Genomic DNA, 72089 nt, shown 5'->3' on the forward strand with positions numbered 1-72089 from the left:
GACCTGAGCCAAGCCAAGCTGAGCCGATGGCTCATCACAACCGAGCCGGCTCGAGCCGATGACTCAGGTGAACCGAGCCAAGCCGAGCCGGAGATTGAGCTGAGCCGGTGGCTTAGGGCTCGAGCCGAGCCGATTAGGTGCAACATCATCCTGATTAACAACAAAGAAATAATACATGTTCGTTTAGAAATACTTTTTCAGTTATTGATAAATAAATTGAAGTAATAAAACAAGTCTGGATAAACACAAAGGATACCTTTAAAAAAACTACATAGATGCTGTTACGGGAACAGGTCAAAACTCCCACAGCCAAAACCCCCACACTCAAGAAATGTCGAAACGCCTACACAAACGGTCATAACCCCCCACACAAATGGACAAATCTCCCAAAATACACGAACGGTCATAACCCCCACAGCCAAAACCCCCACACACAAGAAATGTCAAAACGCCCACACAATCGGTCATAACTCCCACACAAACGAACAAATCTCCCAAATGCACGAACGGTCATAACTCCCACAGCCAAAACCCCCACACTGGTAATCGGTCATAACCTCCAACGGTCATAACTCCCACACAAATGGACAAAACTCCCACACATAGCAACGGTCACAATTCCCACATAAATGGATAAAACCCCCACAAAAATGGACAAAACTCCCACATGCAGAAATTGTCACAACTGCCACACAAATTGACAAACCCCCCACACAATCATACAAATCACCCACACTCTGAAATGATTCTGGTTGCATGTCTTGCTCTTGTACTTTTTAATACCATTTTTTATTCCACTTAAACTGATGATGCAACTATTCTTCTTGCACTGTTTCCTAATGATAGAAACACTAAAGTGGGCATCATAAAGAGCCCCAACAAAGACGTGCAATCACGATCATTTCAGCGTGTGGGGGTTTTATCCATTTGTGTGGCAGTTGTGACAATTTCTGCATGTGGGAGTTTTGACCATTTGTGTGGGAGTTTTGTCCATTTATGTGGGGTTTATGACCGTTGCTATGTGTGGCTGTTTTGTCCATTTGTGTGGGAGTTATGACCGATTGTGACATTTCTTGAGTGTGGGAATTTTGGCTGTAGGGGTTTTGACCGTTCGTGCGTTTGGGAGATTTGTCCATTTGTGTGGGAGTTATGACCGATCGTGTGGGCGTTTTGACATTTCTTGAGTGTGGGAGCTTTGACTGTGGGGGTTTTGACCGTTCGTGCGTTTGGGAGATTTGTCCATTTGTGTGTGAGTTATGACCGATCATGTAGGCGTTTTGACATTTCTTGAGTGTGGGAGCTTTGATTGTGGGGGTTTTGACCGTTCGTGCGTTTGGGAGATTTGCCCACTTGTGTGGGAGTTATGACCGATCGTGTGTTCGTTTTGACATTTCTTGAGTGTGGGGGTTTTGACCTAGACCCGCTGTTACACGACCTTAACAATAATAGTTGTAGGTGTACTCGAACTTTTACATATTTGTACTATTATTTCATTAGTTTTTTGAATATATTTACAACAGAGATCAAACTAGTGCCCACCCAGACAGCACAATGCACCTACAGTATCCGTATATTACATGTACAATTTCACGGATGCAACATGTGCATCATCTGTATAAATGCACGCCTATACATGTAATGCACATATACGTCACAGGTCCTATTCAACATCTTCACGTGCACAGAACATGTGCAATGCACACGTACACGTCCTGCATAAGTGATTTACACCTACTGCGCAGGTGATTTAAAAGTAGCACGTATTCGAATTACATGTAGAGTACAGGTGATTTACATCTAGGACAGCAGAGATTTACACGTAGCACACAGGTGATTTACACGTAACACACAGGTGATTTACACGCAGTAACCAGGTAATTTACATGTAGGACATAGTTTATTTACACGTAACACACAGGTGATTTACACGAAGTACCCAGATGATTTACATGTAGGACAGAGGGGATTTATACGTAGCACATAGGTGATTTACACGTAGTTCGCAAATGATTTACATGTACGACAGAGGTGATTTACACGTAGGAAAGAGATTATTTACACGCAGTACCCAGAAGACTTACACGTAGAACACAGGTGATTTCCTCGTAGTGCAAAGGTGGTGTAAAAGCATATTCGAGATGCAAAGAAAAAAAAAGAGTTTATATATTTGGTGCCTTACGCAGTAACACCATCTATAACACCAAAGACATCACCTTCAAAGTATATCACAAGTAACTAATAATTGTCAGTGAGAATTTTACTTTTGGAGTTCATTATTTGCAACGAGCAAAGCTTTAGGTAGTATCTTTGACATGTTTGCCAAGTAACAAATAATGCAACATATTCGCTGTTAGGGATGGTACCGAGACCGAGACGGACTTTTACATACCGAGACGAGACCGAGACAGACCTCTATAAATCGAGACGAGACCTTGGTCAGTCTCGAAAGTCTCGGTCTCGTCTCGAATATTGACAGCTATTTTGCGTTTACTCAAAATTTGTTTCGCTGCTGTGTGAGATAATATGGGAACGGTTGACTGATGTACAGTGGCGTATTTAGGGGGTAGGTGTCGGGCTCAAGCCCCTCCCGAAACAAAATCCACTGCTGTTGTATATAATCTCTCTCTCTCTCTCTCTCTCTCTCTCTCTCCCTCTCTCTCTCTCTCTCTCTATATATATATATATATATATATATATATATATATATAAAATGCTGAAAATTTGTACCATGTTGTGTGAAATATTGAAGGGAAAATTCTTTTAGATACTCTGCAATACCACTAGATAAACAATCAGTGTTGCCAACGCAAAATAAAGTTGTATTTTCTGAAATTGCACTATGTAAGGTATTACCTATTTCTAATTTGGATATTAAATAAAACCACAATACCACATACATTATTCAGTCTAACAAGGGACAATACAGTATCACCAACATCAACATTTTGGAGATCTCTAATAACTCAAATGGCATAGACGGTGCAATGAGCATCATTTGTATCTTAGCGTCAAATACTATGATCATGGTATAATGTATTTCGAATGAATGAAGGATCAAAGTTACAAGAAATGAAAATTTTTAACTTTTTCTAAAGACTTCACTTCGAAAACGTGCTGACATATCACGTCTCATCATGTAGATGCTTCCAAAAGACTTAAGTGATAATAATGTCATTTACAACAATTGTTATTTCAAACCGTTTCAGAGATACCAAACACATGGATAGTGATTGTTGTACTGTTTAAAATAACGTATTTGTGTTCATTTTTATAATGATTATTGCTTTAGTTTGCTTCTATAACATTACAAGAATAGTTTTTAGTGGTTTTAATTACAAGTCGCAGTTCCAGTATTCTAAGTAGTGTTGCCAACTTAAATAAATTGCTAAATATTATTCTACTCGTAATTTGTTTTATGGTGCAAGAATGTTTTCAAAAGACGATGTTTATCGTAATCTTTATAATTTTAATGTTAATGTCAAAGTTTTGGTTCCAGCCAGTGGCGTATTTACGATTTTGTTTCGGGAGGGCCTTGCTAACTTTCGGGGGGGGGGGCTTTGCCTGGAAATGTGAAAATTCTGCAAGATATTTCATTTACTTTACTACACTAAGTAAGATTTCGGGGGACGCTTAAGCCCGGAAGCCACCCCCCTAAATACGCCACTGGTTCCAGCAATACATGTAAATGCAAATTGTAACTGAAATTAAATGTAACTGATAACTTTTCAGTAACCCTATTTTTTCCCCCTAAGCCTTAATCGTGATGTACACAAAACCATGGTTAATTAAAATTTCTAATTACACCCTAGTTACATTTCACTTGTTTTAGTTTGACCACCGACCACCTCAAACTCGATCCATATCATAGCTGTATGCAGTTATTCAAGGACTTACAGTTAGTAATACACATTGTGTTGATAGTTTAATGTCCCACGATTATGCTATGCGTCTAAAGAAGACGTGGAGCTAATGATTATAATGGAGTCCGAACCCCTTCGGTCGTTCAACTGTACTCCCACCGGAAATCGAATTCGGAACTACGCGAACCGAAGTCAAGCATGCTAGCCACTAGACCAAGTGGAGTCCTCACATTGTGTTGATTTAAATCATTGAGTCAGTGTTGTGAGATTCTAAGATCAAAAACTAGCGTGTCTGTGCTCCAAAAGTAGCGGATTTGAACTATTTGTAGGACAAATATATACAGTAGAAATGAATTATTTGGTAACTAATGACTGGTACTAATGAAATGATTTTTAATATGGACTGGAAAATGTGTTGGACATATTGCAAGAAATTATGATCGATGAACAGAAACAATTCTAGACAGGATACCACGAGATAAAAACAGCCTAGAAAACGTTCTTGCACAAGAAGGTTTGACGAAATCAAGAGCAACTGGGGAGTAACCTGAGAAAGAATTGCTCAAGATAAATAGTTGTAGAGAAGACTTGGAAAGAACTTCATCCAGCAGTAGGTTGATAATGGTTTTATTATATCTGGACCTCAGAGATAAACTAAACCAAGTTATAATTTCGTAATTTTACAGGAGAAGCGAAAAACCGGTTTCTTAAGTAAGACCTATAGTACTGTTTTTCAAACTATACTAAGTAGTTACAAAGTAATAGGATGCTTTTAGACTTATATTATTACACCACTAGAAAGAACATAGTCTATTAAAAAAGTATTGTTAAATCAACTTCGACCAAAAAGTGATTTAGCATAGTCTACCTCTAAAGTTCATATACATTCTTGACTCTTCATATTGCAGCATAACTACGAAAATTAATAGAAAAGAAAACTAGAAAGTTAAGAATCACTCGTATTGCCGGGACAGAGAAAATATATACATATAGCTCGAATTACCTATATACTTATATGATATAATATTATGTGTCCATGTTTCGCAAGTAATTTTCAGTCAATATAAAATTTCAACATAATGAACGCACGATTAGTTTTCTCGAATAAAGATCACATGCACCGCTGAGAGTTCAGGAATAAGCTTACTCTATGTTACGGCACTGGATATATGCTTATGTAATACATTACGAACTTATGAACTTGTATAAGAAACAGAATGTACTTAAAGTGAGACGCGAACTATATGAAACTCGGACTTTGAATCTAACTTGTTTAGTGATCCAACCCGAGACCACAGATAGCAAAGATGAGTGCCGTAGCTCCCACCACAAGGTTAAGAAAGTTCCTCTTTCAAAGTGTCAATTAAACACTGAGATGTGAAACGTTAATAAAGCATTTGATCAATTTGAAACAAAATATATTGTAGTAATAATTTATTCTATTTGTTAAGATAATGAATATTATATTCTGTTTTTAAAATGACAGTCAAAGCAGAATGTATTGGATAATAACTGAGAAATTGTAAAATTTCAATTTCGGTACGATTAAATACATTCGTGCTGTTATGTGTTGCGTTATCCGTTAGAAGGTATTGAACAATTCTGATTCAAAGAAAGGAAATAAACTACTGTATAGTACTGGGGTTAATTCAATAGAGTTTAATTGTATAGGCAGTACTGAAGCTATTCGAGACAAAGTCTATTGCTGAAAGTGAAATATGAAACGACAGACTGTACGATAATAATACTTTCATAATTTTAATTTCACACTATATATTTCGAGACTTTCGAGACGAGACCGAGACTTGGCCTTCGAGACCGAGATCGAGACAGGCATCTGTTGACCGAGACGGCGATTTTTGATTCGAGACGAGATCGAGACCGCTACTTATCAACCGAGACGAGACCGAGACTGTATAAAGTCTCGTCTCGTCTCGATACGATCCCTATTCGCTGTAATCGAACACGAACAAGGTATATAAAATAACAGGTAGCCCCAGTTCGCGAGTAGCGTTCTGATTGGCTCCCTGTCCGTGACGTCATGTGGAGGTGTCGGTGAAGATTTTTTTCGCTTGCCTGCTTGTTACACTTCGCGCTTTATTTGTAAAACTGGATTCAAAACATAATTATGATGTTCCTTGTCTTTCCAAATACAAATAATGAGTTAGTTCTACTCACAGATGAGACAATATAATGTAATAAATATATAAATACCGTCAATAATGATTAATTATCTATACAAATAAAAATGAGTATAATGTTTACTCGCTAATTCATTCTAGAGCTTTGGATCGATTTTTATAATTTTTAGTACCGTACATGAGTTGACCTGGCCCTTATTACGTTGATTAAAGGGCGAATCCTAAAGGGGAAAAGGGGTTCAAAATTTCTAACTAAAATACAGTATCTCACGAACCTATCAAGTTAGAAAGATGAAACTCGGTATATAAACTCCTCATTAAGCTTAAAGAAAAACATGTCCCATTGTTTTTGAAAATTTCCGTTTTAAGGGGAAGAGGGGGCATTTTCTATTCATTGTAACAATGTTTGATTGGTAACTTCTCGACCAACTACGATTTTTGGTACTTTAATGCAGCCAGGCCTAACTTAGGATTTTATCATTTTTTCGCTCGGGATGAGAGGAGATACGGAGGATGTGACAAATAATCAAACACAGCCAAAATTGGTGTCCAGTCCATAATTTTCAGGATCACTAAAATGAATAGTGACCATTCCGATACCGTTTAAAACCAAATTCATCCTCTTTGGGCGTGGGGAAGGGGTGGCATTATGGATTTTTATCGTTGCACTTTCATTGAAACGTGAATTCTAAGGGTGGAAGGAGTTCAAATACTTTCCATAACACAATACTCTCAATAAGAACATTTCAGGTAGTAAAATACATAAAGGAAACATTATTAAAAATTTCAGAGATTCCGGGTATGTAATAACAAATTAGGTTAGGTTGTGTTAGGATAGGTTAGGTTATGTTAGACATCTAATCTACCCTAACCTAATATAATCGAATCTAACCTAACCTAATTTGATTAGGTTAGGTTAAGTTACGTCAGGTTAGAAATCTAACCTAACCCGTTGTATTTAGTGTGTATTAACCAAATTGTCAGAAATCGTGACTGCAGAATATTTCCTTTACATTACTAATATTTGTTTATTACTCAATATAACATATTTTACATTATGTATTACAGGTTATAAGTTGCATATATCTATAGAGTGGTATACATACATAAAAGAACCACCTTCAAAGGGGAAAATTTGCAGTTATTTGTCCTACACTTTGCCCTTCGATTTATCGGAATTTAGTTTTTGTGGCTTAGCCCCCTCTCTCGGCCAGCCCTTCAATTATAAGAATATGGCAAGAGTGCACTTTGATCAGAACCAATGATTTTTTTCACACGATGTAGCATTCGAGAAGGAATAAAATCAATGTGATTTGGACGTAACAGGTACGGTTCGGTTAAACAAGATTAGATTAGGTAAAGTTAGGTTAGGTTCGGTTCGTAATAGGTTCCTATGAATGTTCTGCTCAAAGTGCACTTTGCTAGAATAATGTTTCAGATACTTAATAAAACTTACGAATATCATTTAAACTAAAGAATATGTGAGAGTATACATTTATATTCTCGTTGGTACCCCCTTCCACTTTGCTTTACGTACATAAACTCCTTAAGCTCCAGGCCCTCAGAAACAAATGTCATAAAAACAAAATTAATTATTGTTGTTACACACCTGTTTTTCAACTTGACTAGTGTCTAGTTTATTTTTCCCCATACCAGTTTGGTATCAATAATGAAGGAACAGCGTCAGATCTTAAACACTACTTTTGCAGGAAACTTAGAAGCTCGTTTTTTCAAACTCTTTGATAATCCTCTGGTGAAAAGCGAGCAGAACATATTCGTGCGTTATCCACATTAAAAGTGTTCTTTCGCTTACAGCGGGAAATCAATCTTCTTCGAAGTTCATCATTTTTAGGGAATCGATGGGACATTATTTCATTTGTATTGCTTCCTATGTTATTAGAATGAGATACTGCACAAGTAAAATCACTTTTCCCCATCTTGAAACAGTAGTGTTATTGTTTATGCAGAATTTCACTTATTTTGAAAAATACCGCGATACCTCCACCTGACGTCACCGACCGCAAAGTATCCTGGAAAAAATGAGAGTAGAAAAGCTATCCCGAGAGTCCCCTGGGTCACGAAAATAATTTTGTAAACCTATAAACTGTCTGACAGTAGTTACATGAGTACAGTGCTGCCACCTGTTGATCTTGTATCCTAGCTCAGCGGACGTTCTGGAGTTTTTACCAGTTTTGGGAAGTAACGTAACGCAAGTAACGCGTTACTTGTAACTCGTTACTTTTTAAGTAACGTTTCCTAGTAACGCGTTACATTTTTTCCAAAGTAACTGTAACGGTAACGCGTTACAAATTTTTAAGTAACGTACCTAGTTTGCGTTACCTTTTTCGCGTTACATTTCGGATGAGTAACTACAATATATGTATTCTTTTTTTTTCGGAAACAAATGTTTTTTTCCTGTGAATTTCTCAGAATGAAACACTCGAGCCTGAACTACGTATGTCAGTGAACGACAGTCACCGACACACACAAAACAGATAAGTTCGTAGTGTCACTTGCTGCTTTTGGAAGATGAGGACAGCCTTAGGGAAACCACATGTACTGATTGCAAGCACCTGGAAGATTTTGTCGTAGATTTTGACAGCTCCAAATCAGTACTTTCAGTGAGTGAACTAAAGTGTATTCAAGGTAAAGACCACACCTGAGATAAACAAAACAGTTTGTATCACTCCGCGTCAAGCACGTGCTTCACGGCGAGATTTCTGCTTCGGTCAGCCGTTCCTTTTTCCAAGCGTTCCTCGATCTCAAAAGCAAGATATATCTCGGTTATATTGTGCCGTTAGTTTCACTGTGTCATTCACTAACACAGTAGGATTGTTTTCCAGCAGTTTATTCAAGATGTTTAAAACAATTCGTTTTTCCCTGCTCTTCAATGGTTTTCCTTTTGGATGTTTCATAACTTGACACTGAACAGAAGCACTACATGTAGCCGCCATGTTTTCAAATTGTAAGGTGACTGTTGGGGGCGGGACTTAAAATGACTGTTGCAATCTCTGCGTTTCTAAAGGACAACCATTACACCTTTTTAAAAACTGTTTTTCTTTATTATGATTGTTAAGAGCAATTCAAAATATATTAAATTTGTACCGAAACATATTATATAAATGTTTATTCTCTACTACATTTACTATCTACCGCTCTCTCTCAAGTGTTTAACATTTGTTGTTATAGATACTTATCGGTGTGCATGTTAGCAACACTGTGACGATTGTTTTTTCTCGATAACAGAAGGTAAAAATAACAGAATATGGTATATATTTTGTCAGTAATTTGTAGTAGTATATTTTGCTCTGTGAATTAATATTTTTTCGTCTCGTCTAACAAATGGGTGAAGTTAGTTATACGAAACAATGTGAAAAAATAGTTCATCTCTTTAACCAATTACAAATAAGCAATTACGTCAATCACGGAACTATATTTATAACTCCAGCTTCATTGTAGTACGTCATTTGTTTATCCCAGGCGTGTTTCTTACATTGAATACACTTTAGGAGTGCAATGATACCGGTAGTCTATTTTACTTTGATTGGTGTTGTTTTTATAAAGATGGAGAACGAAAATATTTTACCGTTCGAACATTTGAAAAAATATTTTATTCTTAAGAGCTGAAGATGATGGTGGACAGAATTTAAAAGTAAAGTGTCTGAAGTGCCCTGGCGGGTAATATTTATCAACAACTAGAATGCCATAATCAACAATATACAGTAAGGGGTTAATATGAATAAACTGTGTTCTGATGAGCAGGTCTACTTTATTACTAGAAAATAGTTTACTGCTGGTATGTAATATTGGAGTTCTTTCAGATCAGTTTGTTTATCCTAGAGTCCCGTTGATTATAGAGTTTGAAATTAGCTTTTGAAAGCATGTATCGATTTTAGAGTTACTGGCAAGTTTTGATTCACTCTCAGTTCATGTGTTCTCATTTTATTAGTTGTAATGTAATGTTTCTCCATATTCTGTATTTTTAATTTTCCATAACATTGTTATTATAATATAATTAGTTTAGCCAGTGGTGCCCACCTCCCCTCATGTCCATGACGCAACCCCCCCTCAATTGCCTATCCGTAGGTGTTCTTCCATGAAAAAAAATCTTTTCGATTAATTTTTACACCCTCTCAAGCATATTTATATAGATTTTTAACCCCCCAAAATATTTCAATGACGCAGTTTGCGTCATAGCCCCCCCTTGTGGGCACCCCTGGTTTAGCAGAATCATGATAAGCAACTATTTTTCTAACGCATAGGGATGAGCACGAGTCAAGCTAAAACTTGGTTCGACTCGAATTCAAGTCGAGTTTGATAAATGGCTCGTTCGTTTTAACTCGTTTTGAAATCATGGCCTAATTACACTGGAAAGCGAAAGCCATGAGAAATGTCAGATAAGCAGTAATATGGAATACTTTTAGTGTTGCTCACGAGAGGAGACACTGCTCGCATCTCGTCTCGTCTCGATAGCGAGACCACAAGATATTTTTATAACAAGCTCAGCTCGGCTCGGCTCAACTAAGAAGATGGCTCGACCCGGCTCTCTTGGGGGTGAACCATCGGCTCGAGCTGGCTTGGTAGACATGAGCCATTTGCTCGATTCGGCTCAACTGAGCCGAGGGCTCTAGCCGAGTCGGTTGGGTGACCTGTTGTCTCGGCTCACTTCTCGGTTCGGGTCGATAGTGAATGAGCTGTGAGCCGAGCTGCTCGAGTCGTTGACAATTCTAAACCCGGGCCGAGCAGTTTTGAAGATATTTGGCCAGTGCCCTATAACTTTTAACAGTGTTTGGCTTGAGCCCGAATACTCAACCTAGACCCTCAACCCAAATTCAGAAGCTCGTGAACAATGTCCTTGACTCCTAGACTTCACCACTACCGAGGTTGGAATCAACTAATTTTTTAGTATTCAAATACAAACCGCCTATCTTTCATGTTTATATAAAATGTTAATAATAATAATAATAATAATAATAGTGGGAGTAATATTAGTACGGAAAATTGAAGTAATATTTTTTATCACATATTTAAAGTTTCGGACCTAAAAGTAACGCGTTAGTAACGCGTTACTTTCGAAGTAAAGTAATAGTTACCTTTTTGGGGCAAGTAACGCGTTATTTACGCGTTACACTTTAAGAAAAAGTAAAGTAACTTGTAACGCGTTACATTTTTACAAGTAACTTACCCAACACTGGTTTTTACAATCATTCAGCTGTCATTCGTCGAAAAGTCTCTATAATACCGCCTGGAGGAAAAACGACATCCACTAAAAATGGAGGTTACTTCATTTTATTGATGAGAATGAGAGTAAAATAATGAAAGTAAAAGTATACACTTGCACGGTATTATGGACGTCTCATATACACGTGCAGTAGCCGTGCAAATGCACATGTGCATACAACGGCTTAAGCACCGGTCATTTAAATGTGCTTCACCCACGCAAATGCACATGTGCACATGCACGGCTCAAGCATGGGTTATGTACGTGTGCTGCATCTACGCAAGTGCACATGTGTACATAACGGCTACAGCATGGGTTACGTACATTCGCTGCATCCATGCAAATACACATGTGTACATAACGGCTTAAGCATGGGTTATATAAATGTGTGCTTCATCCATGCAAATACACATGTGCACATAACGGCTTAAGCACTGGTTACGTACGTGCGCTGCATCCATGCAAATGCACATGTATACATAACGGCTTAAGCACTGGTTATATAAATGTGTGCTTCATCCATGCAAATGCATATCTGCACATAACGCCTTAAGTACGGGTTATGTACGTGCGCTGCATCCACGTAAATGCACATGTGTACATAATGACTTAAGCATGGATTACGCACGTGCGCTGCATCCACGCAAATGCACATGTGTATATAACGGCTTAAGCATGGGTTATATAAATGTGTGCTTCATCCATGCAAATGTGCATGTGCACATAACGGCTTAAGCACGGGTTCTGTACGTGTTCTTCATCCACGCAAATACATATGTGCACGTAACGGCTTAAGCACGGGTTATATAAACGTGTGCTTTATCCATGCAAATGCACATATGCACATACACGGGTTATGTATGTGTGCTTCATCCACACAAATTCATGTGTACGGTTTATGCACGTGTTATGTACGGTATGTGTTTATCATCCACACAAATGCACATGTACACATGTGCGACTTATACATGGATAGTGCACATGTGTCGTACACGTACGTGTTGTCTGAGCACTGATTTAATAGATTGATTAACAAATCTACTACTACGAACTCAAATATAAAATATTTTGTTTGTCTTCACGTGATCCAACTTCGAAAATTGGGCTTTTGTTTTAACATTCCGTAGCACGTAGTTAGCAACTTTAATCTAGTGTTGTCAACAACTCGAGTGGCTCGGCTCACGGCTCAGTCACCACCGAGCCGAGAACTGAGCCTAACCCATAGCTCACCCCAACCGAGCCGGCTCGAGCCGATGGCTCACCTGAGCTGAGCCGAACCGAGCTGATGGCTCATCCGAGCCGAGCCGGCTCGAGCCGATGGCTCACCTGAGCCGATCCGTACCAAGCCGGTGGCTCATCGCAACCGAGCCGGCTCGAGCCGATGGCTCACATGAGCTAAGCCGAACCGAGCTGATGGCTCACCCGATCCGAGCCGTTGACTCATCGCAACCGAGCCAGCTCGAGCCGATGGCTCAGTTGAACCGAGCCGGAGCTCGAGCTTAGCCAATGGCTCAGGGCTCGAGCCGAGCCGGTTGATATCACTAATTGAAAAGCTAAATTTCCCTACATTTTATCTTATATTCGTAAAATCTCCCTTCTTCCTCCTTAAAAAATTCTTTGCTAAATCTCCCTACGCCGCGGGAAATTTCCCTCAAACTAGCATCACTGCGTAGGAGTTCGCGTAGTGGTGTGGAGGCGAACGGATGTAAGACACTATGGGCCTTAAACGCGTGATTAGTGACACTAAAGAGATTGAATAGCATATGCTTCCTGCAGTAGTCAGGCTTTTAGTATGACGCTAATCATACGTGAAGACGACTCTGCATAAGGCCCTATTTTACTTACGGGCATCAAACCTACAGGGGAATTATCCCTCCAATATTTGTAAAACGGTTTTCGTCCTCCTCAATATTTCAAGTATGTTAGGTTAACTATGACCCAAAAGAGGTTCAACCATGCAGTGGTTTACTACGTTCAGAAAACAATATTAGACAAAGTGGATATGAAAAAAGTAGCACAAAATTTGTTCCCAATTGTGAAAACAGGCAGTCAGTTTTTGGTGCTACGAAGGTGAAGGCGGAGTAAACTGTAAAGTATCAAATTGTTTTTGTTTAGACAGCAAGCAGCAAAGCGAATTTAGCTTAATTAAAAAAAAAATTCAACTAATTTTTTAACTATACATTGTTGAGCCTCGTTTACGTTACTTGTAGGCTTATAGGAGTAAACCTTGTTTTCAAAACTTTATTGTTTTTGAATATTCACTTCACACTACCTTCCACCATGTTTTCATTTTTGACATACAATTGGTGTCATTTAACTAAAAGGTAAAATAGGGTTGAATTTTACTGTTTGAATAAACGAAGAAACTGTAAAATATGTATGTACTTTTTAATATCACATTTTAAAAAAAGACTATCAAAAGTAAAAAAAATAAGTTTTTGATTGCTTTTTAAACCCAAAAATGCTTTTAAATGCAATGTATGAAGACTATTTTTTTTTTTAATTCCGGGGAAGGACCCTCAAGTCCCCGCTTCCCTTGGGATATTCCATACACCCCAGTCCCCTTGCTTTCTTGGGGGTGTTCCATATACGCCAGTCCCCCAAAATTCAATCCCCCCAAAGTTTATGTGCTGCTGACGCCAATGAACTACTTAATTCTATTACTCCGAGTACTTGCATACCGTACTTTCCCCGTATAGTGTACAAAAATTATAAATAATGTTCTTTCTTCACATTTTTGTGATGCTTGCCTAAATTATTCGTAATGAGTGCTATAGTTTGGTTACTATTGATGTGTGTACAGACCAGTGTTCGAAGTAGAAAAAAAGCAGAGGCGGTATGTTTTATTATGGTTTTGACTCAACATACCTGTTATTTAAATTTTGTTTTGATCGCTGAAAAACCAGAGATGATATGTCCTCATTACTGAAAAACCAGAGGTGGTTTGCGGTGGTATGCCATACCGCCTCTAGTTTTTCAGTAATGAGGACATATCGTCTCTGGTTTTTCAATGATCAAGACAGTGTGTAAATAGCCGGTATGTTGAGTCAAACATAATAAAACATACCGCCTCTGCTCTTTTTCCACTTCGAACACTGCATATCCGTAACAAAAATGTTCGGTGTTTTCACATCACAAAAGATAATTTCTACCCAACTAGGCCTTCTTGAAACTGAATCCGGTGCTGCAGTAGCTACTGTATCCTCAATAACAAGTCTGTTACAGTATAAAAGGGTTATGAGTTAGATATCAGTAAATATGGGGTGCTTATGAATTACTAAGACAAGAACTTAACATCCCACAATTCGCGCGTTTATTTCAAGAACAACATAGAGTCAAAAATCTCCCATATTGACTTAGGAGCAGAAAATGAAAGCTAATCTTGATGTATATCTCTGGTAAAAAAAAAAATTCACAGATGTGATTTTAAAACTGAGCGTTAGAGAGCACTTTGTGACGTGTCGTTCTTTCCCCCATTTGTTTCAATTGCATTTCGAAACTTTAAACGTTTCTTCTGAAAAGTTAGGAATTTTGAGTTATGTCGTTCTTGAAATAAACAGGTGAATTAATCATGATACGATGTATGTGTCATTCACTCCGGACGACAGTTTCCCATGCAGTGAAGAAACTGTTCCAAGCAGGACTAAAGGTGAGAGGAACACGGGAGAATGATGTCCCCCTACCTTCAAAATATTTTCTATATGTAGGGCTGACGTCCTCCGAATCCGATTTCCTATAAAATTGCATGGGCAAAGATAGGCAGGGGGATGCCGTGTAGTGTTTGTGACATAATGCCGCTACCTACTGTCCCCCTACATTTTCAGATCCATTTTCACCCCTGGTTCCAAGAAATATTGAAGTCCTAATCCGTGAAGTATATAATTGGTTTCAACGTTCACCCATACGTCAGTTGCAGTATAAGAAGTGATAAATACAATCAACGATGGAGAGGAGCCGTTGCAAACCATGATGATAAAATATATCCAATGGCTTAATCGAATCCGCAGGAACCAGAATTCTCGCTCAGTAGGATGAACTAAAACTCTATTGTGAATTGCAAGATCAAAAGAGAATTGTTAGCAGTAGAAATGCTGTGTAACATGTATTCTGATATGAAATCGATTGTTCATAAGGTTCAAATGGTGACAAAGGTTTTGGAAAAACAATTTCTGACCCAACGAATATGTTTCAATATCTGATCAATCTCATTGTTTGAGTGTGCAGGAGGCAGGGCCGGCGAGAGGGGAGGGCAGGAGGGGCCAGAGCCCTGGGGCCCATGGCCCCAAAGGGGGCCCGACGGCCAAGGATAAAGAATTACTAAATATTGTATATTCTTACTCAGTTCGCTTGCAATAAGTGCGCTCTTTGGGTAACAATTTTTGTGCACTGTGGTCTTGCAAAGAAATGACAGGTGACCAGATCCAAGAACAAGCAGCTGCACTAGTCCAGCGATACCCAAACGATTTAGGAGATGATCTTTCTGATGAACTGCGTACCCTGAAATTGATATATTCGGCCAATTTTGGTGAGAAAACGCTTTCACCATGGGATCTCCTAAATAACATCAAAACTGAATCTAGAAACTTTATTTCCAAATCTGACATTGGCCCTTCGTATATTCGGCACAATTCCTGCTACCGTTGCTAGTGCAGAGCGCTCTTTCTCTCTGTTAAATAGAGTAAAAAATGTTTTATGCTCTACAATGTGTCAAGACAGATTATCAAGCTTAGGCGTGTTGGCAGTGGAGACAGAACTTGTCAAGTGTACCAAACTGGATGCTATCATTGATGAATTCGTCCTGAAAAAGGCCAGAAAGGGAATTTTGTTGTAACTATACGTAGAAAAGGATACATTGTAACTGTAGCAGTTGTCTAGTAGTAATACATATAATAAATTTCTCCTACAGACAATTACTATTAATATCATATTATTAATCACACTATAATTAATTTGAGCAATATTTCATTGAAATAACTAAATTAGGCCTAATGCCTCATGTCTCTAGTTAAGGAAGACTAACTACATAGCTTACTTCTCTATTTAATACGTTCTTTTTATATTTCCTTCACACATTAGTTTGTTTTGAGCATTTGATTGAGCATTGGGGTAGAATTTTTGCTATTATAAATAGATAAGTTATTTTTTTTCTGTATTTTGATACCATTGTATTAAATATATTATTTTTTATTCATTTTAGTTTTGAAGCCTTCAAAAATCTTAGAACCAACAAGTATAGGGTCTAACCAAAATCATAAATAGTGAATTAATGAGTTTTTTTTTTCAGCGAACAGTGAACATAGGCTAGGTTTAGAATTCTTATTAATCACTTATTTGGAGATATAGCAATACTGTTTAACATGTAAATTAAACGCATTAATGATCTAATAAAGAGTTCAAAATAAGCCTTAATGTTCATTGTAGTTTACCTCCGTCCAAAGTGGTAAGTACGTCAAAAGTTATAAGGGAACACGTAAGGGGCCCGGGATTGCTCAGCCCCGGGGTCCGCGACCGCTCTCGCCGCCCCTGGCAGGAGGATGATGATTTCAAATGCTAAAATAAATTCTTTAACAGATGATGTTGATCCACATCTTCTCAAAACTGAATTTAAGATATAAATGTGAAAATAAATTATGTTAAGGGGCGGGGGAATAGTAGTAAACCATGATCTTGTTGAAAGCATGATAAATCACATAAATTACATCTGAAACTCTAAAACAATGCATACAGGCAACGGATTTCACAAAAATATTGTTTAGTGACTTAACTAACTAACTAACTAACTAACTCTATGGCCTATGGAACCAGGAGGTTCAGTGCCGCGTTCACAAAAGCTCTCCACTGACTTCTATCCTTAGCTAATTGCATCCAGTTTCTACTTTGTATTCCTATCTCTGCGAGATCCATCTTAATATTATCCTCCCATCTGCGTCTAGGTCTTCCTAATGGTCGTTTTCCTATGGGTCTACCAGTTAAGACTTTGAAAGCGTTTCTACTTTCTTCCATTCTAGCTACATGGCCTGCCCACCTAAGCCTCCTAGACTTGATGACCCTAACAATGTTGGGTAAACCGTATAAACTATGTAGTTCCTCGTTATGAAGCTTCCGCCATTTCCCATTCTCGTTCCTCTTGGGTCCGAATATTCTTCTCAGGATCCTGTTCTCAAATACTTTCAGTCTATGTTCTTCCCTCAGAGTAAGCGACCATGTTTCGCAACCATACAGAACAACAGGCATGATTATCGTTTTATATATTTTAAGCATCAAATTCCTCGACAGAATTCGCGACGACAAGAGATTTTGAACCGAATAGTAACACGAATTTCCTGCTTTTAGTCGACATTTAATTTCTTCGTGAATATGATTTTCGTCTGTTAATATTGATCCTAAATATTTGAAAGTATCCACTTTATCAAAAGCATTATTTAATATTTTAACGCCTCCACAATTTGCCGTATTAAGGTCCCGACGCACTTCCATGTATTTAGTTTTCTCTGCATTTACTTCTAAACCCATGTCCCTGCAAGCGTTTAATAAGATCTCTGCATTTATTTCTGCTGTTCAATCATCCCCTATTAAATTTACATAATCAGCATATGCCATAACCTGGTGAATGCCGTTCAACTCTAGGCCCTGGTTGCTATCTTTGATTTTCCTTATGGCGTAAGGAGTGCGATTTAAGTTAAGGGAACTTTGAATTTTTCTAATAACTTTTTTATTTCTTAAGAAATCACAACACATTTTAATATAATAAACAAATGATATCTGAAAAAAGTAGTAGTTTACTATTTGACGCTGTAGACACCCTTGCTGCCGATTTCTCGAAGCTTGAACAGGAACTTCTGGAAAAGCGCTTGTCCACTACTTTTTGCTACTTCTTTTGATATTTCCGACCACTTTGTTTTGCATATCTTTCACATCCTTGATGAAAGTAAGCTTTTTAGCCATTTCGTGTTTAACTAGAGCCCAAAAGTGTTTAATGTTTCTAGCTTGAGGAAGTTCTGGCGCGTTCTCGTTTTTACCGACAAACCCGATACCAGCATCAGTAAGCGCGTCTCGCACTTTTTTCACATAATGCGAGGATGCCATACCGAGCCAAAACACAATGTCATGTCCGCTGAACTCTTTTTGTATCCATAGAGACAAAACCGTTTCAATGTATGCAAAATACTGGTCACCGTTAATTGTCCCACTTCGAACAAGAGCAGACGAAACTTTACAGTTTGCCGCGATCGCTTGCCAGATCAAAAACTTTTTCGTATACCTTTCTTAACGTTTCACGAACTTGCTAGGATTAACTTCATGTTTACCAATGTACGATACATACTTGGAAACAGGTGCGAACGCTAAGCTTTGGTAATAGTAGGTTTCATCATCCATGATCACAATCTTGTTCGCGAACTTCTTGTCGGAGAGTTTGGGGCAGTTGATCTTAGCGCGCTTCTTCTGTTCGTCTGTACAAAATGGTGCACTTTTACATGTTTTAACCTTGAATCCGTATTCTCTCTTGATCTTCCTTACACTGAATTTAGAAATTTGATATTTTCGTCCTAAAAAACGGTTTAACAAGTTAGGGTTCTTCAAGAGTTCTCGTCTAGTCGAACTTTTCACTTTTTGTGTACATTTTGAAATTGAGCAACCAGATTTCTTCTTTCGTGATGCTTCACCACTCTCCACATAATATTTCAACATTCCATGCACTGTACTATAAGGATATTCACACTTAAAATGGTTTAAAGCAGCCGTAAAATCACACGTCCACTGGTTCTCGTAGAATTGGATAAGCCTCTCGCGGACAGCCTTTCCCTGTTCGGCTGTCATTCACTTCCCGTTTATGCTTACGCGCGCAAACTTAGCGTGAGATACTATGACAAACAAAAGGTGAAACTTTCATTGAGATCGAACGAGTGGTTTTCGTTTTATGCATGCTTTTTGCTAGTAACCTTAACTTAAATCGCACTCCTTATTCCAGCACAAAGTTAAATAATAATGGCGACAACGCATCTCCTTGTTTCAGGCCATTTTCGACGTGGAAGCTCGTGGACAAAAATTTTCCTACCCGGACTTTACTTTGGGATTCACTTAAACATATCTTAATTAATCTAATTAGCTTTCTCGGTATTCCAAGTTCTGTAAGAAGGTTGTGTAGTGTTCCTCTCCTAACCGAATCGTAAGCCTTTCTAAAATCAATAAATAGTTGATGTACCGGGGTATTGTATTCCCACTTCTTTTCGAGTATTTGGCGAATGGTAAATATTTGGTCGATAGTTGATCGATTTCGTCTAAATCCGCACTGATAATCTCCAATAATTTCATCTGTGTATGGGGTCAATCTTGCTAACAGAATATTTGAAAGGATTCTATAGGATGTTGACAGAAGAGAAATGCCTCGATAATTATTACAGTCAGTTTTGTCGCCTTTCATGTGAATTGGAACAATGATTGATTCTTTCCACTCTTGTGGCAATTCTTCCTTGTTCCAGATAAGGAAAATGAGTTTGTGTATCTCGTTCCAGAATTTTTCGCCTCCAGCTAAAATTAACTCAGCCAGAATTTCATCTACACCCGGAGATTTGTGTTTCTTCAATTTCTTTATAGCGGCTTCCACTTCTATTCGATTGGGTTCTGGAATATACGGTTCTGCGGTGTGTATCTCCTTTTCTCCACGCACATTACTTTTTGGCTGCGTGTTCAGCAAATCGTCAAAGAAATCTTTCCATCTATTTAAGAGGCTATCCGTATCAGTGAGAACTGTATTGATTAGTGACTTTCCACATAAAATTGTAGACCTTTCATCTCTCATTTAACGACTTATCTTTGTCATACTTTTAGCAACACTGAATCGCTGGGATGGATTCAACTCAGCGTTGCCAGGTCTCCTGATTTTTTAGGAGACTTCCTGGTTTTTAAGTTATCTTCTGGTCTACTGATTTTCTTTTTTAATGTTAAGAATCTCCTGGTTTTCTGCATCACCCAAAAGTTCTTTGTTTCTTCTACTTGCTTGAATTTGAAATATTTTTTTGTTTTCAATATCTAAACAATTTTCTTGGTTTTGTTCTCCTGAACACGTAGTAAGCTCGTCGTTACCTGGACTTAGGCACTTTCTTGATCTATAAAATTATCAGGAAGTTTTCGATTATTAGAGTATCCATCAGTAAACAGTGCTTTTCCGTTTTTGCATGACATCCACATTTTCCACTGCTTGCACAACCTTTCTTAGTTCAATTTTCATTGTGATGGTGAACAGACAAAACCATGCGTGCCAACTACGTGGGTGCTCCCGGGTCCTGGCACCCACATATATAGCCTTGTGGGTGCGGTACACCTACAAGATTTTTAGTACAGTATGAACCAGAGTTTGAACCTATTTCTCTTGCGTTTAAGTTAGCCGTGTTACCGACTGAGCAAGGGCAGCTCCATCTTATCCTTATAGTACCAGTTTATCTTACTTTATCACAGCATAGCCCTTTATGACAGTGTTCATGAAATACTTTAACTGAAAATAAGTCATTAAAATATCGTGACTTCCCTTGAAACATATGACACGCCCCGCCATTGATATCCACCCGCAAATATTGGAAATTCGGCGCAGTTAGATCAAGCTAGTAGTCAACCAATGCTTGTGTCATTGGTGATTTGAGTGGTATTACGTGTGTGTTAGTGCAGTGTTATTTTAATTATTAAACAGTGAGTGAACAAAGAGGAACTAGAAAAAGAAACGAAATACGAGCAGCGTTATAAAGATGAATGGGAGTCTGTAAGAAATTTGCGAGTTTGGTTAGCGAAAAACAGTAAGGACAAGTTAGGTGTGTGATGGTCACATATCTATTCCTTGGGGTGGTAAAACTGATGGGTACATTGTTTGTCTCATGAAAAATAATCTTCCTAATCAACATCTTTAGATAGTCAGTTGTGTCTACTGGATTTTTCCTGGATTTTGGATAGAAAGTTTCTCGATTTTTTGACAAATTGGTTGGCAACAATACTTCAAGTTCATAATGGAGGTATTTAGCGGGAGTTCGACAGGGGCTGTGCTAGTGAGTGCCTCGTGGCTTGAGGAGATTAAGTGGGCCCTGTGATACACCTACACTACACTTACACATTCTGTTCCATTTACACGTACATACCTTCCCTTCTTTTTTACACTCTTTCTATTTCTACTTTCTATTTTCATTTTATACTTCCCACTTTCCTCTACTTTTTTGCCCTGTTCACATTGGCTTTTCGCCCTCTTTCCCTGTCTGAACTCTCTTCCCGATCTTGACTTTTTCCTGATTTTGACTCTTTTCCCGACTTGTGTCCTTTTCCCAAAGGTGTCCTGTATTTTATTCTATTTTGCTTTTGAATCATAAATCCTCTGTTTGAGGTACACATTTGACCATTTTGCAATAGTAGCACATATGACTAGTGAGCCGGTGCACCTACCTATTTGACCGATAATGGTCTACGACAAGACAAGACAAGGTATTTAGCGTAAAGGGAGGAATGCTTTGAAGATTAGCAATATATTAGCTTTTTCTTTTTCGTGATGTTTGTTGATTTCCTTGTGGTCAATATTTGTTTATCCTAGTAGAGAATACTTGTGATATTAACACGTTAAAGAGGTAGTAAATACTACATATATATATGTATATATCGGTTTAAAGTAGTATGAGTACTTTTTCATACAGCCATTTTTGGAAATAATGTAATGCAAGCTTGTGAAATTGAAATAAACAACAATGCTTTCGCAACAGAACAGAAATGTGGTTAATTATTATAAACTATGTAGACTGTGTTTACGCGATAAGCGAAATGTGATAAATTTATTTGGGAATGAAGCAGCAGAACGGGAACTGATCCAGAAGATACAAGACTTAGTCGCGGTATCTGTAAGTATATTAGTCTGTTCTTAGTGCTGCTAGTGGTGTGAGTTACTGCTAGTGGTGTGAGTTACTGCTAGTGGTGTGAGTTTAAATTTAATTCGGTACAGAGTGTCGATCACGTTGAGTGAACTGAACTAGCATGAGTTAGAATTCTAAAGTGGTGTAAATTTAAGGTATAAATAACCAACCAAATCGCCCTTTCGGTAATAGTATACATGAGAACGTCGTGATGTGCGTTTCTTCTGTGTTCTATTACCACTTCTACATGAAATACCATAAATTTTCTACGTAGTACAATAGTAAGAAGTATCCATGTGCACAAGACATGCGATATGCGTTAAATTCCCCCCCCCCCCTTTACACACACATAGTCATAGATAAAGTACAAGGGCACTACACATGCAGATATGAAGTACAGGTACGTTCTGTTTTATTTTCGTATCAGTCGATAAGTAAATCAAAGTCGCTTTGTTACCCCCTTGGTAAGTTCGTAGATACTCAGTGAATAATCCCTGAAAGTATGAGCGTCCAGATCCTTCGGGAACTGACGCGGCTTTACGTATACTATATACGCCCTTTCTTTGGGGCAGTTACTTGCTATTGACAAACTGCGATTAAAAAAAAACTGCAGGTTTACTTTAGGTACACCAATTGCAATGTTTGGTGGAGATTTTGGAAAATGTTTAGCACAAGGGGTCCAGCTATTTTTTCCTAAAACTGTTACAATTTCGGTAGTTTCTGTTCATACTAAGTTAGGCTAGTTTCGGTAAGGTTACTGTATGTTAGATTATATTAGTGTACGGTTCCGGCATAATTTTCGAGAAAATTATGTGATTTCGCTCCTTTCAATTAATATTTTGTCACTTTAGATTAGGTCAGGCTAGTTTAAGTTAGTTCAGTTTATTTTAAGTTAAATTTTGTTATGTTACGTTAGGTCTAGGTACTTGCATATTCCATTTCTCCTGTAAATTTTGTATTTTTTACGTGCTTCTGGACCGCGTCTGCTAAACATTTACCGAGAGTTTTTATACACATGGATTTTTTAAATTTACAGAAGGAATTTTAATAATATTTTATGGGTTCACTCGAGCAGACGGTTCTGCCAAAAACAAAATTCATACGTAAAACATGATGTGAAACATTTTTCGTGAAGAAATGAGTGTGTTAATATAAGTAATTCCTGTCATTGCACAGCATAATGTAAAAATCGTGGGTTTTATACAGAGTCGTTCTGACACGTGATTAGTGCCATACTAAAGAGTACGACTGACATGTTTCCTGTAGTAGTCAGATCTTTAGTATGACTACTCATACGTCAAAACGACTCTGAATAAGGCGGTGTAGTGTAGCTACTAAAGAGGAAGGCGGAAGAATACAAGAGTAGAAATAGGATAGGAACAAACGGTGAGAATTTCCCGTTGATACGTTAGTTATGGAGGTGTGCAATGCATGCAATGCAAACATACGGATTTATTACAAGGAATTGTGTGATAAAGAGCGTCATGTTATAAAGTTTCTGCAGCATCATGGTATGACTAAGCGTAAACTAAACTGTGCGATGTGGGGAAAAGAAGTAAACATTCAGGAATTTCTCCTCACAGAAGGCCATTTGTACCCGGGAAAGCAGTAAAACCGTTTTTGACGGTAAGAATTATTACGAGTATTTTAAGTGTTTTTGAAGGTAAGGATTATTACGGATATTTTAAGTATTTTCCACTATCCTCATTTATTCGTAGACCCGCCGTCGCTAACGCGCCTACTTCCTAAGGACGTACCCCATCGCTTCCGCACGGACAATTCTGCTGCTCTCCTGTCCTCTCTCGTTGGTTGGTTCGTGATTAATGCACTAGGTCCTCTTTTTGTGCATGTTCTGCAAAAAAAAAAAAAAAAGTCAGAATTTGGGAGAACAGTCTGGTCAGGTAATGCCTATTTTAATAGAGTACTGTGATAAAAATGGAAATATGGTGTGCACTTATATCTGAGATGCGTATTTACGTGGAAATATAGAAATGAAAGTCGAAGGTGGTATCCATGTATTCTCGTATAAGGTAATTAGAGATGGCTGTCTAATTTGTGAAGTATGATAAATTACAACTAATATTATATTAGAGTAGCTTTTATGCAATCGAAGTAGTTTATGTTTTAACGTCCGACACAGATTGGTACGTAAAGAGAGTGAAAATGAAGTATAACATTTTGCACAAACATTCACGTTCAGGTGGCCATTATACACAGTGTACAAACTGATTGAAGATGAATCAGGGTATACGAAAGTGAAGAGTTAGGGAGCGGAACCATTGAAATCTTGGTGATATAGGACGTATACACTGCAAGATTATTAATTGTGTCAATTCCGGAATTGTGAGTGATGTAGTGCATAAGTATCAGTGCAAATTAAGGAGAAAATTGGAACTTCCTGATATTGCGAGTGAAAAATCATTGTCTACATTGCGATAAAGGTAGGGAACAACAAAGCCTTTCGGGGCTTCTAACCCCCCTTCGCTCGCTCAGCTGTTTTGTAAGGATAGCACTTGTGCGTTTAGTGGCCACCTTCATTTTGTCAAACTGGAATAAAGGTATGAAACAACCAGACGTGCGGGCTTCCAAACGCCTTCCCTAAAAGGGTTTGGTGTTTTGCTGTAAACCTTTTAAGGGAATTGCGAGTGCACACCTCAAACGTGATTCCTGAAAGTGCAGAAAGTGATTGCAGAGAGAAAGAAGTATGTCGTTTATGAATTTGTTTATGAATCCCTATACTAAATTTGCTTGAATTGTTCAAATGATAAAATTCTTTCACTAATTTCCTGAGTATTTTCCGCTAAAAGAATTCCGCTAGGCGACATTAAACTACATTTGGCATAGAGAACATTCGAGGAGGTCCACCAAAAGGAACTGTTAAAAATTACAATTATTTTATGATTTGCTTATAGATACGGCTCTCAGGTGTATGAGAAAAACAACTGTATACATAAGAAGACCAACCTAGGTGGCCACCAAAAGGCACGGATTTAACAGCAGGGTTTGAAAAAACCCGGGCATTTTTGAAAAAGTCCAACCCACCTGGGCCCTGGTTTTTTTCGGGTTTAACCGGGTTTTTTCGAAATATTTCAATGTCTTCGGAGTAAAAGTGTTAAAATGTGATTTATATTTCAAGATTGTCATTGTCACAACTTGCAACAATTTTCCATTCACTGTTTTTTTGGAAAAGTGGCCACCATTTTGAAATTTTACATTGGATCGCCGAGAAAATCTATACGCGAATTTAGCTTATCTCGTGCTTCTACCGTCAAAATTTCAACTTAAAAGACTGAAAATCGCGCTTTGTAGCGTGGATACTTGCTACTTTGAAAAAATGCCGACATTTTGAAATTTTACGTTGGTATGCCGCCAAAATCTACACAGGAAACTTAGAGTGTCTCGTGCTTGTACTCTGAAAATGTTAGCTTAAAAGACCGATAGTTGTACCCTGTAATGTGTGTAGCAGAGGCAGACAAACGAGTTGAGTTGATTTTGTTTAACGTCCCTTTCAGCAGTGAAGTTATATGAGACGGAACTTACTGAATAACGTGTAATCTGAGCCACATGAGCTCACGCCGGGAATCGAACCCATGTCGCCCACGCCGAAAACGCTTACGCTAACCGCTTACTTGGCAGACAAACAAATGTAGATCAAGTCATCCAGAAGCCTGACTGATATATGAATACCAAAATGGATCTATTAATTTAAATCAAAGATACAATTAATGTTCTATAAAATAAATATTTCAAAATGTCTTATCTTCCAGCGTAAAATAAGTGGCTTTACTGTTAAGTTCACTTCCGATAATTTGTACGTTCAATTACGGGAATTTGCCGAGCAGTTATTGCAAGACTGTTTTTTCCTGAAAATTAATTTAAAACAATTAACAAAGATATAATTCATATTTTATAAAGTACCGGTAATTGTTCCAAAATGTCTTAATGAAATTAAATATCTTTCAGCGTAAAGCAAATAGTTTTATTGTTGAAGTATTCATCCGATGATTCTGCGTTCAAGTGCGGGAATTTCCCGAACGCTTCTTTCACCAGGCAGATTTTTTTCGAAAATACAGGTTTCTTTACTGAACGTCGAAACTTTCACGAGTATGGAAATTTGAATTCAGCACTTGAAGTAGTAAGTGTTACATAGTCTTCGGAACTCCTTGCATTAAGGTTCGTAAATTTGAGAAGAATTTTTACACTATTGCTTGTGGTTGACTCTACAGAATGCTTATTTGGAGAGTAGCAACAAATGACTGAACTGTTGTTGTTGTTGTTGTTGTTGGAAAACCAAATTTTACTGAAGAATACTTGTGTTTTACATCAAACGTAAGAAATAATACTAATAGTTTTACTAATGTATTTATATATTTACTACTAGTACCGCCACCTATGGCCGTAAACCCGTCAAACGTATGAGTGATAACGTCCCTCGGTCTCACCGAGACCACGAGAACACTATTTGCGGAAATTATTTTCTAAAGTACAAATCTGCATATTTTACTTCGAATAGGCTATAAGTATAATCCATACATTAATTTCTTCTATAACTATCTCAGGCTAAGCTTCTTTAAAAAAAAAAAAAATCATTCAGTGCATTCAGAACTTTATAAAGGTCTCATGTTGAATGTTGTATACCTTAACGTGAAAGTACCTGATTCTCCCAAGGAAATTCTAAAATCTGATAAAGAATCACTTTCAATGTGATCACCTTAGTTGTACCAATAATACACTAACAAAAAGCTCAAAAACCCTGGTGGGTTTTAAAGCGTTTTATTTTAAAGCGTTAGGTCCAACCGGAAAAGAACCACCGGGTTTTTTCGGGCTAGGCCCACTTGGGCAAACCCTGTCTAACAGTCAGGACAGGGCGAAGCTGTTAGATTCGTAGGGGGTGTGTCCGCAGGTGTTTACTATTACTGGAAGTGCTTGAATTACACTGGAATTTAATTTTGATACTGGAAATACTGGATATGTTGGAATTTTGAATCACATACTGAAATAATCGTGAAACGTAATTTTTCAACAAACCTTTTTTTTTTATTATTTTAATAGTCTTACAACCAGTTTTGTATGCATTGAGATTGTAAATTTTCCCAAAGAAAGACGTATACATTTTGCAATTAGTCATTTACAGCAATGGATGGAGTGCAGGGCTGTGAGGGGAGTTGGGAGGTCCTTCTAGAAATGTTAAATAATTATTGTATTTCAGAAAATCAAGGCTAATTAATTTATTAAAAATTCTTTTGATAGTAGAACAATTACAAACGTGAAATCACCAAGAGTGTTATTATTCCTAAAGAATTTTAAAAATTCATTATGTTAGGTATTTAAATTTTGCTGATAATTATACTGGAATATACTGGAATTTTGAAAATGAAATTCAGTAGTCATCCTGGCCGGAAGGGGGCAGGCGCTTTATCAACCGTGGTTATATGCATAGCGAGGGTAGTGAAAAGAAGTGAATTTTGGAAATGGTAAGAATTTCAGTAGCACTTGTCATGGTTTCATGCTAGTGACATTCCACTTGTAAACATAAAACACAGCTTCTGTACATTGTGTAGAAATACACCGTCGGTGGAAAATAGCATCTAATAGAATTATCTTTCATATGCTTTCACTTATTTTATCCGTCGTAAAGTACTTGTGATGATTTTGCACTAATAAGCCTACACTTGTAAACCTAAAATACAGCTGGAGTAAAGATTCGGTATTTAGTAAAGAAATCATCAGGAAGGCCGCGTAAACTAACGCAACAACAGGGATGACTGGTTGTTTGAAAGCTAAGTTGTGGTGGAATATCCCTTACACAGTTGGCACAAGACCCTAATATTCGTGTACATAAATCTACACTATCAAGAGCTGTGAAACGATGCGATCATCTCCGATATAAGAAGCGCAAGCGACAGCCACGACTCATGGCACAGCACAAGGAGGGACGGATGAATTTTTGCCAAAACACACATGGCCTAAAGACAGAACTGGCGTGTTTTCTTCAGTGACAAAAAGAAATTTAATTTGGATGGTACCGATGGTTGGCGATAATATTGGCACGTTCTACGGAAGGACGAACCGATGTCCTCTAAGCAACAGCAAGGAGGACAGTCGGTAATGGCTTTGGTTATGATATAACAAACCCTCATTTCCTACATCAACCACAAAACAGATAATACTTGCAGACAATTTGTTGCCGTTGCTGCGCGAATTGCTGGTACCGAATGGATTTCCCAAGAGTTTAATGCCACTGTTTTCAAATTGGGTAGCCGCGGAAATGATTGAAATATCCATGGTCTGAATATATATCCTTCTTGTACATCTTTACATATCTTGTATCTGACGAGTTTCCTAAACTTATGTCACATATCTGGATCGTTCGTACCATTTTCCAACATACCTTAGTTTCTTCTTCACTTTTTCTTCACACAAATCTAACGAATTAGTACGTACAGAAACATATGTATTGCAATGCGTATTTTTCACTTGCGAGTAATGGGTTTTACTTTTATAATGTAAGTTTACCTGAACTGTACCTTGAAGATTCATATTTTTCTTTCATTTTATCAGAATATGACACTGGATTCAAATCAAGGAATAGTGCGAATATCTTTGAAACTAGAATAGGTTATATCTCCAAGAAATGCTATGGGAATTCTTACAACATTCATTGTTTTTTACGCCAGGACAACGACGATAGGTTTTATGCTCCTACGATAAATATTTGGGTGTAAATGCGACTTAGAAGTAGTTAGACGAAAGCATTTATCGTAGCATTTCTCGTAGCAGATGTGCTGCTAAAAATCTCGTATATTATTCTATGGCATGAAAAGTATGTTGTGCTTTTACATGGTAGCGTTTTGATAAGCATTTTGTCGTGACGTAGCAAACAAATCACTGGAGAAGAGCGCAATTATGGCTCCAAAACTAAAAACAGATATTTCAGTCACTATTTCTTCTAAAGCCCGTTTTCGCATATGGTTATTATGATAACAAAGAACTTTTAACGGTGCAGTTATACTATACAGATCCATAGATTTTAAAATTTACAGAAGAAACTTCTAATGTTTTAATAGAGTAGTGTATAAGTAATGAAAATATGGTGTGCACTTACATCTGAGATGCGTATTTATGTGGAAATATAGAAATTAAAGTCGAACCTGAAATGCACGTAATTTTCAATAAGCTGCCATAAAATTTTGGCAGGTCTGTAACTTCCCCATTTTGTATCGAAAACAGAACCCAACCATCCCCATCGGGGCTTCTAACCCATTCCCACTACTTACTTCTCCTCCTACTACTAGTACTACTACTAGTCTTATTCTTACTACTACTACTACTACTGCTTACTACTACTACTTCTCCTCCTCCTCCTCTTACTACTACTACTATTACTAATACTATGGATCCGTATAGTAAAACTACACGTTACCACCTGTTAAAGTGAACCTGCACCGGAGAATGCAAGAGCACACCAATAAATGAAACGAGAAAGTTTTTTTAAATGAATTTCTGTATGTATCCGTATAGTGAAACTGCACGCTTTAACTTTGTAAAAACAAGGATGTTCCTCATATTTTTTTAATCAACATAATAATAGTATCCCTACTCTAACTTTTTTCTTTACTACAATTCAATTTCCCACACATCGCTTCTTTTAACACACCACGGCGCTGCAATCGGAACAGAAATGCTGGGGAAAATGCTACGAAATAGATCAGGTTCTATCGACAAGAAATGCTATAGCATTTGCTACTTTACACGGTAGGATATCGATGATACGATTTTTGCTACGAGAAATGCTACGATAAATGCTTCCGTCTAAAACTAGCCTTACACTCAGAAAACTGCACACCATCACATGGTGAACGATCTTGGTCAGGGTCAACTTACATTGCCCGGTGAGTCTGACTTTTATACTTTACCACTTCCACGGAATCGCCGTACGAAAATAGCGTGATGTCTTCATAACTTGTCTGCGGTAGCAGAGCACTTTTACGAAGATCTGCTTCTACGGTATTCCTGATTCCAACATTGTCGGTGCCTACTTGGTTTTTGCAGTGCTTTGTCATTGGCATGAAATTCGACAACACTAACTGCGAATGGTGCATTTATCCGCCATTCCCTGCCTAGATTCAATGTTAATGTCTACCTGCGGCTTGCTGTGCTGTTTGTCTCTGTTTGAATTCGTAAATTAAAGTAGCTGAGTTGTCCTCAACGGTGCACTTTCACATTACCCTGTTAACAACACACTGCCTTTTGACTGCTTAGTTACAGCAGTTAGTGAACTTGTACTGAGTTCATGAGCTAGAGGCAATACTTCTATCAGTTCCTGTGTCATGTTGCAGAGGTAAGTTTCCCACTGGACATTATGCGGACAATTTGTCAGCACAAGTCTAATATCTAACAATATCCACAAAAAAGCTTTCATTAGTGATTAGTTACTAGTACCGTTATTTTGCAACAATCTTTCGTATTAGATCGTTTTCATTTATCCGCGAAGTCTTTACAACCTGAGTTGCATATGAGAGAGATACTATGTTTTCGAGCTTCGCGGTTCAGAAGCATGAAAGTTGCAAGAGAGTATATTTATCTGTAAACGATCATGTTTATGTCTGTATGTATGACATGGGGTCCTCAGTTTTTTCTTCTACATTTTTGAAACTAACATTAATCCCTCACCTTATAAACGTCCAAAAACTTTTACCAAAGATTAACAAGGCTATGAAATATTCATTTAAGTTTCTCTCTTTAATTTAATACTACTGATACCATGTGTTGTTGAAGTGATTGATCCTCTCTGTCACTAGTTTCAATCCCAAATTATAGAAATAAGTTTGTAATACCTACATTTTTTAACCTGGGGGGATATATTCAGTTTATCGTTCTCAGTTGATTTTGAATCTAAATAGTGAGAATAATTCCGAAGCTTCAAAGGTTGCGTGTAATATTCCATCAAAATATATTTTTACGAAATAGACTTTGAATCCTAATTTTGTATCTGGAGAGGCTGAGTAATACATGTCACATTAGGAGATTACGGGAAAGAATAAACACAAATATACATAATATTGTATCAAAACCGAATGAGTTTTATAACAGTTATCGTGGAACTCTCAAAAATCGGAAGTGGAAATAGGGTAGGACTACCTATTCTTTACTGATTGTCCCATGCAAAATGAATCATTTAGCTTTAAACGCTTTAAAGAAAATGTACGACTTATTGCATTAAAGTCAAACACTTTTAACGGAAATTATTGTGGACTATATATATATATATATATATATATATATATATATATATATATATATATATATATATATATATATTAATTGGAAAGGGAGATGATGAGTAATCCATATCACATGAAAGCACTAAATTCAACGCTCTCGACTGACTAAAAGAGTAAAAGAAAATAGCATATATTATATAGTATCAAAACTAAATGAATTTTAGAAAATTTATCATGGAGCTTAAACAACTTGGGGTGGGGATATATTCATTAATTTGAACTCCTGGTAAAGGGGATAATTGGAAAACCTGAAGGAAAATGTACGATATATTATGCCAAAATCAAACTTTTTTTTTTATTACTAAAAGCATCGTGGAACAAATTTTTAAGATTAAACCGACTGAATTTAGACTCTGATTATTGGCAAATTTTAGCTCATAGAAATTTTCCTGAGAATGGAAAAGTAGACTAAGTCTTGTAATCGGACATCTTTTGTGGTTTATATTGGAAAATTATCTTACATGTACATGTGTAAACCTCCAACTCCTTTTACCCAAGATACTTGATGTATTGGAATCCCAATCAATAGTAATTTTGCAAGTGGAAGAAGGGCACAAATCAAGTATAATCGAAATCAGATTAGCTTTACAATTATTGTAAAACAGACGTGCGAACACACAAATGTGGACAGTAGATCGATGTGAATAGTAGAACTGCTAAAACTTGTTTCAACATCATGATAAATTATAAACGTATGGCTCATTGACAGATGTTGACTTTTAGGTGGTATTAACGTAAATTGTGCCCAAACGTCAGAAAGTAGAAAACAACATTTTTAGAAATACAAACTTGCATATAACGAAGTGAAGCTATGTATGATAATCTAATTAAGGCATAAACGTATTAACCCTTTTAAATTCTTGCCTTTTTCGGTGTTTTTCTTGAGTCTCAGATAAGCAGCGACAGTGTCATCCCTATTTATCCTAGGATCATGGTTTATACCTCTTTTTCTCAGAATGGAACAGCCTTTCAAATGGTACCACTTACATGTCCCTATAATATGCCAAAAGGGAATTATTTGAGGGAAAATCGGTATTTTTTACCAAAAAACTTCAAAGTTTGGTTCCCCTTGAGGCTCTACCGGGTCTGCGCACAAACCTACAAAAATTGAGAAAAATACTACGTAGTGTACTAATTACTTGTAACAAATACGAATTTCCTGTCTTGAATAGTAAGGGCGGGAAAAGTTTTTACCCATGTTGAGAGAGCATCAAAAAAATGCCCAAAATTTCCCTAACATGGACCCTATATATTTTTAAAAAATTCTGACACGCCCCTAATAATCGTAAAAGTATGGTTCATACGTCGTTTCGTTCAGAATGGAGTATCCTTTCAGATGGTATCACCTTCATGTCCCTCGGACATCCCTAAGGAGGGAAAATTGACTAATAGGGGTTTTCGCTGAAAAATCCCTTTTTTCCGGTTTTGGAGCCCTCTTGTGCGGCCCTGGATAAACATAGAGATCTGGAAATCACTTTCAAAAATACTACGTAGTGTACTAATTACTTGTGTCGAACACCAATTTCTATCTTCAATACTAAGGACGGGGCGGGAAAAATATTTCCCTCTTCTGCGAATATTTCTAAAATTTCCCAAGGATACTTTACAAACTTCAAAAATTTCCTGACACGTCCCTAATTATCGTAGGATGATGATTCATACGTCGTTCTCTTCAGAATCGAGTAGGCTTTGGGAAAGTACCACTCAAATGTCCCTATCATGTAGCCAAGCGGAGCAAGAATGGCGAAAGGGGTTTTTGGTCAAAAATATCCCTTTTGTCCCTCTGAAACCCCCTTCTATGTTGACGAAGAGATCCGAAAAAATTCTCATAAAAACAAATTGGTCCACTGATTGTTTAGGGAAAATGTTAGGATTCTAGGATTAAAGAGAAGCTCACCAGAAAATGTTGAAGTTAGACCTCAGTTAAAAAAAAAAAAAAGGAATTTGTAAAATGATGACGTCATACCCCCTATGTTCTGACGCTCGGAAGCGTATAGACCCTTCCAAGGCTTTCTTGAATGCCTCCTCTCTTGGAAGATAAAAAAAGGAACTAAATAGCATTCTTTGTTCTCTCTTAATCGAATCTTTAAGACAATATCGTTCGAAAACGACCGAAAAAACTTAAAAGGGTTAAAAAGTAAAATAAGTGAAACAATTGGAACTTACTTTGTTTTCTACAGCGAGTCTTCAATTATCGCTGCACGATTGAATGTAACTGTATGATTAGTTTCCTGTAAAGCAAACATACTTGGAAATAAACCAGTTCTAATGTTAACAACAATCACATTGATTATATATTTTATTTAAGCTTTGATAAACTAAACTTGTGCGAAGATTTGCGACACCCAGTTAACTACTACGTTTTTTACAACTTTTTCAGAATTCTCTTTCAGATCTTTTAACCGAAACAGCTTTCTAGTTTTAAAATTTTATATCATTCATAAAATTGAAAGACATTGTAAGTAGTTTGTAAATTAGTATTCCATACTTATTAATGAGAAGCTGTGCACTTCGTAACACTTACAAGCAGTAAGCAATAGTTACGAACTTGTAATTGCTTTCCGATTAGTTGGATATTATTCTTCTAATATGCGAAACAACTTCAAAGATCAGTTACCTATAAATATTTGAAGCTGACCTTTAGGAATATTTTCTGGATATGATTTCCTTTCAGAAAGATCTTGTCCACTGTTCCGATCAAATATACTGTTGTGATGTTATGGTAATATCTGGAGTCGGTTATTTTGGAAAATTAATAAAAATAATTGATAGAATATTGAAATATCGTTGAAATGGAGTAACAACTTGAGATAATTCTTAATAGTGTATATGTATTATATGATTTTTAAGTTCGATATAACGTAATGTACACTGATTCAAACAAATTTTTTATTTCCTTATTGCAGGCAAAGGAAGGTGATGAATTACCTGATTCCATTTGTTACGATTGTATTAAGAAGTTGGAAACTTTCGAAACATTTCAAGTTAATTGTAGCCGAGCACAATACATCCTTAAAGCGTGGACCCCATCTGCAGTTCAGAAGTCTGTGAGGTGCCGCTTAAGAGTAAGTTCTGTTTTTCTTTGGAAAATTAATGTTCAAATTACCTTCGGATGACAAAATGTATTACAGCTCGTAGAAAGCTTCAATCTGCTAGATAGCACTCGTTCAGTTGAGTATTCCTTGTTTGGAAATGATCTTTGGGATTGTAAAATTGTTCATACCTTAGGTGAAATACAAGTCAGTTTCTTACAGCTACGTTTGAATCATCGGTGCCCAAACATTAAGAATACTTTATCTCTTTCATTTATGTCAGATTCCTTTTATTATTCGTGTACATTTTTAAATATTAAAAGATGAATCACTGATTTACGTAAATGATCTGGAAGTAGCAATAACATTCGTATTTAGGTCGGAAAATTACTTCTTGGGGGTAAGAAAGGAGTAAATTATTTCCAGTTCACCTTCTCTTTGTACTGATAAAAAAAAAGCGGTGAGAAGCTGTATATTTCTTTAGCTCCTACAAAATCAGAAACGTAATGCTTTTGTGGGTGATTAAAAAAGGTAAAGATAGACAGCAATAATCGATTTTAGTTTTTTTAGTGCAATAATTTAAAAGAACGAAATTTCATAGTTGTATAACAAGTAACTTCCAGCGTCGTACAAAAGCATGCTTCACATGCCTCCTGTAGTATATTAAACCCTCCGTTTTCCGTGTCTTACAAGGGAACCTTCCGAAAATGATAGTTGCAATAAAAGATGTGACCTATACCAATTGAAAGAGCTGTAACAGAGATGTTCATTCCCAAAAAATCAGCTGCCCATAGCAATAGGTTCAAGAAATATAAGGGATGGAAGTTCGGAAAACAGCAAGGTTGAACAAGGGAAGGAAAGTGCAAATTCCGCAAAAAAGAGAGTCACGGCAAAATACAATGCTGACAAGTGATGTATAGAAAGAGACTTGCCACAATAGGGAACAAATGAAGGCCACCAGTGGGGTTAACAGTGTTGCCAACTGCAATGAAAAGTACTACTGGGAACACCTTAATTTCAATTTTACCTTTATAATAATTAACATTTATTTTTTCATTATATCGGAATTTCCTTCTTCCCGACGACAAAGAGGAGATTCCACCTTGCAGTACTAAAAGATCTTAGGTTCGGTATGAAATTATGGTGTGGATCCTTGATCACTTAATTAATTTAGCGGTTAATCAGTATTAATTCATAATGTACGGTATGTGCTATAATGCTTTCTTGAACAAGTTGATTACCACATAAGAATTTCATCCAATCGTTAGAATATTGTTTCAATGTGTAGAACGCATACGCGGCTGCTATGCCGTTATATTTATTCGTTCTTCTCCCAGTTGAGAGATCGAATTCATTTAAGTACGTTGGTTAAAATTTTGATATTAAGAGTATTACTGAGTTACATTTTTTAAAATTCTTACGGCCAGGGCCGGAGGCATGGTTCTGTGATCTAACTCACTTGAAGGCGAGATAATATGCTGGGAAAAACCCTATCATGTTAGGGTTGTTCTTACAATGTTAGTTTGAGCACTACCAACTGTACTGGTTTCAAACCCTGGTAATTTGTTCCAAGGCCTGGTCATATTTGTCATAGTAGGTCCCGTTTATCACAACCTTGGTTGTTCGATTAGAGTGCAAAACACAAAGTGAATTCCCATCTTAGGTTTTATACAGCCAACCAGTTGGATGTTGCCACTAGTTTATAGACATAGTTTTTATTTGTAGTTTCTTAAATACAACGTAATTTTAGCGTGTTACTACTGCCGATGCCTTTATCTTACCGAGTTTTTTTTTATCAAAGAATTCGGATCATAATGGTAGTTCATGCATAATCATATTGATCTTTCTGTAAACTACTGTGCTTTGTATATATATAATATCCCTACAGTATATACAACTAGCTTCTGTTTCCTTACGGAGGCAAAGTCGGAACATTAACAAGTAAGTTTAACCAAACCATTAACGCGTAAATGTAAAGGGTAACGTAATAGACCATATTTCGAGTAGATAAACATTAAGTGTATATCTGCTCTGGAAAGTACCTTAACGTATGTCTCAAAATGTTCCTAACTTACCTGAGAATTTCACCATGTCGATCTAATGGTAATTCTTGTGTATATATATATATATATATATATATATATATATATATATATATATATATATATATATAAAAGTTCATCCATTCGAAATTTTGGAAAAGAAATAAAATATAAGTAACTCTCTTAATATTTCCCCAAATTTCTAGGTTGAGTAAACCTTTTCATAAATACCATTTTCTTTTATTATCGAGTTCACCTAAAACTTGAAAATAAATTTGTTTCAAAGGTAACAGAAGCAAATATCCAGTAAATTTTGAACTTTTGTATCAGTGGGAATTTCTAATAGAAAAGGAAGTGATTTTTCACTTAAAAGTCTTGAAGTATCTGATAGCGTCTCACAAATCTCCAATTTGATCACGCTTCTGCTTTATCTTATTCATGCTTCTCTATCATGTAGTGGTCTTGGAACTGGCTTAAAATTTTACTTCGCCTAGAACGTTATCTAACTTAATATAATATGATGGTAAAAGTAATTTCGTAAGGAGCGGATTCGACAAGTGAAAAAAGATCTTTAAAAAATGTGTAGAGTAAACTTGAAATATATGTTACAGGAAAACGGATGGATTGTTTTCCAGTCCGATTATTCAAGTTTATACAGATATGCATTTGTAGTTTGAAAGTTTTTACTAAAAAAAAAAAAAATACTATCTTTCCACTGGGCCCTTGATGTAGATTTAGTTATTCATTTATTTATTTGTTACGTTCAATTGTTTGAAAGTCGTGTTTTCTTTTCCAGAATGAAGGACCAGATGATGAACTTTACTTTCCAATCCCACGTTCCGTTCTTAATCTCAGAGATTATGATGGAGACGAGGATGCTGGTATAGGTATTCAAATTAAAGAAGAGTTTGAAGGGGATAGTGATTTCCATGATAATAGATCGTTATCTTCAGAATTAACAACAGTAGTAGTGGATGTTTCTGATGATGATGACGCTGAGACACAACAGGCAAGCAGCTGTAGTTGTAACAAAAACAAAACATCATCATCTATCGCGGTACAGAGCAATTTTGAAGGAAACGAAACGTCACCTAGCATAATTTCAGATAAGACTAAAGATTTGGATGATCAACTATCGTGCATGCAAGATATTGCTATCCAATGTACTGACTTAATTTCAGTCAGCGAAAAGAATGTTCAAACAGACGCTAAGCATCTTATATCCCAAGAAGTACAAGTAGCAGTACAAGAAATAAATCCAATGATAAACGTAAAAACACAAACTAAATTAAAGCGGACAACATCTAAAAATATTCAGTGTAATCTTAATGACAAATTTTCATTATTCATCACCAGTCGTAAGAGAGGTATTGAAGTCGAAAACAATCACGAAGTATTGAAAAAGAGTCGCTTAAAAATAGATGCTAACAGGAATTCTAGAAACACTGTTATACACCCGAAGAGGCAATTGTTAAATGACAAGGACTTATTGTGCAGCTCTGACATTATATGTGAAAACAAGGAAGGTATAACCCATTTTAACAAACATGACTCTAGAAGTAAATTAATGACTGAAAGTCCTCTCAAAGGCGGCAAAAGCTTTGATAGATCTAGAACTAACAGTAGAAATCAGACCCACGTTTCTTCACACAAGTCCCACGATGTGGGAATGTGTAAACGAACTTCCCGTAACACTATTAAGACAACAAATACGAAAACACCAACCCAAGAAAAAGATGGAAAATCTGGTGTTGATAAAAGTTTTAAAACATCCTTACTCAGTGAATCAGTAATGGCTACTGTAGAAAGAGAAGGTAAAACTATTATAGACATACCATCAGCTAGTCAGGATATGGATTGTAACATAGAAGAGAACATAGTAGATGCAGGTAAATGCAAGAAAGCTATTAACGAAAAATACGCAAATGCAAAGATACTGACAAATGAATTGGAAAGTAAAACAAAATTGCCACGTGGTCGTACAAGTGACATAAATTCAGCTTCATTTCTCTCATCTCCTACCAAAATATTGAAAGCATCAAACAAAAGTAAGCGAAGTAGAAATTTCGAATACGGTAGAAGATATTCGCGAAAATCTCGACTCTCAGAAGATAACAGAGATCACGAAAATCCGAAAGTAATATTGTCTAGGATAAATGTGTCAAATACAGTTGATATTAATGACATTCCTTTATCAATACTCTCAAGTAAATCTTCTGAAATGAAGACGCATAAAAAACCAAATAATAAAAATGTTACGGTAAATATCCCTGTGAACTCAGCAGATGACAAATCTCCTGTACGTACTCTGAAAGATAAAAAAGTTCCTGCAAATACAGTAGAAGTTGAACCTGTTGAACAAGATGACAAAATGCCTGCGAAAACTGAACCAGGAGAAATATCGGCAGAATATGTTCAGTCAAATAGGCAATCTCATGATCTAGGAAGTCTACAGAATAATCGTACTGATAAACCTACGGCAAAGACAACACCAGTACACACGTTTACCGAAATAGTTCAGGAACGTAAAAAGATTTCTTTTAGGTAAGTTTATACATATTTCTTTGTTCATTTTTTTTTATATGCTCGCTAAGTTGCCAGCGGTATAATTAATGGTAAGAAAAAATTAAGCGCTAGGCGAATGTTCGGAATTGTGTGCTAGCCGTCGGTGCTAGTGTAGTTGGTTAGGATATCCTTCTGGAAAACAGGTTTCTGGGTTAAATTTCTGTCATTGCAGCACCCAGGTATTTCTTCTGTTAAACTACATCGTAGTGTTCAATGATTATAATTTACCTTTATTTTGCGTCTCTGTAGTATTGTTTATAACAAGTATTATATAGATAAGAATGTCAGTATTCAATTGTAGATGCATAGTTCAATCTGCTCTTAAAGTTTCAGACCAGCGATTACAGAGTGAATTCATAGTAAATAGTTATTTTATGTGCTAAAAGTATTCCTATCACGAGGAATGAGTGACAGTTCCAATGTAGTCTGTATTATATTCTTCGACATAAGAATTATAGCTCTTTTATCCCATTATTTTATTTATTCCAAACAAACAGCTTGCAAAATTGATAGCTTTAAAAGTAAATTTATGCAGTCTACTCTTTCTGTCAATTCTCTCACAATAAGCTGCAACGGCTTGGGTGATCTAGGCTCAAGCACCTATTGAAGATAGCTGCTATAGAAGATAATGATGGTTTAGCACCTTTGGACCTTTGCGGTAGAATTAATTTATAATGAAACTTCAGTGATCTAAAACAATCATGTAATATGAGGTGTACCAATGGATACTATAAATAGGTACTTAGTTAGACGATGTAACCTTAAAATGGTCATAGCGTCTGTGAGTAGAAAGGGTAATTGCAATTTTACATCAACGCCCGATTCACGTGTTTATTGTAGTGAACAACTGTTAATGCTTTACCGGTAGACATCAGTTCAAGCGGGTCGGCGTATGGCTTTTGACTTCGACACCTACACACAAGTTCAGTAACGAGCAAAGTTCTTTAGGAATCTGGTTACCAAAATGCTGCAAATACTACAGGTAATCAGAGGGGAGAAGTCAGGATCAGTAACAGGAACTCAGCTAGTAACCAGTATAGATGTTAGCTTTTACAAGACAGCTGGTAATCTTTTTCCTGACAAGTACTTAGCAGTGAGCGTGAGCAAGATACATCTTTTGATTTGATTTTGAGTTTAACGTTCCTTTCAGCAGCGAGGCTATACGAGACGGGACCTACTGATTATCTTGGAATCCGAACCACATGATCTCCCGCCGGGACGATATATCTTTTACTATGCACCAAACTAAGGGGTCTGTATTCCATCGGGCATTTATTGGCTTTTACGTTCCACGAGTGAACTGTCTTCAATGTTCTATCGAATGTTTAAAATTTCTTTTCGATCTCCAGATAATTGTAGTTTTCTGCAGCTTTTTCTCCGTTGCATATGGCAAGCTTTGAGCGGATGAACAATCGCCTTATTTGTACGAACTTCAGATGAATGTTTTTTTGAATGGCATATTTGATGATTGATTGCGACACGGCACCGGGTGTTCATTGTACGCGGTGTCTGTAGTTTCTACAACGTCATCAGTATGTTAAATCAGCGGAAATTGCTTGTATCAGTCTCACTAGAATCCGTCCTTGGTGTGGCTCAGTCGCTCGTACACATTCCAGGGGCGATCACACTGCATAAGTCTCACTGTGGCATTCACAGAGGAGCGCAGAGCAGTAAATCCATGTTTTTAACGCTGTGTAATTAGGCTGGAACAACCAAAGTGTGCATTGAAAAGTAATAAGCTGTAGCCTTTCCAGAAAAGATTTACGTTGAGTGCAATTAGATTTCGCACACCACAACTACTTGGCTAGCAGACTCAGTACACTTCTTAATCAGTAGTGCAACCTTCACAATAATATCTTAATATTGGTATGCCGTCAAAATAATTTAAATAATCGATTTCCTTAAAAAGTAATTTTACTTGCAAAAATTTTCAGCTCTAATTTACAATTTGTAAACATAAGCATTGAAGTAGCTTGCAGTTAAAAATTTTACGCAGATTCATTCCGACAGAAGTTTAATTACAAATTGTAGTTTCTATGTAAGATGGCATAAAAGATAACTTGTCTTTGATTATTTCTGAATTCTAAGGAAACATATCTATTGTCATGTTTCTGTAAGATTGATAAACTAATAATGACATTTTTCTTTTACAGAACCAGGCACACTTTCGAATGTCATGTATGTAATAAACAATTTCGCTACTTGTGTAAGTTGCAAAGACATGCCAAAATACATAGTGACCAACGATTTTTGTGCGACATTTGTGGCACCGGTTTTACAATCAAAAAATTATTAATTCCACACATATATGAACATCTTGGATTAAAGCCTCAGTGTACAATATGTGGGAGAGTTTTCACTCGCTTCACTAGTGTAGTCTATCACATGCGACTACACACAGGAGAAAAACCATATAAATGTGAATTATGCTCTAAACGATTTACAACAAGTTGTGCACTAAATAGTCACACATTTGTTCACACAGGTGTTAAACCATACGTGTGTCATGTATGCAACTATGCTACATCTCAAAGCAGTTCATTGAAACTTCACTATCGTACTCATACTGGTGAACGGCCACATGTCTGTCATATTTGTAAGAAAGCATTTGCAGGAAGGTCAACTTTAAGAAACCATTTAGCTGTGCACACAGGAGAGAGACCATATAGTTGCCCCTTATGTGGAAAAACATTTAAGCAATATTCACATTTGTGTGTACACATTCGGACACACACTGGTGAAAGGCGTTTTGAATGTAATGAGTGTGGGTGTAAATTTATGCAAAAAAGCCACCTACTTGACCATATGGCACGTCATGATAAAAAAAGAAAACTGTATAATGAGGATTATATTAAAACAGAATTGTAAGAGATATAACGTATTATATATTTGTGCGTGTGTGTGTGTATATACTGGTAATTGTCCTTTGATACCTTTCGTTGGTGTATGAGTAATTTTCGCGTCTTTTCCGAAAGAATTAGAAATCAGTTTATACATGCTTCTTTAAAAATGTATGTGCAAAATTATTTTGGAAATCACCTACACCTATATTTTGTATAGAGAGAAGAAATTTAGTAACTTCATTTTGGAGTTATAATCTGTGAAAAAGTTTTTTCTTAAACTCAGTATATCGCCTTTAACTTCAAAGTAATGTTTTAGCATGAGGTAAAGGAAAATACACTTACTTTCAGTCGTTGCGCTTTATGCCATTTTAGCATCGGGCAATACAAAGTACATTTTGTAATCCGCAGTTGACATGCAATAATCGTCAATTAAATGAGGAGTGGGTTTGCGGAAGGATAATGCAGAAAATATTACATAAACATTTCCAAAGAGCTACAATTAAAAGATGTAATTATTTACCACTTAAATACTGAAATTGACGTTTGAAAAATAATCGTGTTTGTTCGTTCATGTCAAATATTATTCGAAAATAATAAAAGGCTGATAGAAGCATTATTTAAATGAAAAATGGAGCTAAATAATTTACGCTAAGCTACGCATCTTTCTTACAGGTTTTCTGTGGAGGAATTAAGGTGCAAATAAAGTTCAAATAGATAGGACATTCAGAACCGAACCCGAATGTTTTCAATTTAATGTAAGTCGAATTTGCCTATGAAGTGACAGCCCTAGAGTGTTACATATATTACGTTTTGCATAAATATTGACTGAAATCATGAGGTGAGTTCTTCACATTGCCGCATTGGTGCAGGGACTGCTTACCTGGTATAAATTATCGTAGTGTAATCCTTGACTATCAGCCAACGAAACAAGGATTGCATGGGAAGTTACATGCAACATGAAAGAAAATAACCCAGTTGCAATCATTTGTTGAGTTATACTGTGTTATGAGAATATCTTGCAGACGTTTAGATTGCGAGATCTTTCTAGAAGAAAAGTTCCAATAACTATGATAGGCGAAACTGTCCTTGGTATTCTGCTTACCAGCACCGGATAGTGTGATCCTTTCCAAGCATTTTATCGCTAATTTTTTCATCGTACCTTGTGCCATTATAAAACTGCAAGCATTGGAGAAGTTCCGTGTTTGTGGAGATTTATTAGTTTTACAAAACTGAAAATTTTGGAGCAGCAGTGTGTATGTGCATCAAATTCTGTTTCAAATTTGGCAAGATAAAGAAGCTTTGGGAATATTGCACCAAGTGTTCGATGAAGAATGTAGGAGCCTAATAGTGTTATGAGAGCTTTCAGAGCAACAATAAATTCCATCGATGCCACAAAAGTTAACACCCATTAATATCATATCATGACGTGCTCGTTCGCAAAGAGTGAAATACGGAAAAATCGGCCGCTCGATTATCCGCGAAAGAGCTGAGGAAATAGAAATCAGTAATTCATCTTGTCCTTTTGTTGCTGCAAAATTCGTTCCACAATTGCTATCAAATGAACAAAAATAAATACTGTGGGAAATCTTAGGAGTTCTTTTAAACCGTGAAAACGTAGACGATAGCTTTTTGAGAAACATTAATACACTTCGCGAGATTTGGGTCTATGGCTCTGATATTGAAATAAAGGCACAGTTATCCGAAACTGGGGAAATCATCTCCGATAGCCAAGAAAAAGCATTCTTAAGTCGCTGAAACGTTGAATGGATGCTTTTCTTTTCTTTTTTTCTTTCTTTTTTTTTAAAAATTTTTGTGTTGATTATTGTGAATAAGTTGAACGTGGTAAAACTATCAACGAAGACTATTATTTACAGGTAATGAGACATGGTAAGCTTATAAAAAGGCAACCATGTTAATCTCAGCCATTTGACGTTTCTCATTGAGCATTTTCGTCGGAGAACAATGCAAATGTTCCCAAACCAACCTATTGGCCTGATTTGATACCCACAAACTTCTGTTTCCAAGTTGAAATCGATCATGAGAGGTCGTAGTATCCCATTCATACATAAACAATAAATTCTCTTCGATATCTGCAATAAAAGATGTGCTTGTTTATTGTGAACAAGTTTGAAAGATATTCTTAAGTACGAAACTTTATATATGCTGCATATCAGCAGAAGAACCTTCCTCGCCGACATATGAAACCCATTTTTTCATGGTCATATAAAGACATGAACAAATTATTAGGAAAATTGAATATATATATATAGCTTAGAAACAAACTTTTGTAGATTTAACTAGATATACTAAATTTAAGTATATATTGATACGATGTTATATGTCAATATATATAATCTGTTCCTTCTTTACAATTGACTACAAATCTGGGCATACTTTCGACCAATGTTTTTTATAAATTTGAAAATTCATTCCCCCTCTCTCTAAATGATAACGATGTATTCTATTCATTAGGATTTTGGAGTACTTTTTTATTTTGTAGTATATTAATTTTAAAATGTATTTGTATATCCATTATAGTATGATCTAGTACCGGGTAACTTATACCACTAGAGATGTTTCTTCGTTATAGCTGGGATAGTGTTTTTTCCGTTACAGGACCGCTAAGCCTTCTCGCAACTTTCTCTGTACATTCCTTGACAAAATTTATCACGCTCATCCACTACATATCTTTCATAAATTAATTTTTGGTTCTGCAGTGCTTTCCGTAATATAAGTCAGAGGCCTCTGTTAAAACTCTCTGTTGGCCACATTTTCTCTTTCACCAGACTTGTTTTCTTTAAGTTCTTTCGCAGCACGATTAACACAAAGATACTTCTGCTTGTTTCAATCATAATTTCATTTGTGAATGTCAGTAAATTTTCGAATTTTGTCCTTTTCGAAAAAGAAACATTGTCTTGCGCAATAGTGGATGCAACTGCTGCTGCTTCCATAACTTTAATCCTAATTAAGATGTTAGCCCCTCCACAATCCTCTTGTAAGAAATATTCTACTTGGGAAACTGTTTTGCGATTGCCAATGTTGTGTATAATGTCTTTAATGTAGTAGAAATCATATAGTGAAATACAAACTAACGTAATTCCTAGTATGGAATGATGTAAATAAATACAAACATACATTTATATTAGTAATATAATAGTATAGGTGTTCAAAATTAACTGTCATTTGCTTCATAGTCATTAAAATAACCTGAATACCTAATGAAATGTAAACGAATACAGCTAAGTACAAACAAAATATAGGGATTACACCCTTATTCTGGATAAAACTAGCAAAACATTTATGCTGAAAGTCGATTTTGCTAATATTTGCTCACTTTATGTTTCTGAATCCAAGAATATCTCCCTTTTTTTAAGTTACAGAAAGAACATCTGTAGCACTTGCTGAGTATGTTATGAGAACTTAGAATGAAACTACATTGGAAATCAAACAAAGCTCTCTTATCATAGGAAGGGTTCACTGTATCTGCAGTACCACTGCCAGTATCTTTTGGCCTTAATTTTTTTTTCTCACAGAAGATATTCCTGAACCCCATTTAATGCATTTGTTGCGCAGCACTTTTTAAAGCCATTCACAATTGGTCCGCAATACATGTCTGCCCGAGAAGTCTATGTCTATTCTGCACTTGGAGATACTTTAGGCTTCTTCAGCCTCCCTGTCGAGATCAGGACCACATTGGCGCATTCAGTTGCTGTAGAGCTGCCTGAGATGGTCTTTAAATGGCTTATTCATCACCAGATGTAACACTTGCAGCTAAGAAGTCATGCATTCTTTAATGGCTACAAGAACTCTGTTTGATTTAGCGACTTCTTCCTCCACTGCTGATGTCAGATGCCTCTTAAAAGCATCAACATCTTCGTTTCTTCATTAGAGCGCATGGCATCCTGCTCCAGACTGTGAGAAATGAATCTATAACCAGCTCATTGTTCATCCGCCCTTTTCCGTGTAACGGAATATGATATAAGGTGTCAGTCTTTCCTTTGGCAAAATAGTACGACTAACAATTGCTTTAAGATGTCTATTTCCTCTACAAGAGCATCATGGTACTTGCAGTGCATGTGAAAGTATACTGAAGTCTCTGCATTTCTGATTTAGCCTAAGAGGTCAGTGTCGTAAAACATGTCGCTGATTCACGTGCTTTCATTCGTATGACTTTGCGAGATATTGCCAATTACTTTTTTATGTTTCTCACGCACAGATGGCACCTCCGTTTCAATATCTCCGAAATATCCAGTCTTTAGATCCCTGAAAGCTTTCCTACTTGACAGTAGTTTCAGATTCTTTGTCCTTTCTCCATCTCAGAACTTAGCTTCTGTAACTGTATGCTTCCACAATGCCGCACACTTTTTTGCTTTTCCTAGCCGAACAAAGATTTTGAAATTTGCTTCATAGTAACGACTGCATCCTGCTGCGTCATATAAATACGTTTAGCAAGACTACAATCCAATATGCATAGGTATTTAAATAAGGTCGAGGAGAAATCGTATACATTCTTTGTGTTGTACAGTCCGCAGCAAAAGCCTGCAATATGAGGATGTAAGTTTATTGTGAAACTACGAAATCTTTTGTTCAAAAATAAGTGTGCAGGGGAGGACGCTGAGGTTTCTCCTAACGTGATCCGTGCCATTTAGACGTTATGTTGATTCCCTGGGCTTTTAGGCGTAGTTACACAGTAAACCTACATGCTCATGTCGCAGGTGTTTTGCTGCGGACTGCACAGTACATCAGACTTCACTAAGTTACGAGTGAAATACAGAACGCTTCACAACAGATAAGACAAAGAAAATCGCTAGAACAATCATTATTATCGCACAATAACGCATTAATAAACGGTACCCAAAGCGCGTGTGAAAGTTCAAAACTGAAGGCGAGAAAAAGAGTAGAATTACAGCTTCATGGAAACTCGCGATTATGATTAGTGAAGTAAAACAAATCATATATTGCGAAAGCACGGGAACTGGTATTTTTCGGCACGAAATTGCGGTAAAACCTCGTCTTGGATTCAGGTAGAAACAGTATCTACCAATAAGAAAATCCTAGACAAAATCAACATTAAATTCTAGATTAAACATATCCTTCTAAATTAGGAACATATATATGGGAGTTCTGTAATGTAATTGGAGTAATCAGTTCCACTGTAATGGACTAAATTGTAAAGATTAGAACTAATAAATAATTTGTTTTTGTATGTAACCTTTTATTTACCAGTACAGCTCCCAAGTCTATTTCCGTAGAGCGCAACCAATTCTCCATGATTACACTTATAACCCATAGATATGTCCATTTTAAAAAAACTTTTAAGTGAGCCCTCTATTCGAAAATTCCTTGGAAATTTCCTCTTTTCAAATGTACATGTACGTTTTACAAAGAGAGCTGTTTGGCTTTTCCCAATATTGTGCTGGATTCCTTTAATTCTTGTTTGGAGATAAAGAAACAAAGAATTTCAATAATTCCTCTCAACTGGTGAAATCATACCAACATTTAAGAATTACATCAGAGATTCAGTTATTCAAATCACATTTCAGCCTGATCGAGAATTTTCCTTTAGCAAAACCTCAGTTATCTCAGTAATTATTGGTTGTATTATGTGATAATTAGTGATTAAAAATGAACATCTTGGTTTCACATTATTCTTTTTCTTTAATGGAAAGAATAAATTATATTTATATGATTCTCTCCTCCCTGATCCACCCACGCAGATTGTAACTACATCCAAGCTGGAAGAGAGGACAACAGTTGGATTTCCGCGCGCATCAAAGGAAGTTTTTATAATGCAATTTTTCCACAGTAGCGCCACCAAAAAAGGTACAAAATCATTATTTTCAAGCAGTACAGTTACATAAATGTACTGATAAACGAAAAGTGTCAAAGGCAGAAATAAAGCGACATCGTCATCTTTATGTTTTTATAGTAATTAAAAGAAGGGCATTTTTTTAAGTTGCTACAATTTTATTATATGTTTTTGTTGACTATTTCACAACTCAATGATATTTGTATTACTGTGTTGCGTTAGAAGCAACGTAACAATTTTGTATATGCCCTATTCATTCTGACCGCAGCCTAACAACGGTGCTTGGTACAGAGTGCATGTTCTTTTCTTACAAGAAATGCTTTATATGTTTTAGTTTACGAATTGATACATAGGAATTGAACCAAGGACGTCAGAGACATGAATGTTCGAGGTTCTATAACCGAACAAATACATACGAGATCGAATCCAGTACCGTTACATAAATGGCTCGTTCCCGAACAGGAATTTAACCTAACGTACACTAACTAGGGAGGGTCGCGGGGTGTAACTGACTTCATGTCGATACTATGCTCATTGGACTACTTTTTGCATATCAAACCATTATGCAACCGAAGAAATCTTCGATCGGGGGCGTGTTCGAATTACGAGCGTCTGGCGTCCTATAACATGCAAATTCCTCCAGTTTCGCACACCGGGTCGTTAGGTTAATAAAAATGTATTTGCCGCCCCTATTCTACCTTATTATTACTTTCCTGTGTTGCCACTTTCAGATTGAAGAATGACATTTGTCTCCGAAACGCTTTGTCAGACGTGTTAAATTTAATGAAGATCACTTTGATATCCATAATTAATCTTGACATATGTATGGTCGACCAAAGGTATAATAATTAACAAACCTAGTACCATAAAAGTAATCAGAGAAAAATTCATTAGACAATCTGCATTGTATAGTATGTTAAAGTATAGAGATTGTATATTGTAAAGTGACTGTTGTTACGAACAATTTCATATATTACACACTATAAATAAAGAAGAGTTATGTTGAAGAGTTACTACTACATCAGTCTTGATTAAATAAAAATTGCATACTGTAAGCAGTTGACATTTCTTTGAAACATGAAAATACAAAGCAGAATGTCAGAAGTACTGAACAATTAGTTCACCAGTCTTGACTCCAAAGAAATGATGTTTTAAACTGTTTCGCGGTTCTGAAAAACTGTGTGTAAACATATAAAACGAAAATAATAATATTAAAACATTTACGTTAGAACTGTTACATTATTTGTAATTACAGTACGATGTCATGATTAAGAAAGGAAACTTTCTGAAAAACGTGATATTTGATAAACAGTAGAGTCGAATAGGGGTATCAGCCTGACGATCCAGGATGCAATCACGGGAGGCAATTTGCATATTGTAAGATGTCATTTCTTTTTGCCTCGTCTCCAGTAACTGACCCTATCTTACAAAATGCGTACGTTTTGACCTCACCACTGTGTTGACACTCAAGAAAACCAATACCAAAAATGAAGCTTCTATCTCAAAAAATGGTTACTTCAAACTTTTTGCAAAATCTGTTGTATTTCGAAATTTTAATGCTCATAATTCGAACATGTTTGCAATCGAGGATTTCTCCGGTTGGCTAATTGTTTCATGTATAAAAAGCACTCAAATGAGCATAGTATGGATATGAAGTCAGAGTTACTTCTTATCGATACTAGTAAGTTACTTGGGGAAATAATTTGTATTCCTGTACTTCAATCCAAGATAAAACTACACATTATCGCACTTCAGCATTAACTCAAATAACATTCATATCAGCACATTAGAAATTTAAACCGTGCATGTAATTCGTAATAAATTTCGCAGCATTAAGATGTATGCAAATTGTGATTATCGCGCACTCGAAGAAGCTTTAAAATGAAAAAAAATAAATAAATAAATTTGTTTAAAAGGTCGGTGGAATGTAACTAAGTGCTATTTATGCGAATATAACTTAAAAACTACCAATTAATTTATTTTTTTGCCAGTAATAAATATATTTATTAGTGAAATTCAAAATAATTTATGAATACATCGATTGACAAATGCCTTATCTTCGAACAATATCATAAAAGAGCAAAAAATAAAAATTTATACATTTGCATCAAACAGTAATTTACAGCAATATATGATTGTAAAAATATGTAAATAAGTTTCGGAGATATAGCGTATAGTATGTAGTATTTAGAAACAATGGATAACAATATAATATACGTAAAATTTCTCTGAACAGTTGATATATTATTTTTATTATTCTATTGTTCGCTTGTTTCTGTTCCACTAGAGAAGAAACACCTCCTCCAGTTCCTTTCCGGGTGGCAACGTACCAAGAACTGACGAAACGTTGCCACGTTGGACCGCAATGGATATACGTTGGAATAAGAAGGATGCTGAACGAACATCTCCAGAAACGATAGATATGCGTCTGCCTACCTCTCTGATAAAATCAAGGCTTCTAGAGCCCCATGCTCCACTGGTCTCGATAGCTATTGGAGCAAATATAAATTTATCGAGGAGATTATTGTATTTCCTTTCCTTTTCTGTCTCTCTACGTCTAGCAACTTCTCCAGCATTCACAACGGTCAACGACAGGCTTGAATGGGCGAATGTGTCCGAACATGTAAAATCCCATACTAGAGATTTGCCTCTCTTCCAAGGTATTAATGTCATGCCATCAGGTCGTTTACCATCGGAACGACAACAGCCTGACGGTTCACGAATCGAAGGAATTCCTGCCGTCGTGAGGGCTCCCAAAATGATGTCATTAACAGATGAATGTCTGGTGTTTCTGCCTATGCTCTTCATGCATGAGAGGCCATGCAGGCCGCGTTGGGTAACTTGATCCCCGCAAGCTGGACAGCGATGTGGCTCACAAACAGCTGAACCTAGTCTTAGGGCTACTGCGATTCGAAAGGTTTCATTAGACATGTGAAGACCTAATTGGGGAGAAGGTAACGCATTTAACCATGCACCAGCATGGGGAGATGACGCAGCAAGAAGTCTAGCTTTATCCTCTGGAGCAGCAACGGATTGTAAAAGAAGTTTATGGAAATGTACTGCTATTGGTGTGTACCAAGATGCCTGAGAACCTCTTTTGCTGATTTCTGGAAGGTCCGTATCTGCTATATTTATCCATTTGGTAGAGCCTTCTTCAACTATCCCATCTGGGTCCAGGTGGTAGCCTTGAGGAAGGAGAGCCTCGATTAAACGAAGGGATCCGTGGTAGGACGCTAAAAAGGTAGGAATCGCCTTATCAACGGTTCGTCGAATACCGAGGCCTCCTAATCCAACAGGTAAGGATGACTGCATCCAAGATTCGTCACTCAAGGAGCAGTTCAAAATTGACTCCAGACCCATTTTGAGGATATGATCATATTTCTTCAGCAGTGGAGTCTCATTCCAAGATGGAAAGCACCGTAGAAAGTAGTTTAGGCGAGGGATTGACAATGAAGCACGTAGAAGGAAAAAAGCTGCATGTGCTGAAATCGAGTCAAGACGAGATAGAAAATATTCTAGTTTGGATATTTTGGTTGATAGCACAGTTGTAAATGCTTCCTTTGTGAGAGCAGAACCCAGAAGACAAGCATCCTGTTTGCTTAAGAGACGTATTCCTGGTGCAACTTCTCCAAATCTTCTGAATAATTGTTCGGATGTGACTTCATCTGATCCAAAAAAACCAACTTCGCATTTTGAGAAATTCAAATGTAAGCCCAGATCTGACGCTTTCTCATTTATATGCGTTAATGTTGAAAGGACTGCCTCAGGTGTGTCAGCAATAGTCCCATCATCCATTTTCGATATTCTGCAGGTAACATAAAATTCTTAATCGTAAACGTAAAATTACTAAGACAAAATAAATGACCAAATATGATTCGATCAGAACACACAATTGTAATATTACATGATACAGACAAATCAACACGATCTTCACATAAGGTTTGTTCCCCTTCTGTGCAATACATCGAGGCATTTATATTAACAAATAATGGAGACAAACTTACCTCAACTTCAGTGCTTTATGTTTGCCTCCACTCTGCTTTTAAATATTTAAATTCACCATCATACATTATGGAAGACACGTGATTTGATTCAAGAGCATTTTCGCCTCTTTCCACCAACTTTACTTCGTTCTCAAAGTATTTAAAGATTATAAATAATTTCACAGCCATTATTTACTCAACACCTCATTTACACACTCACATTTGTATAGAAAACAAAATGGCAATCACCATGGTAACGGAGAGGAAATGACGTCACCACTATTCCAGTCTATTAATATGGTGAAGACTAAAAAAAGGTACTATTTACCAATGTATATTGTATATGTTATGAACATAGGAGGAAATACGGCAATATCGCTGAGGAGGGTGCATTTGGGGCGGTGGACAAACTGATAACGTACTATAAAAGTATATGAAGCTATTGTACACATTTTGTACTGAAGCTTTTGGAGGTAGTGGCCCCCCTTCCCACATCTCCGCGTATGTATATCAAAGTTGTGAATAACTTACGACCATATTATAATGAAGAGTATGAATAACATTTTTTTATAGTTGCCATTTGTCCTGTATTATACGGGATGTCCCGTTATTCACGCGAAAATACACAAGAAATACGGGACATCTACTCCCAAAACACACCATTAGTAGGGTAAAATTAGAAGTTGACCCGGAACTAAATACTATTGAAATAATCTTTGGGATATGAGATCAGGTAGTTATGAGTGAATTAACCAGTGAATGCTAAAATCTGGAAGTTTGCGAAATTCGAGAAATTCCAGGTTGAAGTTGTAACTCAAAATTGCGTTTTGAAACAAATGCTGCTATTGAAGTAATATCAGTTAGTACACACAAAAGTTGTTGTATGCATGCAGTGCAATATATATTTCGTTCGTAATAAGACAGTGGCAATTTATAGTGAAAATGTGTTGAAATTTCAATATTGGTACAGATGGTTATACACAGGGTGACTCAAAAGTCCGGTGCGATAATACAAATGAGTAAAATTTGCATCTGAGGCGCGAGGTAAACATGGATGAGAATAAAAGTTCAATATTTTCAAACGTAGTTTGCAAGTTTGTGAAAAGAAAGTCTCCACAACGCTTTCAACATATTGCCCCTGACTCAACTTTAAAAATTCGAATTGTTGTTTTCTGACTCATTATAAAAATAATTAAATTATATATCTGTATGAATTTTCGTTTCAGTGTAATTTATATTAAATAGCCATTTTCTACGATGCATGAATTCTTTATTATTTTATTTAAACACAAAATACTTCTTTGAATTATCTTATAACTTTATGTTTGCTTAATTTCAATGTTTAATTTCTTGTTTCTGAGCCTTGTATGCAAGTAACTGCAACCCAATGATAAGTTATTATTTATTTTGTTTGTGAAGTTGTTTTCTATATGCTGTCTTGATTGCATTCCTTGCCAGTGTTTATTTCTCCTTGACCTCTGTACATGCAAGTCGTAATGACGCATTCTGTGTTTGTTTCACTAATAAAACAAATTTTGATCACTTTTCTTCCTAGAGGCTTCTAAGTTTGTGTATTTACTTTAATATAAGCACTACTTTTTATGAATTCTTGTTGTTACACCACATACTTCTTTGCATTACCTAGGTATATACGCATTCACACACGACCCCCTGCGATCCTTGCAGATTCGTTCACGAATTCAGAGTTTACGGTACGCACACTTCAGTGCTCCGGTATACCGACGCACATTAGCACAATGTTTGATTGTGAATTTAAGGGTATTTTTCATGTTTTTTTTCTAATTAGAAGTTTTCTTCGCAATATGAATCGCCTACGGAAATTTTTATGCTTTCACGACCATTAATGCAGCCATCGCCGTAGCAGTATAGACATGCAGACATAAACTTTAATGTATGTTTTCCGCAGGAGCAGCTCGTGCTACTACATAATTTTCTTCCTAGTGTTTTGGACAGATAACGTACAATTTTTAAGATGGAATCAGGTGCTGGAGGTTCAAAACCCCCATCAGTAGTTTCCGTATAAAGCTGCTGAGTACCGCACCTCATTCAAGAGGATCTATTTTTGTCGTTGATAAAGTTTTTCATTGTTGTACTTGCGTGTAATTTCTTAACGAGTGAAAATGCACGGCTTTGGGTGGGAGCTACTCGGAAACTGTCCCGACGCTATTGCTGTCATTCGCATGTAGGGATAGAGGGATATCGTCAGTTTGTGTACCGCCATACAAAATGACGAGAAATTGCTTGCCTGCTTTTGAGACTGAATCCAGTGACGAATTATCTGAAAGAAATACTGTACTTCTGTACATTCTTGAGAGGTTACGTTCTTTTGAACTGCTTTCAGAACTTTTGCCTTTCCTTGGTGCTGACATTGTTAGGCCCGCTAACTGCATGAATGAACAGGAGATGCCTGCAAACTTGTGGTCCAATGTGACGCTGGATACTTCTGACATCATAGAGTGATTCCTGCTCATGTCTCTTTCCCTTTGCAAGTGATTTCATGAATATTTTACCAGTGAATCATCAGCATGATACAGCACCATCGCCAGTACATCTGTAACTTGTTCTTCCTACGAGCCATGCTAATTGCACTCTAAATAATTAACGTGTCATCATCATTCTGTGCTGTGTAGATGATAGGGCCATTTGATCTCAACTCTGTAGACAACAAACCTATTAGATGATTAATGTTCTTTTCATTTGAGAGGAACGCATGTTTGTTATCGTATGCTGGTGCGCTCAATGAAATTTTCACATTGGGTGCTGCAGGATGAATCCTTCGGCGTTGATGCTCGTTGATGCTCATGGTCTTTGATGGAGGGCAACAGTCAAATAATACTATGCATGAAACATGAAAATGCTGACAGAAAAATTTTGCAATATGACTGAAAAACATCGATCCATAAATGGAGTTTAGATCATACTACGTGTCGAAGCAACATCCACCATCAATAACGAATGACTCCGATAGCTCAGGTTCCTCAGACGCCTGCGGTATAAGGCTTTCAAATCCTTTTAGAAGTGAATGAATTAGTGCAGTGTTTGGTGGTGTGGGAGTGAGTTCATGTGCGAAATACTGGAATGGTGTGTGCTCGAGCTCAACGAGTCTAGCAAGTCGTCAGAAGAGTTGACTTGTCGAAATAGTGAATACTATTACCAATGTGAACTCCTTTTCCTACATGCTGTGATGCTTTTGCTTGGTCAGTCTTCAATCTAACGGCATTCCAAGGTTTGTCATCCAATGTCTGTTGTATTCCATTACCAACAACTTCTACAACGTCACAGTTCACTTTGTCACCAACTTCTGCTATAACGCCCGTGACTACATTACGCAACGATGAGTCGTACACTGAAAAAGGTTGATGTTTATTCAGCCATTGTATTATAAGTCTTAGATTACTCCGATCCCTCTTCATACGTGATGACAATAGCTCACAATATTGTGCACTCTGTTGGTGTTCAGTTCCAGTTAAAGATCTCCAAATATATGTACACATTGAATCCATGTGTTCCACGTATTTTGTGTCATTCCACGACCGTGGGTTAAACTTCCTCAACTATTGATAACAGGTATCGTACTCTGTTCAATTGCAAGTCCCGAGGAATTCCTTTTCAGTTTTCTGATGTTCGACGGATGACATGATTTCCATGGTTTTGAAACTGATCGTATGGACACGGATGTGTAAATTGCAAGTGCTGCATCATTCGTTCACACTTAGCTTACATATTGTATCCTGTCGCAGTAAATATAGGTAGCATGCATGCCTCAGCAGGAAATATTTTATACAGAAGTAAAATAAATATATAAAATAAACATACAAAATAATTTTAACTATGTACGGATGTTCTATATTTTATCTATTTGTCCTAGGGTGCCAGATATTTGAATCGCCCTGTATAAGGAAAATACAACAATATAATTACTATTTTCAATTTAATAATTTAAAACATTATTAGACACACAAAATAAATATATAAAATATATACATAAACAATAATTATGTTTATATCAAATGTGTTACACTAATCCAAACAGCAAAATTTGTTGAAAACTGCGGCCCAAAATTCAAGCACTCATAGAACAATTTTCGCAAAGTGCCATGCTTTAGCATTTCGCCTATGAAGAGTACCAATACCCATTAACGTTAGAGCGAAAGATCATTTCAATAGTATTTAGTTCTGGGTTGTGAGAAATTTTCGGCTATTTTTACCCTACTACATGCTTATAAGAATAACTCATTTACTACTACTACTACTAAATTTTATTGATAACACAGAAAACTCCGCATTATTACAGCACTTTTGTCCTATTTTTACAACAGTGTTCTGGTCGTGTTATTTAATCATTGTTTTACAAGTATCGTCATCCGCAAAAAAGAGTTCGCATATACTGAAACTTCCACATTTTCATTAATAACTCAGTTTTCTTAATATATTATCGTTTCTTTGTGCTTTCCTTAACAAAGCAGTGAAGTAATGAATAATTTTTTTATGATTTTTGTGAAAAAATAAAGCAAAATAAGAAAATTATAAGCAAAAAACTGTGATTGTTATGAAACTTTAGTCTGTCAGATAATTACGCGAAGAATATCCCGAGGGAAATTCACTCCATACAGTGCACAGGTATTAGGAGCACTCACAAATGCGTAAAATTGAAGGAACAGAAAATAATGTATTTTTGAGATGAACATACAATTCACACTTCACGTGAAGTTCCAATATGGGAAATCAATCAATATCTTCAGTTGAAATTACTGAAAAAAACAGAAAATGGCTATTTTAAAACTCCAAGTGTAAACCTGCGCTTGGAGCGAGCCTATTTCTAATATCAGAACGCGTTATTTCGTAACATGCCCGCGTGTCCAAGCGGGTTTAGCAATGCTGTTGAAATTCTAGAACCGAAGGGTGGCAGTTCGAGCCTGAGTGCGGAACGCTTTTTTTTTTTTTTCAATATAGTGAAATATTTTTTAAAATATAAATGTCTAGTTTGAAGTGCTTAAAAACACAAGACCAGATGAACAATCACTTTTCAAAGCTCAGTCACATTTATTCACTATGTTCATCAATTAGGCTATATACGAAGACACTAAAATGTGGAACGTTAACGATCCTTATTAACGTTAATACCACATCCGTTATAATGAGAACAGATTTGTGATCTGAATACCAACCTTAAACCATACGTCCAAAATGAAAATTATTCATGTTCTTGATACCTATTGCCAGTGGCGGCGGTTGGATGCTAAAAGTGGGGGGGCAAGACATGATCTGAATATTTGATATCAATGTTAGTTTTACTGGTTGCTTGTAACACTGTTTGACGAAAGGTTGTATAACTAATAGGATACTATTTTTTTCAGTTAAAATATCGTATAACGTATTTCATATTTTATTAAGTAAATTGACAAGAGCAACGCAAGTAAATACTAGCCCTTTGTACTCTTAAACAACGAAGGTGTAAGAAGAGATTTAATTCCTTGTTCATGAATATGTGCCTGTAAAATTGTGTGATCAGATTAGGTGCCTATTTAATAACAAATTTGCAAAACCAATAAACAAAATGGATAATATTAATCAAATAATCATAGTAATGAATAATGAGGCTTGTTTTGCAAAAGTTATATTGAAACTGGAAATTAATGAACAACTTATATTTTAAATTCTACGAATGTTATTATGTGTGACTCTTAGAATGACAGTGAATACTACAAGCATATGCTATGACATTTAAAGAAATACTTTTGCAGCTTCCCGAAACATGTTCTCTGCCATTAAGTACAGTTTTCACTTTCTTGGAATATATCAAAACTCAGCAATACTTAGAGTCACTCCACATTTCAGTTATACAAAATAATCCTAAAACCTAGAATTATGCTGAATTCACTAAATTTAATTGTATTTACAAAACTATATAGGTACACCCCTAAACTCGTATATTACACTGCAAAATTAATATTCCTTACCGAGCTCCTTCGTGGCTAAGCGGTTAGCGTACGCGCCTTTGACGTGGGAGACCCGGGCTCGATTCCCGGATGGAGCTTACGTGGTTCGGACTCCACGTTGATTATTAAGTCCACGTCTCATATAACTTCGCTGCTGAACAGAATGTTAACAAAAAAAAATCAAAATATTCCTCATTGTTAGAAAGAAGAAAATACATTTTAGGAACTGTCGATTTTGTGCAATTAAAGAATAACTTGTGAAGGACTTCTTTTCTTGCGAAATGTTATCTCAGTTAGTTCCAGAGCGGCTGACTAACATATCGAGCAATTGCAAAAGAAATGAAAGTACGCTCGAATTGTGGCGCTCCAATAAGTTAATTTTTGGGCCATTTTTGTGGCAGTTCAAACGCAATTCCTGTAGCTTTCTTAATTCCATGGGAAGACAACCATACGTACTCATGGAACGACAAATATTTTATGGCACCACTTTATTCTATGAACCAATAATACATACAAAACTTTATATTTCCAAATGAAACTATATACATTCATAGGTAATTGCAAAAAAGTAGGGGGGGCAACTGCCCCCCTTTGCCCCCCCTAATCGCCGCCCATGCCTATTGCAACACTCAGTTGTAATATAGAGAGTGAGAGTGCGAAAGAGAGAGATAAAATACTGTGTACAGGGTGCGGAAAAATTCCCGGAACGGTCCAATATCTCGCGAAGTATAAATATCACCAAAACAAAAATAACACATGTTAAATAGTTTTAAAGAAGCTATTCAATGATAGAAACCACAATCACCTATCCCTACCTCCTTGGGGACTACGGGGGATAACTTTAAAATTTTAAATGGGAACCCCTATTTCTTATTTCATATGTGGATTCTCCAGAAAAAGTGATAGTGATTTGATCAAAAATTGAAAACAGTGTGTGCGAAGATGAAGTTACATGGAATACAATATCGATAATTGTTTTGCAAAGTAGCTTTATGAAGTAGTTCTTAGTAGTAGGGTTATTTACAACAAAAATAAGCCATTTTTGTCACCATTTGTAATTTCTTGCAAATTAACAAATATGGACAAATGCATTAGTTTATGGAAGTTAAAATGTATGAATTCGTTATGTGGGTAAAAAAAATCACATGAAAATTTTACTCTGCGTGGAAATCGAACTCATGAAATTTCATGCCGCAGTCCCGTACGCTAACCGCATGGCCCAGAGCTCGACACTGAGAGGCCACATTTTCATAAAGATTTGCCGCCTCCATTTTTTATGTGTCGATTCAAGTGCTATCCGTGAAGGCACTGTTTTCAATTTTGGGTCAAATCACTGTTACTTATTCTGAAGAATCCAAATGTGCAACAAAATATGGGGATTTCCATTTAAAATTTTAAAGTTACACTGAGAAAAATCCATTATCCGGACAGCGGTATATTGTACAAATACAAGGATTCGTTATGTTTACTAAGGAAATCTGTACGGAGCGTACTTTATCCATATACTACACAGGTACTGCCTTTTACCCGCTTAGATATTACATCATTTCGCTGCAGGATGTCTGACATCTAACAATCTTCTGTATTTTACATACATATACGTATGTTAAGTACTTCAGTTATACGTTATATACGTCCATCTGTACGTGAGATCCAGACCGCCTATAGACACTCTTTCTTTCGCCATGGCTGACGTCATTGAACTACCGTCTTTTGCTTGCGAAACGAGGTTGTTACAATCGGAAAAGAAGAGAGGAAGCAAACAAAAACCTGGGTAAGTGCACTAGTTAACTATTACTTTAGTTAAATATTCCATTAATTATATATTCTTTTAGTGTAACTTGCTTTAGTATAGTACTAAGTAAGTAATATAGTTTATGACTACAACTCGTTAATGATTGAGGAGAATGGAATGGGTGAATCTGAATTTTGAGAAATCTTTGAATATTAATGTTTTGAAACATTTTACGTTACAAGGTAGCAAAATGAATGTTATGTGTTTATTCATTCCGTTTTATATGTGACGATTTATTACGTGGTGCAGAGTTACTACAGGACTGCTTAACATAATTGCTAAGAAACCGTTTTCAGCGCGAAAATTCCCTTGTGTAGTGAAGATTTAGGCTTTAGGTCTCTGGGCTTTCGGCATCAATGGCCTTGTTAGCCCGTCACATATGAGGGATGACGTCCCTCGATGAGCACACTATCCGGGTAAAGGAAGGGAAGAAAGGATTGGGGAAGGAAGAAAACGGCCTGGGACCTATATGTTAGGTACCACTCCGGCATTTTCCTGCTGTGAATGAGGAAAACCCAAGGAAATCTCATTCAGGATGGCTGGACTTAAAATCTTTTGATACTTTTTCGACTGAGGAAATCGATCCCCAACGGGATCGAACCCGGGACCGTTCGCACCGAAGGCGAGAGCGTTAGCAACTACGCTACGCGGGGCCACTTGTGTAGTCTAGAAAACTCATTTTTATTAGGATATTTGCATTTTTTTTTTTTACTTTTAGTTTAACGCCCCATGATTGTACATAAACGTAAGTGAGAAGGTGACGATGAGATACATGATAATGGTGGAATGAAGAAAATGTAAGGAAACTGGAAAGTCTTAAGAATAACCACACCTACAGTGTTCACCAAAAGGCTATTTGTCGGGAGCAGGAATCGAACCAGGGACCTAACAGGTCAGAGGTAAGCGCTCTACTACAAAGCTTTCTTTTGTTTAAAGAACTTGTTTACATTGAAATATATATATTTGACGAAGATATTGATATATTTTACAGCCTCACTGAAATTTTAAAAAAAAAAAGTAGTCAGGGAGAGCTTACTTGTCAGGTTTTTATTTTTTAAATTAAATTTGATTTGATTTCTATTTATTTATTTTTGCTTGTTATGTTCCCTAGTTAATTAATGTTTGGGTTACTGAGAATTAAAACCTTTTTAGTATTATTGTTATGGCATCACTTTGGAACCAAAAAGTTTGAATTTTTTTTTCTTGTGTTTTCATATAGGAAGTTGGTAAGTTTGTGCCTTAGCATTGGTTTGGTTTCTACTGTAGAACGTAATTGAAGGTCATGTTGAGTTGAGTCTTGGCGGGTTTGAGTTCGTGAAGTGTCAGGCACTGATTGTGCCCCTGTCTTCTGTCTGTGATGTTTCCTGGTTTTGGGCAGTGACGTATTTATGTTGAGGAGTACCAACGCAGGCCGCGTAACTACAACACAGCTTCAACAACTACGAGTGCCAGGCGTTTGAATTTCACCCTTCGTTCCGGCGTGACTAATGCAGTATAGTACTAGGTTCAAATTCTATGGCTGGTAAAAACGGTATGGTAAGAAACACAACGTAATAGTTATTAGTTTAATTAGTGTTTCTTCATAGTATTGTTTCACTATTTCTAGAAGGAATTAACTATTAACGAAGTAATGAATAAGCAAAAACACACTTTGATTGACGTTTACGATTTCTCATACTCCATTGAGGATGTTTTGATCCTCAGTTGCGCAAACATCCAGTGTGCGTTTTTTTTTTTTTTAATTTTTTGTTGCTTACACTGCCTTACAGATGAGGGTTATAGTTAAGGAGCCGTACTTCCCATTTAGGGAAGGACGAGAAACGCCATACTTTCAGGAATTATTCATTGACTATCTAGGACAGCGTTTCCCAACCGGTGCGCCGCGGCACACTGGTGTGCCGTGAATGGGCCGCTAGTGTGCCGCGAGGAAGTCGAAGCAAATTATTAATTCTATAGCAATCAAATTGCAAGACGAAGGAAAAATGTATATTTTTATTTCACATTACTATGAACCTCTACTATGAATCTACAACTTTAAGTTTCATACCGTGTTACTTTTCTGTACATTTTTAATGTTGAAAATATATATTGGTTATCATTGTTGTGACTATTATTGCTTCTTTATTGTTGCAGACTATTTTGTAACTTGAAAATTTAAAATAACATTCAATCCTTTCGACAAATTAAATACATTTGTATTTTAAAAGTAAAAAAGATTTGTTTGTTCGTTCGTTATTTAGTGATCTTACTTCTTAGTGAAAGGTTGGATACAGTTTTCGAACAAGAAAGCTTAGTTTTAAAAACCTGAGTCCAATATTTCATTGCAATTGTTTTTAAGCATAATAATTTACCACGGGGAAAAAAACAGTGATTGAGCTTTCTTCTCTGTGAGAAGGAGATCAATAATCGCAGAAAAAATACTAGTTTTATATTTACAAATAATAATATCTATGAGTGCGCCGCGAGAATTCAAGTTACATCCGTAGTGTGCCGCAAGTTGAAAAAGGTTAGGAAACGCTGATCTAGGATGTTAAAAAGCAGGTAATAGACTGAGTTCTTGCCCTTGTACTTAGGGTGTTTAGGTAGTGCAACAATAAGATGTATCCTCGTGCACGGGAGATGAGAAGTAGCTGTTCTTAACTATTACCCAGATGGGTTCCCTCGTGGCTAAGTGGTTAGTGTACACGCCTTTGGCGTGGGACACCCGGGTTCGATTCCCGGCCGGAGCTTATGTGGTTCGGATTTCACGTTAATCTGTAAGTCCATGTCTCATACAGCCTTGCTGCTGAAAGGAACGTTAAAATCAACTCAGCACTGCTTTACAGATGCAATTGTTCGATTCCGAGTTCGAATGAAGCTTTTTACGGGCAGGGGGTGACTTTTATATATACAATCCAAGCATTTTAGTTATCAGTCAGTGATGTAATATATATATACAGTAATATATACTGTAATATATATATACAGTATATATATATATTACAAAATTGAAAGTGACTAAGTTTATGACTCTCAATCTCTTAGGGCCGCGGTGGCTCAATGGTAGAGCGTTCACCTCTGGTGCTTGGGGTCCCGGGTTCGATCCCAGCTCCCGCCAAATGAACTTTGTGGTGAACAAACACCGCGTGCGTGGGTTTCCTCGGGATTTTTCCGTTTCCTCCCACTTTCTTCATTCCACCATTTCATTCATTGCTCATCATCACCGTCTCCTTTAGCCTAACCGGCATAACCGTGAGACATAAAACTCAAAGATTTCATTTCATTTTCATTTCCATTGTAGCTCTCCCCGCAACCAGTGTTGCCAAAATGTTGACAATAAGTTTGCGAAACGAGAGGTGGCGACTCGAATTTTGGGTGAAAAGTCGCTATAAAAAATAATCGAGAAATTCATTGTCTATAAGCATTGTTTTAAAGTTGTAGATGTAAACTAAACAATATGTTCTACTCACTGCCGCAAATCCCGGGGGGGGGGATGACGGATACATGTCCCCTCCAATCTTGGAACTGAGGGGGAGTTTTCCCCAATAATCCGATTTGAAATGTGTTTTTTTGGGAGAAATTTGATGATTTTTGTCCAATTGCTACAAAGGAACGTGAGATAAAATAGACGTATCCCAGAATAAGCCTCAAATCTGCAGCTTCCCAATGCTGAAGACAACTCTGATACTCCACAACATTGTTTTTCAACTTCATAACTATTTTGGACATCGCAAAATAAAAAGTATGGTAACGGTCTTACCCTTCCCCCCCAATGTTGAAGACAGATTTGCGCCGCTGGTTCTACTCACATCTTTGTAAACAGGGCGCAACCAATCCTTGAATTCAGGGATCATTTCAGATTGTTTCGGGTACTTTTGTTCATATTGTGGAGTCAAAATAGTTCCGAAATAATTAACACTACAGTACTTACGTTAAGCAATTTTTTGTAAAAGAAAAACTGCAGAATAATTAAAAGACCCCAAAGAACAAATATAACAAACATCCACATCGCCTTTATTCACGCATCTATAGCTAATCTTTTTGCTATCGGTAAAGATGTATTACGTGTGTCTCTCAACGGAAACTGCGAACTAAAGGACATCAAATTTGTAGTTCTTCTTCGTTAGAGGACAAGGGCAACATAACAATGCAGGATTGTGGGCCAGTGGGTACGCTGTATTTCCAAACTCTTCATCACTTGCGCTGATTAAAACAAACAAACAGAAAAAAGAACAAACAGAAGCATTATTAGTTCAAAAACTGTTTTGAACTAATATTGCTTCTCTACAGATGAAAATTTTGTTTGCAGCAAAAAGTCGCTAAATGTATAAGTAGCTGAATCGTCATTTAAAAATCACCCATAAAAGTCTCCAATCGGAAAAATTATTCGTAGGGCGACCATACGTCCCGTTTTGACCGGGACAGTCCCGTTTTAGGGGCGTTTCCCGGCCTTCCCGTCAGTAGATGGAAAAAAGTAGTATTCGTCCCATTTTATGTAAATGAAAGAAGTAAATAACAAACCCAGTACCTTTACTCCTTTTAAAAGTATTAATAACAACAAAGAGGCAAAAATTGAACTGAAATTCCCTATATTAAACATACTCTATAGTTCGTAGTACTGCTCGAAAGACAGCAGAGATTTAGCAGTTGGTTGTGTGTTGAACAAACTTCAACGTGTCTTTCCTTTTTCATAAGTACCCGCTCAGTAACTAAGAGAGAGAGAGGGGGAACTCTGATATCAAGGCACTGATAAATGAAATGAAATGAAATTTTTGAGTTTTATGTCCCACGGTTATGCCGATTAGGCTAAAGGAGACGGTGATGATGAGAGATGAATGAAATGGTGGAATGAAGAAAGTGGGAGGAAACGGGAGAACCCCGAGAAAACCCACGCACACGGTGTTTGTACACCACAAAGTTCACTTGGCGGGAGCAGGGTTTGAACCCGGAACCCCAAGCACCAGAGGTGAACGCTCTACCACTGAGCCACCGCGGCCCCAAGGCACTGGTAAGAACAAAGGTAGATCTAAAAGCCAGAACCTATCCCGTTTTTAACTGAAAATTTTATGGTCACCCTACGCTATCGTTGAGGTCGAATTCCCCTGATTTAGTGACTTTTCCCAAAATTGGCAACATTGACCCCCACCGAACAACACCAAGTCATCTGTAGCCTAGCAAGCATAATAGTGGGACGTAAAACTTTTATTTCATTTCGAACAACACCCCCAGAAACCTACTGTTATACCATTCCCAAAACACCCTTTTGTACAATTCTCCCTATTCGAAAAAATTGTAAATAGCAGGGTTCATACATAAATATGGAACTCAATTTCCCTGAATTTTCCCGGTTTTCCAGGTATTAATTTTGCAATTTCCAGGTCTAGTGGAAGAAACTAATAATACGAGAAGACATAAATTTTAAGAATACTATATTTATATATTTGAGAATGGCCACCCTTCTCCCCAATGAACGATTGCAATTAAATATTGAGTCACAAGAAAATAAATAATCAAAACAAATAAAATTTAAGTTGAAAAATATTAAGTTGAGAAGCCTACTAAGGGAATTAATTAAACACTTTTGTTCCATACTTGAATACATTCAAAATATATAAAAATATTGGGTTGGGAAAGAAAAAAGGGCCCGCGAGATTTTAACAGATTCTTGTAGTACTCGACGACAGAAATCGATTACTGAAAGAATTTTCAAAATCGGCGCAGGCAAATATGGAGAAAATGGCATTTTCATGTACCGGTTCAAAATGGGGAAGGAAAAAGGGCCCGCGAGATTTTAACTGATTCTTGTAGTACTCAACGAGAGAAATCGACTAGTGAGGGAATTTTCAAAATCGGCGCAGGCAAGCATGAAGAAAAACCCATTTTCATGTACCGGATCAAAATGGGGAAGAAAAAAGGGCCGCGAAATTTTAACTGATTCTTGTAGTACTCAACGAGAGAAATCGACTAGTGAAGAAATTTTCAAAATCGGCGCAGGCAAGCATGAAGAAAAACGCATTTTCATGTACCGGTTCAAAATGGGGAAGGAAAAAGGGCCCGTGCGATTTTAACTGATTCTTGTAGTACTCGTCGAGAGAAATCGATTAGTGAAGGAATTTTCAAAATCGGCGCAGGCAAACATAGAGAAAATGGCATTTTCATGTACCGGTTCAAAATGGGGAAGGAAAAAGGGCCCGCGAGTTTGAACCGTTACGATGTATGTTCACGAATGTGCTCGTCTTCTCATATTTAGTTAATTACTGTAGCACTGAAACATGTGACACAGAGTCACGTTGTGGATGACTCTGCAATCGGCAACCACTGCACATATACTCCTCCCGCCCCACAGTTTGATTATTTCGATCCATTCCTCACGTGCTAACGGCATGGTTTAACATCTGCAAGAAAGAGGTAAATGTAACGTTCAATTGGCAATAGCTTTTCACCAAATTAAGCTGCATGAAATCTGATTGCATTTTTGACATACTGAGAAAATTCTAGCCCGTGGCCATATGTATCACATATCCCACCAGTTCATAATAAAAATTTTGAACACAAAATTACGGTCGTCCGTGTGATGTACTCCCAAAAGGCCTAATGTGTATCACCCACCTCACATTCAATGAAACCACATCCGTGTAGAATTTAGAAAGGAACTTCTTATGATGTATACAGTATGTCTCAAAAGTTCCCTGACATAGGGTAACTCTGTTATTATCAGAGTTACAGCAAAATGTAAGAGGAAAAATCATATCGAAATATGACGTTTTCAATCTAAAGTGAACACTTTTTTTTTTTCAAAAAAAATCGGACGAGATATTTGTGCTGTATACTCTTTATGCACCCAAATTTAAATGAAAATGCAACGTTGTCATTTACCTGGACCCACAACATAAGTGAATGAAGTTCCTGTTTGAAACGGGGGCTGGCCATCGAAATGTTAGCGCAGAAGAAAGTAACTTCATTCACTTATGTTGTAGGTCCAGGTAAATGGCAACGTTGCATTTTCATTTCACATTAGGCGCATAAAGAGTGTACAGCGCAAACGAGTCATCCGATTTTAAAAATTCCTTCACTTTAGATTGAAAACATCATATTTGGAGATGCTTTCCTCTCCTACATTTTGTTGTAACTCTGATAATAACAGAGTTACCCTATGTCAGGGGACTTTTGAGACACCCTGTATACCTTATTTAATGTATGTTTTATGTCACTATAACTGTAGTATAATTTAGTTTGTTTAAATTTACAATTTAATATAAGTAGATTCGGATTTACATGCGTTGGATTTTGTATGCATCTAACTAATGAATTCTTTTATATTCATGCTTCACTTAGTGACTTGGCTTTGGACTGCAACTGATTATTGTAACCCATTATTGCTTGAGAAGAAACAAGATATCCGAATCTTCATTTGAAGAAATCAAAGGTCTATTGGAAAGCTGGGGATTACAATCATTAATTTCTACATTTCAAGGTGCGTAAATTATATACTCTGTGTTTCTTGTTAAATTACTATTACTATTATTGGGTTTAGAATCAATCAAGCACTTCATGATATTTTATGGGGATCAAGATGGGTGCCGGATAGATAAGTATTTAAGCGTCAGGTTCTTAATTCTTTTCAATTTAATATTTAATCAATGATTATTTTCTCCCTCGTTATTCGGCCAAATCGTATTCCAAGATCATCAATTTTCATTACTCAATTCTGACCGTCAACCTACATAGCATATTCGTAGGACGTAAAACAAAGATTTCCTGTTATTTTTTTTGTTTCTATCTCTTTCCTCCATAGCTGTGAAAAATAACGCCTTCAGCATCATAAATTTGTATGCTACTTGCGCCTTCAGTCGTCTACTCTTCGGTGGCTCAGTGGTAGAGCGTTCACCTCCGGTGCAGGGGGTTCCTGGTTCGATCCCAGCTGCGCCGTGTGGACTTTGTGGTGGACAAACACCGTGCTCGTGGGTTTTCTCGGGGTTCTCCCATTTCCTGCCACTTTCTTTATTCCACCATTTCAGTCATTTCTCATTATCACCGTCTCCTTTAGCCTAACCAGCATAACCGTGGGACGTTAAAGATTTCATTTTTTATTAATCTCAGTATTTTATAGTGTATTCTTAAGCTTAAGGTGATGTATAATTAAATTTTGAATTCAGTTAACTTATTTTATTTCTCAGATTGTTTTTAAAATGAATGTACAAACGTTTATTTTCATTCTTGAGTGTTTAAAGTGATGTATAGTTATTAAACATAGTATTTAATATTGTACTCTTAACGTGAAAGTGATATACAGTTAACTTTTGAATTCAGTTAACATTTTTCTTTCTGAAATTGCTTTAAAAAGTATGTAAAAACGTTTCTATTTTCTTTCTTGAGTGCTAAAAGTGATGCAAAGTTATTAAGCTTACTACTTTATATTGTATTCTTAACCCTAAACTGATACACAGTGCGTTTTTGAATAAATTATATCAAGTTATTTGAGTGACGAATACTGGTAGAAAATCCTGACTACTACTGGAACATTTTGATTTTAAGGTGACGACTACTGGTGCAAGGATTTTAAAATATTGTTTTTCCTTCAACGGCTACTCCTTTTTGAATTCTGACTATATGGTCATTATAGGAAGGATCAGTGAGTCCTTCCAACTATGGTACAGCTCCGACAGATTCACGATGCTCAGAGAAGAGACAAAATAGTATGTTTTCAACCTTAAAGTGAGAACCATTGGCGTTTTTACCCTGCTATGCAAAAGTAAGTGAGTACTCCAATGGGGTTCCAATGCGGTACCTAATTTCTGCATTTTAGATATTTGGAAATACATGTCTCTAAAATGTAAACAACTGATTTTTCTTTTTTTAACTGAAAACTGCAACTCGGTAAGCCTTATGGATACCGAGATATGGGAAAATAAAGAGCGATACTATAGGTATGTGGGACTTGCATACTTGACGCTAGAATTCGGAAATTGAATTAAAATATGACTAACGGCTATCAAGATGTTGTCAAATAAAGGGAGGACCAACACAGTTAAGGGGTTTTAGTGTTAGATGCTAAAATTTCCGAAATCGGTCATAGAAAGTTAATAAACACCAGTAGCAATTTCATCTTAAAGTAATTAGATATCTTCAGGGGGTGTTAGAACATCATGGAGTCTACCAAAATTAAATTTTAAAAGCTTTTGAAAATATAATCTGACATTTGTAAACAATATTTGAAATATGTGTTTACCCAAAACTTCCAGCTAGTACATCTAACATCTGGAGAAACACTGAAATAAAAGCGTATGAGATCTTGAAATTTCGGAAACAATTATTGGTCGCAACAAAATTAAATCAGATGGGTACTTCTATGGGTTAAATGAGTACCTTAGTACAATTTCGATCGAAAATTTAGTTCAGTCCTAGGTTTTCTTCAGGCAATTCCAAGGGTTCATCGAGCTGTGCAAAAGAATGAAAAGTCGCTGTCAATATCTAAGATAGTCGAGAAGATATAAGGAATTATATATTTTATGACGTAAAAATAGATCTTTATGGATTTGTACTTTTGGGTCTTTCCCATAAGAAAAAAATTCAGGAAACTACTGTATATACCTTAATAGACAATTCAATGGACGGGGATACAGTAGCTTAGTGGTAGGGTTTTTAACTAGTCTTCTTTTGCAGAAACTATTGGAGTTTTCACTTATCCCATAGAGATACGATCATACTTAACTCCCTATTTCATTTTAAAATTAAATAAAAGGAAATATTTCAGAGTAGCGACCCACGATTATGCATTTTAGTCTCAGGGAGATTACGATTAAAGCAAGTGAATGTTGTTGACAGAATTGATGGCATGCAAAGGTGGGAGGAGAGGTAGTACCCCTAGAAAACCCACGAATACGATGTCCACTACAAACTGACGGCCGCGGATCGAACCACGAACCCAATACACCAGAGGTAAGCACTCTACCACTAAGCCACCGTGCTCCCGCCCATTTAATTTTCTATTAAGGTATATACCGTTGTTTTCTGAAATTTCTTCTTACAGCAAAGACTCAAAAGTACAAATCCATGTGGGTCTCTATTTTTACGACGTCATAAAATAATTTCTTATATCTCGCTTGCTATATTAGATATTGACAAAAAATGTTCACTTATTTCAGAGCCCGATGAACGCTTGGAATTGTCCAAAGAAAATTTAGAGCTGAATTAATCTTTCGATCGAAATTGTACTGACAAGTCTGAGGTAGTCACTTAACCCATAGAAGTACCATCTTATTTAACGTTTGTTAGGATCAATAATTGTTTTCTGAAATTTCAAGATCTGATACGCTTTTATTGTATGGTGTCTCTCTAGCTGCTAGATGTACTAGCTGGAAATTTTAGGTAAATACATATTTCTAATACTCTTTACAAATGTCAAAATATATTTTCCAAAGCTTTTAAAATTTAACCTTGGTAGACCCCATGATGTTCTTAAACTCCATGGAAGTACCTAATTACTTTAAGATGAAATTGCTACTGATGCTTATTAACTTTCCATGACCGGTTTCGGAAACTTTACCACCTAACACGAAAATCCCATAACTGTATGGATCCTCCCTTTATTTGACAATATCTTGATAGTCATATTTTAATTAATTTTCTAAATTGTACTGTCTAATATGCAAGCTCCACGTACCTATGGTGTCGCTTTTTATTTCACCATATTTCGGTAACTGTTAGGCGTACCGACTTGCAGTTTCGGCAAACACACACCTCTAACGTTCTTTAAAACGTTATTAAGACATATTTTAGAATATTTAGAAATGAGAGTTCTGCGAATATCATGGTACCCGAAAAGCCCCATCAGGGCGTGTGTGTAGTGTATTTAATTGAAATTACTTTTGAGGTTGTTGTAAGCCCTCGTAATTACATTTCCGAAACTGCACCATCTAGTACTCAAACCCCACACTTCTATGGTGTCGCTCTTTATTTTCCCATATCTCAATATCCATAAGGCTTACCGAGTTGAGGTTTTCGGTAAACAGATGTCAGTTCCTTACATTTTAGAGACATACATTTCCATATATCTAAAAAAATACAGACATTAGATACCCCATGGTACCCCGAACACCATTGGGGTACCCACTTACTTTTGAATAGTAATACATTTTGAGTTGTTATTCAGCATCAATAAACACTTCGTAATTTTTCTATGTGCAACCTAAAAGTCCATACCTGACCGAACAGATTTTGTCCATTTAATCTCAAAAATGTTAAGATACTTTGTATTGTTAAGTACAACCAAGTTGAGCACACCGAATGTAACATTTTAAATGTTTTCTGATTTTTGTTTCAGGTATTTCGTGCATCAAACCAGAATTCTGCTTGAAAGACAGTGAAAAGAAGCAGTGTAGGTTGTGGCTAAAAGTACGTCCTTTCTGAAGACAGACCCAATTGTACTTACATTCTTTTGTACGAACATATAACCCTAATAAAGATACTGTACTACAAATTATTTCTTTCTTCCATAAATTAGAATAAAATATTGTCTCTGTTTAAAGAAAATGTTTGTTACTGTTAAGTCATTTCAACTCTTTTTCTCTGTAATAAGAACATTATCTTTCGCAATATTTTTTTTATCTTCGTGCTATTACGTTTGAATGAAGTAAAATTCTATACGAAGCACTATTATTTCAGACATGCATTAATAACTAATGTATTGTTCTGTATGTAAGACAATGTGTATACTGAACATGTCTAGCAAAGGTGTTGTTTTAATACAGAATCTGTAACTCAGCTTTTCAGTAGTCAACTTTATTGGGAATCCGAAGAAAGAAGTAAAAAAAAAAAAAGTTCGACTTACCAACGTATATGTGTTCGAATTCTGGACTAATCCAAATTATCCAGAGAAATCATATATTTTTTGTTGCAATTTCAGATGTATCCTTTATCCAAGTCGTATGAAACGGAGACTTCATACATCGCTATACTTTGTATGAACTATGTTCCGTATTTACTTAATCACTTTGTAACTTTCTCTAGTGTTGACAAGGCCGCAGGTGTCAATCGAATAGTTTAGTGTTTCACTCATGTCACCTTGTGACTAAGGTACGTCCTGTCGGTATATATATATGGTACTGGGTTCAAGTAGCGATAAAATACATTTTTAGCATTAAACAAATGCAAAAGTCTACACGAAATGAGATACCATGATCTCTGACTTACGGATAACAACATGAACTAATGGTACTGAGTGTGATTGAGTTTACTAGTTACTATCTGGCTAAAATCAGTGTTCCTTTAGCTATAGTTCTTTTCGTGCTCTGAATTGCAAAGTTTGAAATAACAGTTTTAAATTATTGTATATATATATATAATATCTTACGAGTAATTCTGAGAATCATTGCTCTTTCTTTAAGCAATGTATGAGACTGTTAATCCGCTCGTTGCTTAAAATGTTGCACTAAGAAGGATGCACCCACGAAAATCCAAATTTGCAGAATGTCTAGAGCAGGGAAGGATAAATATGTTTAGTCGATGGCTGCACAACGCCTCCGCTGTCACCACGTTGTCGCACAGCGAATACGGCGGACGTTTAAGAGTATTCTGCACTTACTATTAGGTATCGGCCTGGGAACTTTGGCGCAGCTACCCAGCCTCCTTCTTGGTGTTGCATTTTTATGGCGAGTACTGAGTAGAAATCATCTTGTGAGCGAACACGTTTTCAG

At 36.6% G+C, this 72089-nt stretch overlaps 1 protein-coding gene across 1 annotated transcript; it reads left to right on the forward strand.

The window, feature by feature from the left end:
- The first annotated feature begins 21689 nt into the window (after positions 1-21689).
- Positions 21690-47074, forward strand: LOC145688913 (uncharacterized). The gene is made up of 4 exons (XM_081763084.1): positions 21690-22090; positions 34293-34451; positions 37257-39004; positions 41179-47074. The coding sequence occupies exons 1-4, from the start codon at positions 21941-21943 to the stop codon at positions 41891-41893; spliced, it is 2772 nt and encodes a 923-aa protein (XP_081619210.1). The 5' UTR covers positions 21690-21940; the 3' UTR covers positions 41894-47074.
- Positions 47075-72089: the final 25015 nt, after the last annotated feature.

The sequence above is a fragment of the Thermobia domestica genome, chromosome 1 (assembly GCF_964235325.1).
Source record: "Thermobia domestica chromosome 1, izTheDome1.hap1.1, whole genome shotgun sequence".
Lineage (NCBI taxonomy): Eukaryota > Metazoa > Arthropoda > Insecta > Zygentoma > Lepismatidae > Thermobia > Thermobia domestica.

What these genes read in the sequence shown, in the direction of transcription:
- LOC145688913 (XM_081763084.1), top strand. Translation starts at nt 21,941, where the DNA reads ATGCTTTCGCAACAGAACAGAAATGTGGTTAATTATTATAAACTATGT. An exon ending in AAGACTTAGTCGCGGTATCT is followed by an intron (nt 22,091 to 34,292) that starts GTAAGTATATTA and finishes TCCTTATTGCAG; the next exon opens with GCAAAGGAAGGTGATGAATT. An exon ending in CTGTGAGGTGCCGCTTAAGA is followed by an intron (nt 34,452 to 37,256) that starts GTAAGTTCTGTT and finishes TTTCTTTTCCAG; the next exon opens with AATGAAGGACCAGATGATGA.